This window comes from Alligator mississippiensis, chromosome 4 (genome assembly GCF_030867095.1).
Source record: "Alligator mississippiensis isolate rAllMis1 chromosome 4, rAllMis1, whole genome shotgun sequence".
Classification (NCBI taxonomy): domain Eukaryota; kingdom Metazoa; phylum Chordata; order Crocodylia; family Alligatoridae; genus Alligator; species Alligator mississippiensis.
Window position 1 is genome coordinate 145526058 of NC_081827.1, and position 70943 is coordinate 145597000.

At 48.1% G+C, this 70943-nt stretch overlaps 2 protein-coding genes across 3 annotated transcripts; both read right to left on the reverse strand.

The window, feature by feature from the left end:
- Nucleotides 1-11140: 11140 nt before the first annotated feature.
- On the reverse strand, nt 11141-17881 carry LOC102564984 (C-type lectin domain family 4 member D). Its single transcript, XM_014596648.3, has 6 exons — nt 17701-17881; nt 16495-16593; nt 13656-13754; nt 12456-12607; nt 12130-12263; nt 11141-11495 (listed from the first exon to the last, which is right to left on the reverse strand). Exons 1-6 carry the CDS (start codon nt 17729-17731, stop codon nt 11336-11338), a joined length of 675 nt encoding a protein of 224 aa, XP_014452134.1. The 5' UTR covers nt 17732-17881; the 3' UTR covers nt 11141-11335.
- A 15439-nt stretch (nt 17882-33320) lies between these two features.
- On the reverse strand, nt 33321-43384 carry LOC102564747 (C-type lectin domain family 4 member D). 2 transcript variants are annotated; one of them, XM_014596647.3, is made up of 6 exons: nt 43080-43384; nt 41895-41993; nt 37227-37319; nt 36692-36843; nt 36298-36431; nt 33321-33622 (listed from the first exon to the last, which is right to left on the reverse strand). In XM_014596647.3, the coding sequence occupies exons 1-6, from the start codon at nt 43108-43110 to the stop codon at nt 33469-33471; spliced, it is 663 nt and encodes a 220-aa protein (XP_014452133.1). In that variant the 5' UTR covers nt 43111-43384; the 3' UTR covers nt 33321-33468. The 2 variants fall into 2 exon arrangements, with proteins under 2 accessions (XP_014452133.1, XP_059581515.1); XM_059725532.1 differs by lacking the exon at nt 43080-43384 and having other exon boundaries at nt 41895-43035.
- Between the last annotated feature and the right edge of the window lie 27559 nt (nt 43385-70943).

Here is a 70943-nt window from a genome sequence, read left to right on the forward strand (position 1 = left end):
TCCCGGCATCCTGAAGAAAGTCCAGGGAAGACTGGTTCCCCTGTGGGGAAAACAGTTTCCCGTCTTTGCTCTCACACCAAGACACCATGCCTACTAACTCCTTGAATTGGATGATATTTGCCTTTTTGGAAATGTAACATCTCAGGATCTGGAATTCTATCATATCATGATTGTTTCCTCCCAAGTCACCCATCATCTTCACATCCTACACCAACCAGGTCTTCCCTAGTTGGTCAGGACAAAATCCAAGATAGATGATCTTCTAGTTGTATTCTCAACCTTCTGGAACAGAAAGTTGTCTTCCAAACATGTTAGGAACTGGCTCAACATTTTATGTTTGATTGTTTTCTTCTTCCAGGAAATGTCCAGAAAGCTGAAGTCTCCCATCAGCACTACCTTATAGCTTTGGGGTAGATTTATTACTTCCTTGAAGAGTGTCTTATGGACCTCCTCTTCCAAGCTCCTTAACTGTCCTGTGAAGAGCCTTGTAGTCAACTCTGATCTGCTAAGTGTCATTCCTGGCATTATCACTGGTGCTCACAGTTAAACAGCAAAGGGTGTCTGAAGAATGGACGAGCTTAGACAATTTCTCTATGACATCCTGAATTCAAGGTCCAGGCAGACAGCACACCCCCGGGCCCCAGTTAGTTGGGCTAGATCTGGACCACAGGGCTCCTTGAGGACTGGATGCAGCATGGGATATGAGGAAGCAGCAGAGGTAAAGACAGCAGTGGCAGCTCCAGGTCTGACTGAGGGCATGCAGTGGCAGCTCTAGACATGCCACATGCCCCATGTTGGAGCCAGAGTTGCCGCTGCCACATGTCTTATGCTATGGTGGCAGCTCCAGCACAAGGGATGCAACAGGGCTCAGCAGAAAGGGAGGTAGGGCTGTGGCGGTGGCAGTAGGTGAGGTAGCCAGAGGGCAACCAGGGCTGTGATAGCCTTCGCTTGCCTTCCTACTGCCAATCACCATGTAGAGAGACGCCTGGAATCTGCAGCAGGTTGCCCCTCTCCAAATTTTTGTGGCCAACCAGTAGTTCAGTGGGCAAGACAGAGAAGCTCAGTGGGCTGGATGCAGCCTGCAAGCCATATTTTTGACACCTAATTTACAGCAACTATTTAATGCGAAGTATGCTCACACTGAGCCCCAACAAAGTAATCCTCACCAGAACTCCTGGCTAGAACTCAGTCCTCTTAGCTTCTTTGATCAGGGGTTGGGGGGAAAGGATAGCACTGTTTTCAATTTAACTGTCAGCCCCTTTTTCCTTCTTAGGGTCTGTGGTGGGTTTATATATGAGGATTCTGTATCTATGCAGGAGTAAACATGAGAGCAGAAGTTTGCCTTCTCTGTAACAGAGACCATGACCAGTCATCTTGCTGACAGGAACAGAGGGATGGAAAATATTGATAATGTAAACCACAGCTATTTAAACCACCAAGAACACATCCTCCAATGGGCAGAAATTAAGGAGCAGAGGCAAAAGCAGATCCAATGCTATATGCAGAGCCCAAGATTTCTTATGAACTCCAAATCAGATGCAGGATATTCAGATGCAGGATACTGGCTCTTGGGGCTTAGGCTGGTCCCCACTTAGTCACACATTTCTTAAATGCCCAGCAAAAAGTGAAGTTACTGACTCAGTCAATTCTAGAGGTCCCAAACCAATTCAAAAGTTGTATCTAGAGAACATTAGTGCATCAGCAGGGCACAAATTCTGGGGAGGCTGAAAATGTTGACACCAAAAGCCAATGATTCATAGAGCAACAAACAGAGTATCTTTGTCAAAGGGCTTCGTGGGCTTGGAGATTTCATGCTCTTGCTCTGCATATGAGGTCACTGCATCCTCAAAGTCTTGGGTACCCTGGGACTAGGCTCTATTCACATGTTCATGGGCAGTCATATTCAACTTGGGGGGCGGGAAGGGGGGGCTCCCAGGCTATGAGTTGTGGCTACAGAGCTGCGTCAAGCCTCCCATTATATATGTGCTTCCTGATGGTGTTACTGATACAGTGGAAGTCACTGTAGCTAAATCCAAAGGTGGAAGGGAAAATGGGTCTTTGGGGGGCATCTGGTGCACTTTACTCAGGACACTACTGGGGAAGAGTGGGCACCCCTTTGTCCCACCCAAATGGATATGGCTGTTGCAGGGGGCCTGAGGCATTGGGTGATTTTGGGGGAATCTCCACCATAAGAGCTATTCTTATGGAGCTGAAGATAGACTCATTTTTCCTAGTAGCCATGACCATACAAAAGGGGGTGGGACCTGCCACAGCATCACATGACCCACAGCCAGCACTATGTGTAGTACTGTATTTCACTGTCATGCACCTTGAGTGTCTCTCTCAGATGTTCAAGACATCCCAGCAGGTGCTCAGAATCCTGCAGCTCCTTTCAGCTCAGTGGGATTTGTTCGACAAAACTTGGTATCAAGCTGCACCACTGCTAGGCAGTAACATGCTAGTGGACATTCACCAGCACAAACACAACGCCTTACAGTCTGAAACCAGCTTGTCACTCGACAGTACTGTGCTACGGTGAAATAGCACACTATTGGCCAAATCTTGCCATGTCTCTTTCAGCTAGGTCAGTGATTCTCAACCAGAGTGCCATAGTACCCTGGACACGTGAAATGCTTTGAAACTTTCAAAACATTTCGACTTTCAAAGCTGGGCTTGCTTGCAGCTAAACAGAAACTAAGGAGAGGGAGGGGGCTGAGGATGGAAGGACTGCTCTGATATTGACACCTAGCTCCTGGTTCAATTCCCCCAGCTCACTGATCATTTCCCTAGCTTTTCCCAAAGGGGCACAGGCCCCCCAATCTGCATACAGGGTTTCAGCAGGCTGCTGTTGCAGGCTGGGGCCAGCAGCAGCTGCTTGGCACAGCCACTGGCCCCAACCTGCAGTGGAAGCCTGCTGAAACCTGGTGTGGGGGCTCTCACCCTTGAGGAATTGCTGGGGGAATGATTAGAAAGCTGATGAATTGAAATGGGGGCTTGGGAATTGAACTCGGGGCTGGGGAATTGAATAGGGAGCTGGGGGAATGTTCTCAGGTCCCTGAACATTCCCCCAGTGCTCCCCAATCTTTTCCCCAGCTCTCTGATCACTTTTCCCAGCTCTTCCCATGGGGTGCAGGCCCCTGGATGATGCAGGATGACAGCAAGCTGCCACTGCCAGTGGGGATGGTGGCAGCTCTGGGCTATTTCCCCAGCCAGCAGCAGCAGCCTGCTGAAACCCCATGCACAGATCTGGGGGCTGCACCCCCTGTGAAGAGCTTAGGGAATGATTAGAGAGCTGGGAGTTGAATTGGGAGCTCCTGCCCCAGCTCCCCAACAGTGTGCAGTGCCTTGCTGAGTTGTGCTGCACCCTTGCCATGGGGCAGCTGCCATGCGGGTGCCAGGCGGGGGGGGGTGATCCCCGCTGCCCCCTGCTGCCCCACGCTGTGCAGAGGGATCTGCCATGAGTGCCCAGATGCCCCATCACTGCTACCAGAGCTGGTGAGTGCAGGGCTTTTTTTTTTTTTTTAAAGCTCTGCACTCACCAGCTGTGGAGCATGAAGATGACAGCAGGCTGCTACTGCTGGTTGGGGCCAGTGTCAGCACCTGAGTCTGTTGAGCACAGCCCACGCCAAGCCCCGAGAAGAACCCAGTGCTAGCATTGGCCCCAGCCGGCAGTAGCAGCCTGCTGTCATCCCACAGGCGGATCCAGGGGCCTGCATTCCCCTGGGAGGGCTGTAGGGATGTGTAAGACTCCTCATGGGAGGAGTAGGCCCCCAGTCTGCGTGCTGGATGACAGCATGCTGCCACTGCCAGCAAGTGATACAAGTTTACTTTGAACAGTTTGAGGTCCAGTTACACAAAACCCCCCTGCACCTATCTCCTTGAAACTTAGCAGGCTTCATGCCCTCAGAAGGGTCTACATCCCTGCAAATTTCATGTGAATCAGGCAAGAAATGACAAAGTTATAGGCATTTTTGATTTCCCATTATAGCCTATGAGCAAAACATTGAAACGTGTCGAAACAGCGTTGAAACAGTGAAACACTTTTGACGAAATGAAACAGAACAGTGCTTCAAAACAGCAAAATGAAACACTGTCCCTTTGAAACAGCGAAACGGAAGTCGAAACAAAATGGTGCTGTTTTGCACAGCCCTATTAGAGAGTTTATAATGTGTCATAAATGCAATGTCTGTATTTAGTCCATGATTTTTTGTATCCAGGAGGTAAAAACATACAGGCTCCTTTAGTCTGTGACAGGCCTCATGTCCTATTTCACCACCAGCTGTGAGGCCAGCAACCATGGGGACAGTTTAGCACAGGGACCAGAAACCTTTTTCAAGCTTTGCGTTGGAAACAACGTGGCTTTGGTTTCACATGGGCCAAGCAGCTTTGACAGTGCACCAGCAGCAAGGGAGGGAGAGGGGCTTTTCCTGTGCCACCACCACAGCCATGGACCTGGGAACTGTGCCTACAGCACTGCTGCTTTTCCTAGCCCCCCACTCCCAGGCTGCAGCGCAAGCATGGCTTGTGCTTGGAAAGGAGCTGCACTGGGGCCAGGGAACTGGAAGCTGCTTCCATGCTGCTCCCACTTTTCCCTGACCTCAGATCCCATGACCCAGCCTGGCCCCAGCAAACCCCCTCTGGCTGAAAGCTGAGTCTACACTGCAGCCTTGAGGAGGGACAGGGGAGCAGGGACAAGTGATAGCAGTGCAGATCAGCTCCCAACTCCCTGGCTCTGGCACAGCTCCTCCTTACTCAGCCCTAGCACAGGAACAGGCCAGGGCACAGGCAAAGCCTTGTGGATCTGCAGGCAGGATCCAGCCCTTGGGTCATAGGTTGCCAAACCCTGGTTTAGCCCATTGCGGAGCTTGTGTTTCAAAGTGATAGAATAATCCTGGAGAGTCTCAGACAATAGATCACATTTGCCATGACCTACAGAGCAAAATGAAAGCAGTGCTCAAGTGGTGTTTATTGGCTATGTGGAGTCAAACTGAGGGTCTGGTTCAGTCATTTGAGGCACCTTCAACCTTCCAGAAACAAAAGCCCAGAAGAGCCAGTGCTGCCATAGGAGCTCTCTAACAAGGCTTGGCAGAAACCAGGTGTAGATGGATAGGAGTTTTACAGGGCAAATTACCAGCTTCCTCATAGTTATGAAAACCACCCCAACAAATTGATCTACTCACCAGACCCCAAGGACAGTGCTGCTCAGCTCCCTTTCCAGCCACCCACTGATCAGCCCAGAGGCAGAGACATGAGGGGCTGGAAGGGAGTCAGAGCATTTGTAGCTCACTGAGTTGGAGGCCAGTGTGGGGAGAAAACAGTCCTGGGCTTTAACTGGGGTCCTTGATTCCAATGGGGCTAAACCTCTCCAGTACAAGTTATTCACACAGTACTAAACACAAAGTGCAGAAGGCCAGTTTTAAGAAGAAGCATCTGGGTAATGCTTAGGATGTGGACTGGTGGTTAAAGAACTTTGCTGGGAAGCAGGACATACAGGTTTAAACATCCTCTGGATACGGGGAGCCTACAGTGTGGGTCTCCCCTCCTGGGAGGGTGCCCCAGCCACTGGCCATTCATGTAACCTGGAGTGGGTCCTTCTTCATTTTACATCCAGCAGGTACACAAGGCAGCAGGATTGTATTTCTTCATGGGGGAAACGGAGCCCAAATGTTGTATAAGTGCCCCAAACTCCAGTTACACAGCTACATGTGCACCATTTCAGCATGTAAAGTGAGCTAGGATCTCATCCTAGTTCTAGACTTTTGAGGACTGAAATCACAGGAGGTGTAAACATGGTAAGAGCTTTGGTGTAGGAAAGAATGTCTGGGGTGCGCTGCCTGAGAGTAAGAGAATAGGAGAAGACAAGAGGGGAGATCAGAAACATGCCTGGGCTAGAAAGCAAGGTAGGCAAGGCCAGAGACACATTCATGTGCATGAAGTTCACTCAGGCATGTAATCCCAGTTAATATCCAGTGCTCTGTCTGGGGCAGAATTGCAGATGGAACAGTGCATCTCAGTCTGGTTCTCAATCTCAGAGCAAGCAGACAGCCCAGAGGTAGCAACAGCTGGGTCACCCTGGCCATCAGCTCTCCTCACTCTCCTGGGAGAGGAAGAGATCCCTATGGGGCAGGAGAGGGAGTCCCATTAGAAAAAGCAATGTGTGGTCTGAAAACCAGGACTGGGGCTCCCCGCAGCAGACGCAATGAAGCACCCAGTCCCCTTCTCTGCAGTGCTCTTCACAACCCAGGAGATTCTGGCATTTCAGGGCTGGGATGGGACTGATAGTGGTAGCAGCAGTCAGGTGTCCTTCCCTGCAGAACTAAATAGCAACCCAGGCATGGCTGTTCTGTTTACAGTCAAGCCAAGCTCTCCCCACAGCAGCAGCAGCAGCAGCAGCAGCAGCAGAGCTTCTCTCTCTGCAGGGCGAACAGGGCTCTGCCAGTCCTCTTAGCTCCTGGCTGGAGCTAGGCCTTTGTGTTCTGCAGATGAAGTCAAGGCAGAGCTCCCAGCACGCTCTCAGAAGGGCTATCTGGGGAACCAATAAGGATGTCCTCTCTGAAGCAGTTCTTGGGTCTTCCCAGCAGCAGCATTTGTGACACCTACAGTGACAGAGCATCCGTTCTCCGCAGGCCGTGCTGAGAACTGGTGATCAAGTTGATCTTGGGCTGGAGCCAGGATTCAGGGCACTCCAGTGTCAGCAGCAGGGTGGCCTCCTCCCAGAAGTCAAGAGTATCAGTGATGGTGATGATATGAGTGAGGTAGGGAGCCAGACCTCAAGGGTCCCTGGCCACAGTGTGTTTCTCACAGGCAGAGGTATAAGGTAGCCTCATGATAGTAATAGGGCTGGGGACAGGGAGTGGTGTGTGTGACATGTGAAGGCAGTTGGAAAATGGAAGATTATGTTAAGGCCATGGCAGGAGGGGGGCCACCCTGACTGGGGCTAAAGTTTTGTGCCATGGAAAGCACAGGAGCCTGAGGGGGGCTGATGGAAAAACCTCAGCAGCAGAGGGGAGGGAGAGGAAGAAGTGATAGAGTGGGGCAGTGCAGGGCAGGGCAGGGAGAGCGCTAATTTGAGGGAGCAGGGCAGGGCAGAGAAAGGGAAGGGGTTGTAGTGACAGACCAGGGTGGAGGAGGAGAAAGATGTTTAATGCCTTCTGCTCTAGGACTTCCTGGATGTACACCTCAGGCCGGGATGGTGCTCAGGAAGCCACATGCACCAGCCCATCACCTTCCTGATCCTAAGTGGAGGGCTCTACTCACACTCTCAATCTGGCTGCACCCATACATGGGTCTTTTTGGAGCTCCTGGGTGGGAAGGCCATCGTGGCTTCTTTATGGCACAGGGACAGGGCCAGGTCCCCAAGGCTCCTGCACAAGCCTAGGTGACAAAAAGATTCCCCCTGCCATGGCCACCCTGGTACCTCCACATCTGGGTGTCAGTCAGGGCCCTAGCAACTGTCCCGCAACCAGGAGGCTATCCATGCTGGGATCTGGACACCAGCACTTGCAATGAGAGAAGGAGATTGGAGTCATGAGAAGTCTACATGTCTTACCCCTTTGGGATCCATGGGAGTTGAAGAGGATGGATCTGGGCTTCCTAGGCCACCCCAAGGATAGGAATAGACCCAGCATCATTAGTATTTTAGTTTCCAGAGTATCATGAAGTGTCTCACAGTACAATCAAGTTACATGTGGGCCCTGTCCCAAAAAGCAACTAAAGACAAGTCTTGCAAGAGGCACTACAGGGGACAACTTGCTATAGAGACAGGGAAGAGTAAGGATGGGGAAGGGGGCCCTGAGATCCCTCTCTCCCAGGGGTAAAAACTCCAATAACACTAAGCAGGTCTGTGTGCTTAGTACTGAGTGGTGAGGAACCTGCTCATCTGATTCATAACCCAGGACCAACTTTGCATTTAAACACAAGGCCAAGGGTGTGTTTAAATGAAACGGGAGCCCTAAGTTGAAGCGGTGGGTTTTTAAAAACACCGCTTCAATTTAGGGCCAATTAAACCCCTGTGTCATGTACACAACCGGCTTACTGGGCTCTCCAGTGGCAGGGAGAGGAAGGCGAGCTGCTGGCAGGAGGAGCAGTCCTTGGGCAGCGGCGGGGGGGGCTGGTGCTTCCCTTCATGGCAGCAGCAGGTCCCCCCGGGCGACACCTACCCTCAGGCACTCAGCTCCGGAGGTCCCGAGGGGAACTGCTGCTGTGGAGGGAAGCACTGGGCCCCCATGCAGCTCAGGCAAGCAGGCAGGCTCCAGAGGAAAAAAAAAATCAGGCTCGCTGCTTTTTTTTTCCCTTCTTGGGCAGAGCCTTCTTTCCTGGGCTGCTGCCAGGCTGCCTGCAGGGCTTCCTGAAGAGCCCCTGAGCTGCATGGAGCCTGGTGCTTCGATCCGTGGTTGGTAGGGCAGTAGGGAGGAGTTTTAGTTTGCTGCGCCCTAAGTCATTTAAGGTGCATTACGCCACCGAATTTGCTACAGAGGCTGTCATTAATGCACAATATGCTGCCAAGGTGTGCACACACCGAGACCATTAAAGCGGTACAAAGCATTTAGCCCACTTTAAAGTGTTGTGCACACATGCCCCTTGTTTCATCTACACATGGCCTAAGGCATTGGCCTGTTCTGTATCATACCATTTATTAAACCTGCCAAAGTCTTCTGGAGCTTGCTCAGCAATAGCACCACCTATTCATTGACACTATTTTCTGCATTATAATTGAGGCTTTCTCCAACCACACCCTCTTCCTATAGAGGAGTCCATCACACTGAAATGCTGTGGAACAGGGGAATGCAGGCCAGGAGGGAGGGGCACTAGCAGAGCCATCAGGGGCTGACAGGCTGGGCATCAGCTCTATATAAAAGGACATGGGGATTACAGTGGACAATAAGCTGAATATAGGCCAACACTGTGTTCTTGTTGGGAAGAGGGCTAATGGCATACTGGGCTGCATTGGTAAGAGTGTTGCCAGCAGGTCAAGGGAAGTGATTATTCCTTTCCAATCAGTACTGGTGAGGCCACATCTGGAGTACTGTGTCCAGTTTTGGGCCCCCCACTACAGAAAGGATGTGGACAAGTTGGAGCGAGTCCAGGAGAGGGCAACAAAAATGGTTTGGGGCTGGGGCACATGACTTCTGAAGACAGGCTGAGGGCACTGGGTTTATTTATTCTGGAGAAGAGAAGACTGAGAGGAGATTTAATAGCAGCCTTCAACTACCTGAAGGGGGTTTGAAAGGGGATGGAGTTAGACTGTTCTCAGTGGTGGCAGATGACAGGACAAGGAGCAGTGGTCTCAAGTTGAAGCAAGAGAAGTTCAGGTTAGATATCAGGAAGAATTTTCTCACTAGGAGGGTAGTAAAACACTGGAACAGGTTACCCAGAGAGGTGGTGGAATCTCCATCCTTGGAGGTTTTTAAGACCTGGTTAGACAAGGTCATCCCTTGGCTGGGATGATTTAGTTGGAGGTGGTACTGCTTTGACCAGGGAGTTGAACTAGATGACCTCCTGAGGTCTCTTTCAGCCCTAATTTTCTATGACTCTATCCAGGCCTGAAGACTGTGTGAGAGTGAATGACAGCTTTGCTTCCCACTGTGAGTCTGGGGTCCTGGGGACAAAGGCTCAATCCGACCCAGTACCTGGATGAGGAAACCTGGGTGAAGTTTCACCAATACACTGGGATCTCTGGCTTTGCAAGGCAGAGTTGGCTGCTGGGTTTTTATGTCTCTTCCCAGGAAGGGGTGGCAATTCATGTCATGCAAACACAGGATGAGACACAGGATTGGAAAACACCCTGCAGAGACCAACCCAGCACTGGTCCTGGGTATGGCTGGGCCCAGCAGATCCTTCCCATCTCCGAAAGCTTCAGTGTATAGGCAGAAAGTCTTTCTTCATTCTGTACCCAACAGAGCAGGGTGTTTGTATCTCACACCAGGCCCAGCTCCTTTCCTTCCTGGCCAGGATTTAGTTGAAGTGGCCAACATCAATAAGGGGTCCTGCACTTGTCCTGGGTCTTCTACACATTCAGTTACACATTTTCCACCAATAGCATTTAACATCTGTAATTATCCTGCAGTGTACTGCCTGTGTGCCCTCTGCACTAGAATTAAACTGTGTTGGGGTTCACATTCACAGTATGGTTGTCTCAGATAGTGGACACTCCCATTTACTGCACAGATACCCCAAAGGCATCACACACAGTCCCAACAAAGCATCTCTGGGGACTAGGAAATGACTGGCTAGGCTGCAGTGCTGTAGAGAAGGATCTGGGGGTTACAGAAGACTATAAGCTGAATATAAGCCAATAATGTACTCTGTTTGCAAAAAAAAAGAGCAAGACTATACTGGGTTGGATCAACAGGAGTGTCATTTTTAAATCAAGGCAAATGATTCTTCTACTCTATTCAGCATTGGTGAGGCCTCACCTGGAGTACTCAGTCCAGTTTTGCATCCCACACTTCAAGAAGGACATGGACAGACTGGAAAGAGTCCAATGCAGAGCAACAAAAATGATGAGAGGCCCAGGATGCATGACTTATAATGAAAGGTTGAAAGAGCTAGGTATATTTAGCTTGGAGAAGAGGAGACTGAAGGGGGATTTAATAACAGTTTTTAAATATCTAAAGGACGATTATAGAGAGTCTGGAGATGGCCTTTTCTTGTGGCCATAAGGGATAGTACTGGGAGCTATGCCCTCAAGTTTCAGCAAAAGAAATTTAGGTTGGAGATTAACAGAAACTTTGACTCCGAGGGCATGGGAACAGGCTACCTAGAGCAGTTGTGGAATCTCCATCTTTGGAAATTTTCAAGAGCAGGTTAGACACTTCGCTGGGATGGTTTTGTTAGTTATGATCCTGCATTAAGCAGGGAGTGAACTAGATGACCTTCTGAGGTCTCTTCCAGCTCTACTTTTCTATGAACCTATGATCTTCCAAGGAAACCTGTGGAGTTTGGCAGCACCAGCTGCATTCACACAGCAAACAGCATCTTCTCTTTCACCCGTTCCATGGCAAATGCCCCTGGCCTCTCCTTCCTACCCACCTTTTTCACTGCCCTCCTGAGATGATGCTCTGAGAAGCTTTTGTGACAGCACCAGCCAAGCTCTGTTGGAACTGAGCTTCTCCATTTCATAGATTACTATTTACACATATCAGCTACTGACACTTTTATTAGTGAATTCAGACCACGTGGCATGGTAATGCCCTCTAACCTGACCCTTCGATATATATTCAGTCCTGGGCCAGGGCTCATCTGACCTCTCCTACCAGATTTCCCTGGGAACTGCCACTACTAAGGAGCAGGTACTTTCTGGACTGTCATCCTGCATAGTGGGGGGTGTCTCTCATCAAATACGTGTTGCTGCAACTTCACAAATACGATAACAGTCTGTTTCACAGGGGATGTTATTCCAGTTTTTGCTCCATGGGTCGTCTGCCTGGCCCCCTACATACATGACAGCGCACTTCTCCACTTCAGGGTTGTTGGGTTCCCCAGGTCTCCAGAACCTGTTAGAGAAAGAACCCCCTGTGTCAGAAATGAACTGTTAGGATGCTCCCAGTGGAAATAAGCTGGTTAAAGAGGAGGAGTGGGGAAAATTGCAGCCTATGAATCATCCAGGGCCTTCTTATATGTTGTTTTGCTGTGAGCCTCACAAATGTTGATCAGCTTAGTGTTCACCTTCCTCATGCCTTCAGCTTGAGTGGCACATCTGTGTGGAGTGACTGGTTTATGTGGAACAGGAACTGGGTTATGTGGCTCAAGGGATAATCCTGCCCCGGAGTAGCATAATTTTGAGCCACATAACAAATGCTTTCAGACACTTAAAGGTGTTAAAGTGAAGACAATCCAGGTGTTAAGATATTTAAGAGTCGCCTAAAATTAACATGTAACAAGGCCCCCAGAGAGGTCCCCCTACCCTCTCTGGGCTGCCCCCTGAAATGAACTAAATGCCTTTGAGTGTGGTTCCCTGGGACTAAACATTTTTGCTGGAACACTACATTCAGGAGGGGTGGGGGGATATGGTTTCTCTCTCTCTTTCTCTCACGTGCACACAGGTATTGCAGCACATATTATTTATTATTTTGTTGGAACTAAGGGAAGGGGACAAGGGTCATATTGTCTCTCCCAGGAGATACTTACATAGTAGTCTGGTTATACAGGGTCTGATCCACCCAATGCCACTGGCCTTCCATCTCCTGGGCAGATAGACCAATGTAGTGATTCTTTTCTTGGCTGCCTGCAACAGCTCCTTTTATCCAGTTGAACAGGAATTCCTGGATAGAAAAAAACATCTAAGCTCACCAGTTGCAGATGATGAGTAGACAGCAAGAGGCAGGCATCCCCGCAGGATGTGTGTGGCAGAGAAAACCAAGCCTTGAATGAAGATGGAGACAGGTCTATGTGCAGGGAGGTCCCACCCAGGGCTGGCTCTGAACTCCCAGTGGATCCCATCTCCTGCAAGTTACCTGCTCAGCCTTTGTGCTGATCACTACCAAGTGGGAGCCCATCCCTGTGCAGTTCGTCTCACTTTCAGCCCAGGTCATGATATTGTTGGACAAGTAGTAGCAGCTGGTGTGAAAGAGCTTCCAGCCAATGGGGCAGCACATCCAGACCTGCTCTGGGAGGGGAGAGAAGCCAAGAAGCATGAGTGTTCATGAGTACAGTTGGGATACCACTGCTGATGCTGCCTCTTTTCCTTCCATACTGAACAAGGCTGAGTTGTTCCCTGTGGTTTTTGGATCTGTCCTGCCACCAAGCTTTTGTCTAGATGAGTATGAGCTGTCCTGATTGATTTTGTCCTCTAGCTAGTTCAGTAATGCCAGTGTAGACTAACATCTTTACATAGTGGGCATATCTACACAAGACGCTTTACTGTGCAGCAGACTAATTTGCTGCACAGTGAAGTGTCACCGTCTACACATGTGTGGCAATTAGGGCTCAGTAGATTAATTTATTGCATAGCTGGATAGTTCCATAAGATACAACTGGTATCTAGCAGCGCAGTAAATTACTGCGCTTAAATGCACAAGTAGATAGTGACGTGGGGATTAGTTTACTCTGGTTCAAACTGAGCCAGAATACATTCACTCAAATTAACTGCACATGTAAGCATGCCCAACAGTTTCTAGCTACGTGCCTTTAAATCTTCTCCTAGATAAAATCAAAGGCACTCAATTAAAGGTGGGAAACCTCTGCTGGACTGACTCTTCTTCATTCTGCCTGGACCATGCTTGGCTCTTCCCTATCATTTATTCTGTAGCATTTAGATTTACTCTAAATCTGCATATAGAATAGAACGTAGGATGTCCTGCTAGACACTGTCCTCTCACATGCTCCATGACTGGTGCAGACTAGCACCTGTCAGCTAACATGCTATCACCACACGTACATAACTCCTTGTCTAGAGAAACTCAAAGGAACTCAGTACATGTGGTTCTACCCCTTTCTCTGGGCTGACTTGTCCACAGTTTTACAGGCCTTGGTGTCAGGTAATGTTTCTTTCTCCCCAGTTTGAAATGCTCAGGTTCCCCTCAATCCCTCTGCCTCTGCCCACTCTGTTCTCCAGCCCCCAAAGCTGCTTGCTGCCAGACCCAAGGTGGGTGTGGGTCAGTCCTGAAGTCTGACTTTAGGGTTAATTCTCTGTTCTCTTTTAGAGCTTCTCTGACCTTTGTTCTCATGTCTCTCCAAGACACAGATCCCTTCTTTGAGATCTTGAGGCAGGACCCTGTGGTCTCCACAACTTTGATGTCCCTTGAGGAGAGCAACTGAGAAAGAAAAAAACAGAAAAAGGGTACAGATACAATATTTATTTCCTCTTTCCACTTGCTTCCCCTCTCCCATGAGCAACCCAATTTCTTTTGTGCCTTCAAGCCAAGAACAGTTCCATTTCAATTAAGAAAACCTATCTGGAAGCAGGATTAGGTAAACCTGCGTCTCTCTTGGTAGAAACCAGCTTCATCTCCCAGTAAGTCTCCTCTCTAAAGAGGTTGGGCTCCTCTGGAGAGAACAAAGAAAATTCTGTCTCTCACTCCTGGGAAACAGAGGCAACAGGAGTGTCAGGAAGATGCCACTCGTTGCCTGCCAGTTTGGGCATCACCGAACACCAGTTGTGAAATTCCACAATGTATCAATATGCCTGATAAACTTCATAATTACTGGATTTACCTGAGCCAAATATTCAACAAATGTCACATTTTCTTGAGTTAGCTACTGTACTTCCTTTTGAGCAGCCTCACTTCCCTTCAGACTATGCTGCAAGGACATTATTGGTTGTGTCACTTCTTTAACTGTCCTTTTGAAGTTTTCATCTTCAGCTTTTTTTTAGGTCTTGGATTTGCTGTTGGAAAGTAGGCAAAAGTTAACCCACTTCCTTTATGTGCCACATACTTTTTAGCATAATTCAAGAGGAGATATATTATCCCCAACAGGAATCATATCCCCAGGACTTCGGTCCATGGCAGGGATCTTCCAGCTGGCTTAGTTCAAAGGGGGCATGCCCTACTTCCTGCCTGGAAACTCCAGGGGTAAATAGGAACCTAGAAAGTGTTATTGTAGTGTGCAGAGATTTAATAAGAAAAACCAAAAAACCTAAACTGTCACCACAGAATACCAAAGACGCACAGCACACCATAAGAGGAACAGCAATTATTAGTTGCAAAGACTTTTCTGCTTCAGAAACAGATAAAAAATATGAGATAACGAAAGTCTGCACTTCAACTTCAGCAAGCAACTATGAAGTCCATGAGAAAATTTCATCTAATTTCCAAATCACCTGGGAGACAAAATGTTATATGAAAGACATGCAAATCTCAGAATCTCAGTTAAAGTTTTCCTTTTTTTACTTATGTACTAGAAAAGAAAAAATAGTATAATTTCCATTGTTTTCAATGTAAACACAACACTCAGTGTAAACAGAATGTGAAAAAAATAGGATTAGTAGGAAAATAAAATAGGTCATTATTAGTCCCTTGTTTTCCTTACTGCTATACAAAAAGAGAAAGATATTAAAATTGGACCTGGTGAGAAAAAGGTGCAGGCAGCTGGTGTCGGCTGCTCCTGGGACTGCTGCAGCAGGGCTTGGGTGGAGTGGCAGCAAGCAGAGCCCCAGGCAACACGGGACGTGGCACAGCTTTTCCATACTCATCCTAGCCCCCACCGCAGCGGCCCCAGGAGTGACCAGCGCCAGCTGCAACAAGAACTATCAGTGGGTGCACGGGGGCTCTTGCTGTTCATAACATCTCTTGCTGTAACATCTCTTGCTGTTCTGCGACCCCAGGAGGGCTGCGTGCTAGGGGGCTGTATTGGGCTCTTCCTGCGGGGCGCGTGCCCCAGATCTGTGTGCGGGATGACAGCAGGCTGCCACTGCAGGCTGGGGCCAGCAGTGGCACCAGGCTGATCCTTCCCGGTGCTTGGGGCGGGTGCGCCGAGCGCTGGGAACAGCTCAGTGCCCCTGGATGGGCAGGCTGGGACTGATGGTGGCACTGGGCTGTTCCCAGTGCTCGGTGTGCCCTCCCTGAGCACTGGGAATAGTCAGCCTGGTGCCACCACTGGCCCCAGCCTGCAGCGGCAGCCTGCTGTCATCCTGTATCCACCTTTTCCCTGCATTTCAAAGTCTCCTAGCCAATAACATTTCCTTACCTCTTCCCATTTCCTATGCTTTTTTCTTGCCTTGACTTATGCCTAATCAAGTGAATGAAAGCAGAAACTATTTGAGTCAAATATATCATTATCGAACAGCCTTAGGCCTCCTAAGACTATTACATCTGGCAGGGTGATTTATAGCAGGAGAGATTGAATGACCGCTCACAAACTGATCTGGACCTCATGTTACTCAGATGAGGGCCACCTAGAGAGCTGACAGTTGAGAAAAGGATGTTTTCCCTCTGAGGCTGGTCACTGGACTGGAACAGCCTGGTGTTTCCTTCAGCCTGCCAGGCACAGGCCAAGCCATCCAATGGGAAGGCAGTTATTTTTCATGTCTGTGTGTCTCATATGGAGCCTTTACTTTGTCCTGAATGTTCCAGCCCCTGCCCGTGCACAGCACCAGCATGGGTATAGGTGACTGACTGGTAGGGGGTACATGGGGGTGCACATGTCCCCCTGATGGGGGCGGTACCTCCCTGATAGCCAACACTGGTGCTGTCAGTAGGGCTGGTGCCCCCGTGATAAGGCCACTGCTGTTGGCAGCTTCTGCGGGTGCCCTCCCAGATTCAGGAGGCACCAGTCACTCATAAGCATGAGTGACCCCTACAGCAATGAGCCCCATGGCCAGACAGAAGGATGCTTTTTCTCACAGCCTCAACCTTAGCCCAGAGCCCCGTACAGCTTTGTAGGAGGAGGGATGGAAGAGCAGCAGAACTGATCCTCAGGAACAATCTCTCCTCTTCCCTGCCCTGAACAGTGATAAAATCTCTCCCATGCATTTAATTCTCCCCCCTCCCCTTTGCCTCCCTCCCTCACCCCCCCCCCCCCTAAGCAGGGGAATGAATAGCCTCCAGCACCCACCAAGGCAGCCACATGTGACACAGGCTTTGAGGATGAAGGCAAGTATCAGAAGAGCCCAGGGGCTCAGTCGGGGACAGCCTCCCCTCTCCTCAGCAGGGGCTGAAAAACAGAAGGCAGGAGCAGAGATCACACATACTGCCAGAGCTAGGAGAGCAGGATGGGCCAGGAGCCCATATCCATCCCCCACACACCTGTTCCCAACAAAGTGGCCTGTGACAGGCAGGAGGTCTTCAGGAACCACAGCCAGGACCTGATGCCTGAAATTAAAGGTGGGTCACCCCCCCCGCCCCCCAGCTCCTTACACTACCATATTTTCCCTTCACCCCCAAGTCCTCTCTCTCAGTTCTTCACCACTTTCTCTCTGATTCCCCTGTCCTCCCAAACCTCCTCATTACCCCTTAAGCCTCCCTCTGCCTCCATCTCTGGCACCTTCTGTATCTCCATCTCTCTCCCACTATTTTTGCCCTTGACTTCTTTCCCATCCCCCTTCATCTCTTTCCACCTCTCACCCCCACTCCTTTCCATCCTACCTTCCTTTGCTGCTTCCCTTCCCCCCATCCTTGTTTTCTCTGCATCCCACTCCTCCTCGTCTCCTCCAGCTACTGTCATCTCATCAGTTTTGCCTCCTTCTCTCTCATGTGTGATGGCCAGTCAGCCAATGGAAAGAATAACCAGCTCTGCCGGTTGCATACATGGTGTTATAAAAATCAGCATGAGGTGGTGAGTAATGGACTGGTCCCAAGTGGGCCTTTTCCACTGGGAGATCAGTGATAAGGTCCTCACAGCTCTGGCAAAGACATGGGTAGGCAAAGTAACAAGCCGATTGGCCCCAGCATAAGAAAGGGTGTTCATAGCTAGAGTCATCCAGAGGAGTCTGCCTGCCTAATATTATTGAGATGAGATAGTTGCCGCTCTGTGGACACTGTTTATCTCTGTGACACTGCAGAGGACAATGGGTCACCGCATCTCCTTCTCACATTTCATTCTCCCTCCCCATTTTCTCACGGCCCACTCTGCCCAGCCTCATCTCTCCCTGGTCCCCTTTTCTCTGTGGTTCTCTTCCATCGTCTCCATCTACTGTTTGTTCTCAGACCTTACGCCTGCTCTATCCTTCTTCATTGCCTCCTCTTCTTTGCTTTCTCAAGCCCCTCATTTCCACCCACTCCCCTCAGAGTACCAGAGAGGAAAGCCCAGTGACCATCTCACCTCCAGGGCTGGGTCTTCCCTCTGTGCTCATCTCTTCTGCCAGGACCTCACTTTCTAGTCCAGTGACCTCTGATTACACACATGCACACACACACACACACACAGGCACCAGCACCTGGAGCTCCTATTGCATATCACTCTGGAGAGCTGGGGCTGGAGTGGAGCCTGTTCGAGGCTGATAGCTTAGGGGAAGAGCTAGTGCCTGGAGTCACCCCATAGGGAGGGGAGGGGAAGGGAATTTTCACCAGCTCTTTTTTTTAGCTTGATTCTGATTGGACTCTCATTTCCTTGAAGTGAAAGTAATAGAGGCCTCATTTTTGTACTCTGGTGCAAAAAATAAACACAAAGGAAGGAAATGGGACAAGGTGGGAAAGAACTTATCTCTTCCCCCTCCCCCCAACATCCTTAGCTTAAGAATTATTGAGAAGCTTCACAACAAGCAGCATTCTTGATGAAACAGAATACAAGCAGAAATGATGCCTGGGTAAGGCATGCTACAGACTCCCCTTATCAGTGGGGAGAAGAGTGGGGAGTTCTATGAACAAATGACAGAGGCATACAAAGGACAAGTTGATGGAGTAATTGGAGTTCTCAATTACCCAGGGTTTGTGGAAAAGTAAAATGGCAGCACTCAGACATCCCACAGGGAATTGTGGATGTGCAGGTCTGAGTGCCTGCAGGCCCATTTTATGGATTGTGTAGGGTTTCTGCTGACACCAGAGAGGGCTGCTGTGCAGGGCCAGGTACCAGCCTAAGTGCATGTGCCCTCACACACAGGTGTTCTGCAATCTCTGAAATCAGGCATCAGGATATCGCCAGCCCCTGCTTTGCCAGCCCCCCTGGCAGTACCATGTAGTGGTAGCGCAGGAGAGGGACCTGGAGTTGTTCCATGGGACTATGGCAAATTTTGCAACTGCGGGGCGAGGGGACAAACCTATTGCCCCCTCTTGCCCTATTCACATTCTGCCTTAAACTGGGAGAAAAGAAGAGCAAGACCCTGCAGACAGGGTGCAACCCTGACTCTGGCATTGCTGCATTCTCTTCTTGTATGTTGGTAGTTTTATTCTGCCCTTTGGTGTCTTTTTTGGTTTTTGTTTGCTCCTTGTTCTAGAGGCATAGACACATGGAGTCCTTGGTAGTGATTCACAGTTCTAACTACATCCTCCTTAAGGTATTGATTGTGCAGAACTGGTCACTTTAATGAAGATCCCTGCGTGATTAACCAAACACTGCTGTTCACCTGATTGCCATGAGTCAGGAAACCTAGCCTTATTGCACGATCTTATTACAGTCTAAAAAAAATAAAGCTATTGCTACCTGAGGATCACATAGGACAATAAGATGAATATAAGCCACAGTATGCTGTTCTTATAAAGAAGGCTAATGGCACACGGGGCTGCATTAGTAAGAGTATTGCCAGAAAACCAAGAAAAGTGATTATTTCCTTCTTTTTGGCACTGGTGAGGCCATTATCTGGAGTCTTGTGTTGGACCCCCCACTACAGAAAGGATGTAGACAAATTGGAGAGTCCAGCAGAGGGCAACAAAAATGGTAAGAGAGCTGGGGAACATGATTTACAGGGAGAAGCTGGGGGAACTGGGCTTATTTAGTCTAGAGAAGAGAAGACTAAGGGGGTTAATAATAGTCTCCAACTACCTGAAAGGTGGCTAGAAAGAGGATGGAGCTAGACTGTTCTCAGGGATGGTAGACAACAGAACAAAGAAATGGTCTTGCTGCACAATGGGGAGTTTAAGTTGGATATTAAGAAAAACCTTTTCACAAGGAGGGTAATAAAGCACTGGAACAAGCTACCCAGGGAGATTTCAGTATCTACATCTTTAGAGGTTTTTAAGACCTGGCAAGACAAAGCCTTGGCTGGGATGTTTAGTTGGGGCTGGTCCTGTTTTGAGAAGGGGTTGGACTAAATGGCCTCCAGAGGTCCCTCCAACTCTAATTTTCAAAGATTCTATGAATTGGCCTGTAAGCAGGGGATATTATATTAAATTTATAGTAAAAAGAAAACTTTTATTAACAATGGTATAGGGAGGATGAACAAGGCGCCGGGAAATGTGGGGCCCCTGCAAGATACGCTGGGCAATCTGGTGGTTGCGCCAGAGGAGAAGGCAGACATCTTTAACAAATTCTTCACCTCCGTTTTCTTGTGCAGGGACAGGGACTCCCCCACCGTGATTCAAGATGGACTTGAGGGGAATGCCTCAAGACCTAAGGTTGAGGAGGACCGGGTTAGAGTGCTACTGGAGGGGCTGGACGTGTTCAAATCAGCAGGTCCAGATGCTCTCCACCCCAGGGTGTTGAGGGAGCTAGCAGGGGTTATTGCAGGGCCCTTGCCATGGCTTTACGAGCGCTCGTGGTGCTTGGGCCAAGTGCCAGATGATTGGAAGATAGCCAATGTGGTCCCCATCTTTAAAAAAGGGAGGAGGGAGGACCCGGGCAACTATGAGCCCGTCAATCTTACCTCAATCCTGGGGAAACTCTTTGAGAAGATCATCAAGGAGCACATCTGTGACGGGCCGGCATCGGGGATGATGCTCAAGGGCAACCAGCATGGTTTCATTAAGGGCAGGTCATGTCAGACCAACCTGATTGCCTTTTACGTTCAGGTCACAAAAGCATTGGATGCAGGTGTCGCCGTGGATGTAGTCTTTCCGGGCTTCAGCAAGGCCTTTGACACTGTCTCCCACCCCATCCTCATTAAAAAACTAGGTGACTGTGGCATCAATGCCTGCACAGTCAGATGGATTGCAAATTGGCTGAAGGGTCATACGCAGAGGGTGGTGGTGGATGGGTCATATTCGACCTGGTGGGAAGTGGGCAGTGGAGTCCCCCAGGGCTCGGTCCTTGGGCCCACGCTGTTCAATTTCTTTATCAGCGATTTGGACGACAGGGTGAAAAGCAACCTGTTCAAATTTGCTGATGATACCAAAATATGGGGAGAGGTGGGCACATTAGCAGGGAGGGAGAGACTGCAGAAAGACCTGGATAGGTTGCAGGGGTGGGCTAACAAAAACAGGATGTGTTTCAATACTGACAAGTGCAGGGTGCTGCACTTGGGCAGTAGTAACCAGCAGCACACTTATAAGATGGGAAACTCCCTTCTTGAGAGCACGGAAGCAGAAAGGGATCTTGGAGTCATTATTGACTCCAAGATGAACATGGGCTGACAATGCGAGGTCACGGTCAGCAGGGCTAACCAGACCCTATCGTGTATCCACAGGTGCATCTCAAGTAGGTCCAAGGAGGTGATCCTCCCCCTCTACGTGACACTGGTCAGGCCACAGCTGGAGTACTGTGTCCAGTTCTGGGCACCCCACTTCAAGAGGGATGTGGACAACATTGAGAGGGTCCAGAGGAGGGCCACCCGCATGATCTGGGGACTGCAGGGCAGACCCTACAACGAGAGGTTATGGGACCTGAACCTGTTCAGCCTTCACAAGAGAAGGCTGAGGCGGGACCTGGTGACCATCTATAAACTCACTAGGGGGGACCAGAAGGGTTTGGGGGAGACCTTGTTTCCCCTAGTGCCCCCCAGGATAACAAGGAATAACAGCCACAAGTTGTTGGAGAGTAGGTTTAGATTAGACATCCGTAAGAACTACTTCTCAGTTAGGGCGACTAGGATCTGGAACCAACTTCCAAGGGAAGTGGTGCTGGCACCTACCCTGGGGGTCTTTAAGAAGCGGCTTGATGCCTACCTGGCTGGAGTCATTTGAGCTCAGTTTTCTTCCTGCCCAGGCAGGGGGTTGGACCTGAAGATCTGTAAGGTCCCTTCCTACCCTACTTCTATGATTCTATGATATGATTCTATGATTCTATGACCCATAAAATTAATTGGGGAGAAAATATCTCCTCCCACAAAAGTTCAACTAGGTAGAAAAGGTAACTCATGGTCCTGTAACACATGAGGAAACACGGTCCAAGGATTCTCAGAACCTATAGAACAGCATTAAAAAGGAGAGAGGTTTTTTAATAACTGTGGATTGAAATGAGTAGGAAACAGGTACATTTTAATGAGCTATGAAGTCAAGTGGCTTCCTCAACACTGCCTGAATAGAAAACAGGCAGCTGGGTTTAAACATTGGGTGGAGCAGGAATCAAGATGGAGCTGGGTACAGCTGCACCACTGCATCCCCCTGGATCCAGCCTCGAAACTGTAACTTGGAACAGCAGAAGGCAGAGTAGAAATGCTCCTGATATATTAACTGATTCAGTTAAAGTGTGAGGTGCATTTCTAATGTGCTTTTTGCCTGACTTCAGACTAACAAGGTTAACTACGTCTCTTGTCTCTTGGCAGACAAGGTTCTTTGTGTAGATGTGATATTTTTTATTAGACCAACTAAATATTTGGAAAAAATGTTCTTTGCAAGCTTCCAGGCCCAAACACCCTACTTCAGGCATGGGGAGAGTCTGTTTCTTGTTTCTTAGACTATTACATTTCCTGGACACACTGTTTGCAGTAGGACTTAGGGTGTAAACAGAGGTCACCTTTCTACCACAATAGCAATTTTTATGGTAGCACAAAGGGAAAACAAACAGGTATCTCTACCATTTTTCATGCCACGCACGACCAAACTGTGGCCCAGACAAAAGGCCATAATAGTTTCTGCTGCTTTGCTGTTAGCTTAATGGCACAAGAGTGCAGGCAGCCTGGAGCTGCCCATGATATCCAATAGCCCCTGGACAATTGCTGACAGGGCTTGAGGGACCTGATTAATGCCCTGGGAATTCTTGTGCAGGATTGGGACCCTCAAGCCCCAAGAATCCCAGCCCGACTTTCCCTGCTTACAGAGATGTGCCTCAGAGATTCCCAGTTCAGCTCCTGGCAATCTCAGCTGCCGCCTTCAGGTATGCTCCCAAACACTGTTCCCCTCCCCACCCCTCTCCAGATAATCAGCCCATGGACACTTAGTAATGAGGACACCAAGGAAAGTGACACACAGAAACACAACCAGGACCAAACACGGGAGCCACTGGGGTGGTACGCAGGGTTCATACTGAAGCACATTCTTTTCTGAAGGTGCTAAGGATGAAGAAATGTTGATTTGGCATAGCAATGCCCTGTCTTCTTAAGATAGGCGTCAGAATGAAAAGCCTTCTCATACCCTATGCCAGCCCTTATCCAGGAGGTACGGTCTCCTAAGAGATAGCCCTGAGAGCAAGGTCAGGTTCTCAGCCAAATGCCACTACTCTAGCAAGCTTGAGTGCCCATGAATAAGGGATGGGAGAGGAAGGATCTGAGAGATCCCACCTCTCTTCAGGGAGAGCCCAGAACTACCACAACTCCACAGTGACCTTGACATAGACACCAGTGTCTCAGGCAGAGTTAGGGAACACTTTCATGGGTGCTAGCAGTTGCTTCTGCCTATCCCAGAGCAGGCCAATTGCTGCTAGCCCCATTTTCCTTCCACGTGTGATTGGATACAGGAGGCACATCTACACGAGATGCTTTAAGGAACATTAGCCTAAATTTAAGGCACATTAGGGCACGTGTCTACATGTGCGCACTCTTAATGCACTTTAAAAATGGTGATTTGGGGCCAATCACATCTAAATTTGATATCTCTAAATACAGGTATCAAATTTAGGCGCGATGAATTAAGGTGCATTAATGCACGTGTAGATGTGTTAAAGTGCATTAATGCTGTATGTGTGGACTGACTTGGCACTAACTTTAGACCCAAGTCAGTCCACACACAGCGTTAATGCACTTTAATGCCTGCATGTGTAGATGCCTGCCTAATCCTGGTTAATGCACATCATGTACTCAGGATGGGGCAGTGATGTCTGATCCTGAACTCTGCAGAGCAGGCTGGGAGACATTTTTTCCAAGATAAGTTTTTAAGCACCTGATTCCAGTCTGCCCTGTTCCATTCCAAGCCATAGGGTGTTGAGGGCTAGGGGGCCAGAGCACCAGACCCAGGCGCTAACATAGAAGGGATGGAAAAAAAACAGTGGCCGCTGCTTCTGTCCCAGCCACTGCCACTGCTGCAGCCAGCCAGGCCCCTGCTGGCACTGCCATGCAGAGTGCAGAGCCTGGGAATTGGCCTCTGATTCCCAAGGGAAATAAAGTGTTTTTTTCTGGAATCATTCCTATTCCCATTTTTCTCTCACTCCCTATGTAACCTCACTGTGGTATTTGGATGCCTGGTTCAGCAGTGTGGTGAGAGGATGTGATCTTCTCCACCAAAGATGGGAAGTCACCCCAATCATCCCTTCACACTAGTACCGACATTTCAGCATGGGGATCCAAAGAGTGCCCCCCACCCACCCATCAAAGCAGCACCATGTTTACAAGGCCCTAAACCTAAGGAAGACATGGGCAGATGCCTTCGCCTGCACCACAGACAGCATGAAGCCCATCCATAACTTTTCTCTCCCCTAGCTGGTCCACTTGATGCTGTTGTTAGTTACTTTTTGGTCCCATTTTCCTGTCCCAGTCTCTGTGTGTGTGTCCCTGGGGATCTCCCTCTCGGTACCTCTCAGCTGGTCCCTGTAAAAATCCAGGGGGGTTCTGAACTGTTCCAGCTCCCTCAGGACATGTCCCCTCAGGACTTCTCTCCTTGAGCCACTCCTTCAGCTCTGACAGACAGACCCAAATGTAGGGCTGGGCAGGACCCAAAGAGATCACCTTGTCCAAGTCTCTGCATGAGGGCACCTTCCTAATCCCCCCAGTCTGAGAAAATTCCCATGATTCATTTCTGTTGGCAATAATGTGAGAATTGACTGTTTCTCAGGACCAGGCAGGGATCAGAGCCCTCAACAAGGAAGGCATCCCAGCCCATCTCCAGACTGCTCAGTCCCATTCCCCTAAACAGTTAGGTATTTACCTTTGATTTCTGCACAGGGTGCATGTCCTTGAACACAGGTGATCTGTGACACCCTTCAGAGACCAGGTGGTGACCATCTCACTGAGAACTAACCTTTCCATTCCCTGGAGCTAGGGGGTGACCCTGACCACTCATTGAATGCTTCCCACCAGGGATGACAGAGACCCCCTTATCCCACCTCCCAGGGGATCAGTGTGGGGTGGGAAACCCTTGCAATAGTCTATAAAGCAGTTGGAGATCAGAAGTGTCCTGAACAGTTCTTGTGCTTCTGAACCCAGGAAATCAGCATGGCTTTATGAACACTCCTTCAATAGAAAGAGGAACACAAACTGAACATCTGAAAGGGAAGTGGTACTGCCCCTTCCCCAGTAAAAATGCACTCTCCTCTCCCTAATGATATGTTTAAATTTCCTTGTTTCTGCCTTCTGCTCTGTCTGTTTCTGCTCCTCCTGATTCTTTCTTCCTCCTCTTTCAGAGATTATTTCAGCTCTGCACTATCTGTTATGACTCAACAGCCTTATCCCTCTTCTTTGCTGTCTATATGCGGGTCAGACCCAGCCTGCTTTCAGCAACCTCACTGCACAGACTCCTTGTTTCCCTAAGGAAAGGGACCCCTTGGAGCCCAGAGAGTGTCAGAGGAGCCCCAGGGTGGCTGGGTTGGCATAGTGGTTCTCAACTGTCTCCATCTCTGTCTATGACTGTACACACAAGCCCAAGGCTTAGAACATTTTTAAACAAAATGACCCATCTGGCAAAGGGGACTGAACAGAGACAGCCTCAGGTGAATGGTGGGACAGAGGATGCTACAGCCAGGAATGAGGATCCTTGTCAGAGCTGTGAAGGAAGGGGGAGCATTCTGGTTTCTAGACCATTTTCCTGAGCTAGACAGTGAAGCAGGGAATATACAAAAGGGGTTTGAAGATTGGAGAAGGAACAGCTGAGGCTGGAGATCCCCCATAGGAGGTAACCCCAGGCAAACAGGGTCCAGCTTCCAGAATGTGGCTTAACTTTCCTCAGTGCTTCGTAGTGTTGCTTCACTATTGTTTTTCCCAACTCAAACTAAGCAGAAACTGGATGATTCATTTGGAGTGAAACAAAGGACAAAGTTATGAATGTAGAAATACTGAGGAAGTATGGGACTAATAGCAGGCCATGCTGCGAGCTGTGACACTTCGCTGTCCATGGAGCCAGTCATTTTGTGCTCTTTTCCCGTGTTTGCTTTTTAAAACTCAATTCTTAGCCTGTCCCAATGCATTCTGTTCTGTAGTGTGCTTCTGCTCTGTTTAACATCTGCTGGGCCTTGGATGCAACAGTGAAGGCGGGTTCCTGCTGTCCAAATACATAAGGAGATTGCAGTAGATTTCCTCTGCTCCTCATGGTTGCACTTCTTGGGGGCTCCAGGGAAGAAAAGTTCACCTTCTGTAAGAAGTTCTTTCCCCCAAGCTTTCAGAAGCCTGGGAGCACTGGACACAGGGGCATTGTTGCACATGCTCTTGTAGTGGTGGGGGGTGCTTTAATTAAAGCAGATCCAAGAGCCACTCTAATTAAAGTGCCTGGAGCATCTTGTGTGTCAGCATCTCCACACTGAAAAACGGCAGTGCGGGCACTTTAACTAAAGCTCTTTGAACAAGTTTTAATTAAATGCCACCACTGCCATTTTTCAGCACAGGGATGCAGATACACAAGAAGCTGGAGACTCCTTGAGCACGGTAATTACCATGCTCCAACAGACTGGATGAATCGAGTCGAGTCTGTTCTGATATGCTGCAATTACAGTGAATCGGAGCATTCTCGTTGCTTGTGAATAGGCACCCAGAGCATATTACGTGGGTGATAAAACATGACATGGTGGAACTGACATGAGAACAAACCCAGCACATGAATATATATTCCCAGAGCCTCCCCCCATCAACCTCCCATCCATTAAGTTCCCTGAGGTTAGTTCCTTCAACCCCTGCACCGATCTCCTTGAAATTTGGCAGACTTTGTGGCCTCAGCAGGGGCTACCAGGCCTGGTGTTTTCGCCCTACTGTGCCTTCACACTTACAAGTGACATGAGTTTTGCTTTCAAGAATTTGAGGTACAATTTCCCAGAAAACCCTTCACCTATCTCCTTGAAACTTGGCAGGATCCATGCCCTCAGAATGGGCTGCCATCTCTGGTGTTTTCATTCAAATCTGGCAAAAAACGAGAGTTGTATGCAGTTTTGTGATTCCCCATAATAGCCTATGGGTGAAACATTGAAACAGCGTTGATACAGCGAAACAGTTTTGACTAAACAGAACGGAACAGCACTTCGAAACTAAATAAAACTTGAAACAAAACACTTTCCCATTGAAACGGCAAAACAGAAATCAAAATGAAATGGTGCTGTTTTGCACAGCCCTACCATTCACCCACTGCCTCCCTGTCCTTCATTCACTTGCAGACAATCTCTGTGTCATTCATGAGGTTTTCATCAATGACTGTATACTGGCTGCCACATCACTGATGTGCTATCTCATAGTTCAGGAAAAGGATGGGAGACTTCTTGCTTTCAAAAGGTCTTTGTTGCAACTGCTAACACACACAAAGAGGGCTGACAACTTCCTGTTGATGTCATCATAAAGTGAGAAACTTAAAGGATTTCCAAACAGCTGTAATATCATCTTAAGAGGAGACATTACAAGCACATCGCTCTCTTGTAAGTCTTTACCAATCATTTCCCTACAAAAAGGAAATTATCAAAACAGAAACATCAATAAGCCTTTTCATTTAAAATGGACAGATTCACAAATCTAGACTATTTGGTGAAACGCACGTCCTGACCTAGTGTAGTAAACAGGTGGAATAGGATGGAGATGCTCTTGATTCCTACGGAGACAATCTCCAGGTGTCTCCACCCAATATGAGCAAGGGATATCCACCCTAGCCTGGACAGTGCCTTGTACTCCTGCATCTGGAATCCAAACTTCCCGCTGTGGGGAAAGCACAGGTACATTTCTTGAGGAGTGCCTGGTGGTATAGTTCTTTCTCTGACAGTCAGCGTTTCCTCTAAGCTGTGCGGCGTGCGTGGCTGTCATCTATCATAGTTGGTAGAGCTGTATGGAGTCATTGACTCACAAGTAACTCAGCTGGACTCTATCCATGCTCTAATGGGGTTGAATGGTATATCAAGAGAGCCTTATAGAGATCTTAGTTCTTCTGAAGCAAATTCTTTGTGGCCTACACTGCACGTTTTGCTTCCCCACTACTACATGGAAAATGTGAACTGCTGGTGACATGCTGAAAGTCATACTGGGCTGCAAACTGCTTAAACATGGTTCCAGAAAATTGTGGACTATGATCTTTTCTTAAAACTGAAGGTATACCAGGTATACCATAGTGCATGTATATACTCTTCAAAACTGTTATAACTCTCTCAGTTAAGGTCTTCTGTAACTGTGCCATCTTCAAGTAACGGGAGTAATAGTCAATAATAATTAGGTAAAAAGAACACTTTCAGGTCAGTAAGTCAGCCCCCAGCATCTGCCATAGATATTCTGGTAATTCAGTCATAAGACATGGCTCTTTAGGGACTGGTCAGTGTTGAGCACAAACCTAACTAGCCACCCCATTCTGCATGTCACAATGACACAAGGCCAGCAAACTATCTGATGAGCTCTGGCTTAACATCTTGTAGTACCCTGATGAGCTTCATGAGTCTTTCCTAGGATCTCCTGGCATACAGCTGAAGGTACTCTGCTGTGGAACATGACTAAATCTCTGACAACATGGAGATTGAGTTTCTCTTGTTGGTACCTCACCAGCTCACAGTCTTTAAATCTTACTTGTGGTCATCCTTATAAACAGTACTTTTAATCCTTTGACAGAAAGCATCAGCTTCTTGAGCTTCCAGGATCCTCATCTGTAATAAAGCCAATATAGTTATTCTAAGGTCCAGGTAAACAGTGACATCATACTCTTGACAGAGTTCTTCCAGAGACAGTGATGTCTGTAATGGTGCCCTAGAAAGAGTATCGGCTTGTTTGTAACTCTTTTCCAGGAATGTGTACAATATTGTAGATGAATTTCATCATCCTGAAGTGAAATCTCTGGATTCCCGGTGGGAGTTCACTGAGAGGTTTGTCTCCAAACAAGGACACAAGTGGCTTATGATCCATTTGTAAAGTGAAAGTCAGGCCAATGAGGAAAGTTCTGGGTCACTCGCATGTCCATGTAACTGCTAATGCTTTTTTTTTCTATTTGTGCATATCAAGTTTCAAGTGGAGTAAAGGCAATAGAGACCCAATTGCCTGCTTATTGACATTGTTGTAAAACTCCTCTAAGTCCATAGGATGAAATATCTACTGCAATACATGTTTCTCATGCTGGATTGTATTGGGCTAGTATTAAGGATGAGCTGAGTATTGATTTGATGTCACTGAAGGCCAATAGTTGTAGCAGACCCCAGAGACATATGTTTTTGTCACTTAAAATGTCTCATAATGGTTTTGTTACTGAGGCCAGGTTTGGTGTAAAATGGCCCAAATATGTGGCTGTTTCTAAAGACCTGCAAAATTCTGGGACATCCTTGGGTTCTGGTAACTCCTTAATAGCTGCAACTATTGTTGGAGCTGGTTGGTATCTTTGTGGTATAATCCAATGTCCCCAAACATGAGCTGAGAGGTAGCAAAAGTGCACTTTTCATTAAGTGTAACTCTGGCTTCTTGGAGTTTTCGGAGTGTTGCATCCAATCCTGTATCATACTGTGCCTTGGTGGTCCTAAAAATCAACATCTTCAGCATGACAAAGAGCACCTTCCAGGTCACCCAGGATCTGTGACATCCAAGGCTGAAAGAATTCAGGAGCTGATGAGATCCCAAAAGGTAACTGTGTAACTTGGTATCATCTGAATGGAGTAACAGAAGTTGTTATCTTGGATGATTCAAGAGGAAGAAGTATCTACCAGAATCCTGCTCTAGCATGCAATTTTGTGAAGACCTTGGCTCCTGCAAGTTGAACCAATGTGTGTTCCACTGAAGGAAGACTGTCTCTCTCTTGGCGCACACAGTTGTTCAACTGTGTTAGGTCAATAAATATCATCTTACCACTGGGTGTTGGCAGAACCACCTTCCCAGAACATCAAGATGGTTCTTCAGTCTTTCTGATTACTCCCATTTCTTCCATTTGTGCTAGTTCTTCTTTTATTTCATCTGTTAGCAGACTCATCTTGGTATAGTTCAGGCATACAGAACTGCATCAGCTTTTAGAAGTATCTTATATTCACTTGACATTTTTCCAAGATCTGAATAGACAGATGGGTATGTGGCTCTGTAGTACTGCTCCAGTGATTTCTGATCCATTATTTCATCCAGCTGATGGACAAGTTGTAGTGCCTGTATGGCTGGTAAGCCAAGCAAAGGGACAGCAAGATCACAGATCACATAAACTTCCTGATCTATAGTCCCCTGCTTCTGCGTCATTTTTGCATTGAAGGATCCCAGTACTTGGAAGGTAGTGTCACCTGGTCCCTGTAATCTTTTAGTGGGAGGAAGGAGGAGCCCATCCCTATGTCGGCTGTAGTAAATACCAGATATAGCTGAAACTACCACTCCTGTATCAATTTTAATGGAATTTGTTAGACCCCGACTCCATGCGACCCCCAATGAGTAGGGAGACGATGATTCAATTGCTCATGGGTCCTGTCACTCATTAGCCAGAGCAAGCAGGGAGCCAACACCAGCACATATTGCTCGCAACAGCTTTATTCAGAATGGAGACAGCTTCGGACTAGCTCCCAAAACACCAACAAACCAGGGAGCCTTAGGGAACAATCGTTTTTTTCCCCACATTTGTACACTTTGGTTTATACTTATTAACACTCACTCCACCTCCGTCCCTCCTTCTGTTCCACCCATTTCTCCTCCCATCTCAAGCTCCGCCTCTCTTTACTGTTTGCTTCATTAACATGGAATCGCCTATGTATTTTGTTCATTTACATGCTTTTTTGCTATGAGAGCATGTCTAAGGCCATGAACTCCCTTCTTTCAGTCAATGGGTGGGCTCTGGGGGCTTCTTTACCAATCACCATTCATCCTTTTACATATGTTTATTTCAGTTACATGTTCTCTTCCACATTCCAAGCTGTTTTTGTGTCTCAGGTTGTACCATCCCCACTTTTTTGGGCCCCTGTATCTTATCTCATTCCTCACTGTAGCTGGTTCACAGCACACAGACTTATTTGCTGCTTTTTCCAGAAAAATGGTTAACACAATTAAGATGGTTACTTAACATAAGCACTCATAAGCAAAGTGTTGTATATAAAAGCTATATATCTCACAACAATACTATTATATGGTTAAAAAACTACTTGCCTAAGCATTCACAAAGTTACTATATATACTACATGCTATATATACTATATATATATTTTAATATATATATATCATTCTGCCTTGTGGTCAGCAGCTTTGCTGAGACACAGATTAAATCCTTGTTCCAGCTGCAGGTCCAATGCTCCCTAAAAATCCATATAGTGTTACCCTAACAGAATTGACTGTCCATTGAGCAGTATTTCTGTCATTCAGACTCCTGGGTCTGATAAAGACTCTGTAAGTTCTTTTAATAGCACAGTACAATCCTCTGAGGCCTGTTCTGTGACTTCAAAGACTCCTGTGGTTGAGCAACAAACTAAAGCATAGCAACCTTTCTTTTTACATCATCAACATATCTCTTCCTTAGCAGGACACTTAGCATAACCAATGTTCAGGGGTTTTACCACACCTAAGGCATTGGCCCCCTCTCCCACTTGGTTGTTGCTGTGGGCTCCAGTAGGACAGATCCCTTTGTTCATTGTGAATATCAATTCTATTTCCTTTTGGCTGTAGTTTCTTGTCAATGTGTATTACATGTATATTAGGTGATGCCTGATAGGATCTGGAATCACTTCTGATTTCCCTTTGTTGCTGCTTAGCTAACTCTGATTGGTGAACTTGTGTGACAACCTTCTGCAGTGTAAAATCAGAGTCCAACTGTAGTTTTTGTGAGAACTCTTTATAGTAAAGACCCACAACTAAGTGGCCCCATATCAGTTCTTCCTTGAGCTCCCCATATTGGCATGCTAGAGCATGAGTCCATCCTTGAACTGCAAGCTACAAGGATGTCAGGCGTTTGTTGAGAAAATTACCAGGAAAAAAATATCAGAACAAATGTGGGCTGTAGGTTGGCACTTTTTCTGCTCCTCCTACTAATCAAGTCTGCTGGAGCACGCTAGCTAGCACACCCCAGCATCCTCAGCATGTGGCTTCAGTGTTTAATGAGCTTTAGTTAAAGTGTTTCTGCCACCATTTTGAAGTGCAGGACACTGAATACACAAGACACTGTGGGCACTTTAATTAGAGCAGCTTCTGAGAGCTGCTGTAATTAAAATACACCCCTCAGCCCGCACCCCAGAGCACATATAAAGATGTCCTTATAGAACAATGCTAAGAGCACTTTATGTCTAAGCAGACCTGCAGTATTCTGGGTATATCTGAGCAGCAAATTAGCATGCCCATGTCCATTTTCTTAGCCAGCTGGCTGGCTGATTTGAAGCCTAAAAGGAAGTTAATTGTAACTTCCTAAGCCTGATGAAGGGTTTTTGAACCCGAAAGCTTGCTTAATAATTATTTTCCAACTATTTGGGTTGGCCTAATAAAAGATATCAGATTCACCCAGGGAACCGTGTCTGCCTATGTCCTTAGATGAACACGGCTACAACCTACACCCCTGTAACATTCTGTAAATACACATTTTTTCACGGAACCATATTTTTCCAAGCAGTACCCATGGAACGCCACGCCTTTTCAGCTGAGGAATGATACTATCTGGGAAACCTTTTCTAACTGTATACATTTAGGATTTAACCTTAACAGTAGAAGAATATTAGCTGCATGTGAAAGTTACTTGTTTTGTATTTCTATATTAGAATATTTATTCAGGGTAAATACAAGCTGAAACTTAACTGAAATGTTTGGGTTTTTTTTAAAAAGAGAGTAGCTCAATAGACACATTGAGCTGCTATCCTAAAGCGTTTCAATGGGGCTTTGTAATCTTAAAATAAAAAACCCTCTCCTGTGATTTATTTCATGTATATGATTAACTCATTCTGCTTCTGACCTGAAAGCCTGTGGGTGAAAGGTTAAAGATATGGCATCTCTTTTTTATACAACAGGCTTCCTTAGCTTGGAAAAAGGAGGAGGATACAGTGCTGCTCTAGGTATTAATGCCTGACTAAGAATTTGGGAGGATGAGTGCACATGCCTCTTAATTACTAATAAATACTGTTGTGAATAGTTTTGATTCACCCATAATGTCATGCAGTTGGAATTGTTACTGCTTACTTTTACTTTTGTTGTTTTGTTATTAAAAAAGGCTAATAGATTTTTTTTTCCAGTTTCCACCATGCTGTCCTACCCCCAGAAGTGGGGCAGGACACAGAAGTTAGAAGAGAGAGGGGAAACCCAGAACTCCCATCCACTGTAGCAGCAGGAGCAATAGAAGGAGCAGTGGCCAGGAAGGAACCAGCGGGCCGAATGTTATCTCATCATGGGCTGCATGTGGCCCATAGGCCACCAGGTGAAAAACCCTCCTTTAAAGTGGTTGACATGAATCAGGGGTCAGATGCCAGGCAGAGTTTTGGTGCCCTCCTGCCCATAGGGCTGCGCCCTTCTCACCTTTTTCCTGTGTCACAGGCAGCTTTCCTCACATGACAAGTGGAGACTTCTTCATTTCTCCACTTTCCCCTTCAAACATTTTCCACATTTTACATACTTTTTCCAGAATGACTTTATTGGTGAACTCAGAGCACTTCTTGCAGGAACCCTCTTCCTGCCCTTCACCCACCATCAGAAGTCTCCGGAAGCAGTCTGCAGCACAGAACAAGCCCTCTCTGGCCTCCCCTCCTGCATGGCGGGGTCTTTCCTTAAATACATGTTGGTGCAGACTCGCAAATTCGATACAAATCAGTGAAACATGCAAGGTCATTCCAGTTTTCTCTCGCTTGTTTTTTTGAATTCACCTGGAGGGCAGTGCATGGCTCCAGTATGGGATCACTGGGCTCCCCAGGTTTCCAGAACCTGCAAGACAGAAACCCCAGTGTCAGAAACTCACCATTAGGAGGTTCTCTGGGGAGCAAGCTGTGATGATTCAGGGATCCTGGTTTTCTCTGTTTAAAAATCCCAAACTCTCTGATTAAAAACCCCAAATCCCACATTTTCCCGCAATTAAAATGAAATGCCGCTATATATATGGGTATCAGTTGAACACAATGTTTTAATGATATATTTGCAATTTTAAAGCAATTTGGAAGCCTACCAGTGCCTCAATCATTATAATAAAACTCAAAACAACTATATATTTTGACATTTGATACTGATTTTTTATAATGGAAAATTAGTGCTCCTCCTGCCCTCCTCTGCTCACCAGGACATGAGTCCAGCTGTAGATGTACCCCCTGTTGCTTTGTGGTGCTAAGCAGCCCTGATATGCTGGTGTCCTGCTTCTCCCCATGCTGTTGCCCATCCCTCCCAACCCACAGCCCTCCCAGCCCTACCGGTGCCCATTACTCTCAACCTGCAGCCCCCTAGCTCTGCCAGTGACTCTCACTTCCTACCCACAGCCCCCCTAGCCCGGCTGGTGGCCATCACTCTTGACCTGCAGCCCACAGCCCTGCTGCCCTTACTCCCAACCCAGAAACCCCTGGTCCTGCCATGCCCCTCACTCCCAAGCCACAGCCCCTCCAGCCCTGCCAGTCTCCCTCATTCCCAATGCACAGGCCCACGGCTCTGCTGCTGCCCCTAACTCCTGACCCACAGCCTCCTGGCCCTGGCGGTGCCTCTCACTTCCTGCCCCCCATCCCCTCACACTGCTCCAGCCCTGGCAGTGCCCCTCACTCTCCATCCAGAGCCCCCCAGTCCTGCTGGTGTTCCTCACTCCCAACCCACAGTCCCCTGCCCTGCCAATGCCCCTCACTCCCAACCCACAACCCCCCCACCTCCCCAGTGTGTGAGGAAGGGAGTGGATGTAAGAGGAACAAGGTGGTTGTGTGGTGAAGTCAGGTATGGGCACAGGTAATGCATGGGGAAAGGTGGGGGGGCACAGGTGAGGCATCTGGGGGCAGGTGGGGCACATGCCCCCCAGATTTCTGCATCCAGAGCAGAGCTTGCGGCTGCAGTGGGGCCAAATTAGCTCTGAGCAGGATACACCTTCGCAGCTCCATGGGCACGATGCAGCACAGGAGGGAGTGCCGCATCACCATGGGAAAGGTAAGGTGCCCCCTGCCTGCCTGGCAGCAGCAGGGGCACAACTGCACACCACCATTACCACGCCTCACTTTGGCAGCCTTGACAGTGTGGTGCTCCCTCCTGCATGGGGTCCCACTTGCTGGGCCATGGAGGTGGCTCCTGCCTGGAGCTAGTCAGGCCTGGTTGCAGCCCTGTGCCCTTCTGTGGGTGCAAGAATCTTGGAGGGGCACATGCCCCCTCCACTGCATTGCCTTGGCCACCCCACCCTGACGTATCACCTGTGCTCCCCTTCCCCCCAATACATGGACTGTACCCCCCTGCCCCTCCAACGTGTTTCCTGTGCCTCCACCCCCTGCCCCCTCTCCCCCACCCACATAGAGGAAGCTGCGGGAGCTGCTCTCCACCACCCTGGCTGGAGCTGTACTTTTGGCTGCGTACACGTGTGTGTCCCTGTGTCCCACCACCTCCAACCCCAAGCAACCCCTTGCAGGCTGAAACTCTGCCAGCCTACAAGGGGAAACCTTCAGATTCCTGTGTTTTTCTCCTTTAAAGGAGAAAATCTGCATTTTTTTGCAGCAAACAGAAAACCCAAATCCCTGGTGATGAGGATGGAAGAAGGGGGAGGACATCAGCCTATGACTCACCCAGAGAGCTCCATGAGCCCCATCAGGGCTGCTCCCTGAAATGGAGTATATTCCCGTGCTCACAGTCCCTCAGTAGACCTGCTCCTTTATGGGGATTTTACTTCAGGAGAGGAAAGTGTTTTTCATTCTCTCAGGGATCTATTTTGTAGTTTTGTTGGTCTGAGAAAAAGACATACACAAAGCTCTTAGGTCAGAAGCGATATCTTTTATTAGACCAACTAAATGGTAGAAAAAAAATTCCTTTCTTTGCACGATTTCGGGCACATACACCTTTCTTCAGGATGAGGAGAATTCAAAGATTGTAAAAGTCCTCCTACATAAAAAATTAACTCTGTTTTGCACAGGGGAGCTAGAGGCTGGAGGTGTATTCCCCTGGGTATCTGAGAGTCCTTTTGTGAGAGTGTTGCTCTGTGATGTGCAGATTAGACTGTCTTCTTCCCTGGAGGTGTTCAATGTCAGAGACAGCCAGGGAGGTGAAAAAAATCCTTCTTTCTTGTTTAGCAATGAAGTTTACTTTTCCAAATAGCGAAAAGCAACACTCTCACAAAAGGACTCTCAGATACCCAGGGGAATACATGTCTAGCCTCTACCTCCCCTGTGCAAAATGGAGATTATTTGCTACCTAGGACTTTTACAATCTTTGAATTCTCCTCAGCCTGAAGAAGGCTATATATTGCCCAAAAGCTTGCAAAGAAAGGATTTTTTTTTTTGCTACTATTTAGTTGGTCTAATAAAAGATACCACCTCTGACCCAAGAGCTTTGTGTATTTCATTCTCTCATGCAGGCATACATACAGTACACCTTACACTGTGGGATTAGCCCAGGGAAGAAGGTAACAACTACCTCTCCCCAGTGATACTCACGCTTCATTCTTGTTATACGGGGTGTGATCCACCCAGCACCACTGGCCCTCCGCCTCCTGGGCAGTCAACCCAATGTAGTACATCTTTACTGGCAAGTCTGCAAGCATTTCTTTTACCCAATTGAGCAGGAAATCCTGGATAAAATATGAAAGTAAATATTGCTATCACCAGCTGCAGCAGTGGACCCAACAGCAGGAAGCAGCATCCCTGCAGGGTGGGACCTGTGGGGGTGGTGCGGGCATTTGAGGGAGACCAGAGCAGAATGAAGATGGAGACAGAATTCCCCACTGCAACTACAGAGCAGGCCTGTGTGTGGAGAGGTCCCACCTGGGGCTGGCACTGACTTCCCAGGGGACCCCCCTCCCTCTTCCTCCCCATCCCAGCAATAAGGTACCTGCTCAGCTTTGGTGTTGATCACCACCAGGTGGGAGCCCATCGCTGTGCAGTTCTTCTCACTGTCATCCCAGGACATAACATCGCTGGAGAAGTAGTAGCAGCTGGTTTGAAAGGCCTTCCAGCCCATCGGGCAGCATGTCCAAACCAGCTCTGGGAGGGGAGAGAAAGCAAACTCCAGTGACTGCCCATTGCAGTGCAGGTGCAAAACCTGTGCTGTGCTGCCTCTTAGTCATTGCAGCATTTCCCATTGTTCCCTACCATTACTCTGAAGGGCATGAATCCGTCCTGCCTCTGTGCATTTATCTAAGCTGGTAGACAGGTTGTGTTGTGATGGAAGGAGGCTTGAGTCTAAAAAGGTTGAGAATCACTGGTGTGGACAACCCCCATTTTGAGCTCATCCCTTCCTGTAAGCCCATTTCCCCAGCCTCCTGTAATTGTTTGCTGTCAGTCAAGACCCAGGTGTGAATTAGGCCCCCAGCCCTGAATGCTGATTCTAGGGATTATCCCTGACACTCTCTCACACAGTCACTGACCTTTGCTCCCAGGCATCCCCTGAGCACAGTGCCACTCTGGGAAAGTCTCAGGTAGTGTCCTGTGAGCTTCATGGCTTTGTTTATGGAGGATAACTGGAAAAGACAAGAAAAATAAAACAATGAGTACAATATTTCCTTCCATCCTCTTCCCCTTCTCATGTGAGTAACCCAGTTTTTTCATCTTCTGCCAAGAAATACCCCACTCATACCCTCAATTTTTTTGACTTAATTATGTTCAAAATGTCAGCAACCATCTTGCATGAACTCTCAGCTGGGGAGAAACTATAGAGTTATATGACCATGAATCTAATTCAACAAGTTAAAGTGTGAGACACATGGATGAAGGTTGTCCACCTGTGCCATGAATGCCACAAGGGCACGGGCAGCCTCTGCATGTGGCATACATCAAATTGGGGTGGGGACCAGTAGCACAATAGTACGTAGGGAAAGATGCAGAAAGAAGAGCAGCAGGGGATGGGAATGGCACTTGTGGAGACTGCAGGCTAATTTGTGGCACCCCTGCCAAAAATGTTGACCCCTACTGGATTAAATGAAGGTGTGTATGACTAGGCCACAACTCTAATGAAAATATTACTGAACTTAAAAAAAGTTATACGTAATGAAATAAAAGAATGCATACATTTCCTTTTTTCATCTTCCTCTTCCTATGTGAGCAACCCAGTGTCTTTATCTTCTGGCAAGAAACAGCCCCTCCCTTTGGGCTGGCTGGCTTGCAGTCTGGCTTTCCTCCTTTGGGAGCTCCTCAGCTATTCCTCTCTACACAAACACAGTCTTTGCACTACACAGACAAGCAAGCAAGCAAACAAAACTCTCATCCCAAGTCTAGACAGTAGGAGAGGTCCTTTGGCTCTGGCCCAGTACTGTCTCATGGCCTCTTCCTGGTAATGAACTTATTTGGGGTCCAATCCACCTCCTGGCCATGAATTACTTCTTCCCATGGTTCAGCCACCTCTGCTCTCTCTTCTGGAGTTTTAACTGCTAACAGGATACTTCCTCATTAGATAACCACCCACAGCTGGACTTCTATAACAAGGCTGTCTGCTCCCTCTTAAAGGGTTAGGCTGCCCTGTTACAGGGCTTCACTATGATGACAACATCAGACAGCAACTATGTCTCCTCAAGAAGGATAGGGAAGATAATCTTCCTTTATCATTCTGTTAGCTGTGGGGACACACCATACAATTATATGCCCACATATCTCAGTCAACAAGTGAAAAGTGTGCAATACATGGAGTAAATGAAGATAGTTTTAAACAGGAAACAAGCTTCCAGTGACAATATTACTCAGCTCCAAAAAATAACAGATGATCATTTTTTTCCAGTATAAAAGATAGAATTGCAATCATGGGGTAACTGTGTATTTGGACCTCCTTATTCTGAACTGGAAACTGATGATTGCATAGTGACCCTGATAAAATTACATTCATTATGAACAAGCAGAGTACAGTCTCAACCACTCATACCCATGGTTCTTCCAAAGGGCTTCTACTATTCCAAAGCCAAGAAAACTATCAGCAATATTGATTGTGAGGAACAATTTAGAAATATCTGAGAGAAAGGTGGCAGCTGCTTAAGAAATCATAGAAATCATAGAGAAGTAGGGCTGGAAGGGACCTCTATAGGTCATCCAATCCAACCCCCTGCCTGAGGCAGGATCATCCCTATCCAAACCATCCTATACAAATCCATATTAGATGGTGAAAGGGAAAAAGAAAGAGGAAAGCTTTGTCTAAAAGCCCATCCTGATTTAATGGCAAAATGACAGCAGAAATTAGAATTTAAAAGCATCATACAGCAAATGAGAAAAACATGGGGAAATAGATAGCAATCAATATAAGTTAAAGTTGTTAACTACAAAACAACAATAAAGGAAGCTAAAGGTATCAGGAAAAATTCTATGGCAGTCAGGACAATAGAAAATACATTTTTATTGGCAGGACAATACAAAAGACATTTTTAAATATCTCAGGAACAAAGAAATCCCAATAACTAGGCCCATAACTAGATGTAGGTAGAAAAATTGTTAATAATGATGTAATAAAGGCAGAAGTATTCAGTAAATATTTATTTTCTGTATTTGGAAAGAAGGAAGGTAACAGTCATTTCACAATAGTACAATGACTAGTTTTCCAGGCAGTCTTAAATCAGCAGGTTCAGATAATTTGCACCCAAAAGTCTTAAAAGAGTTCACTGAGGAGATTCCTGGTCCACTGATATTTATTTTTAGTATATATGGGAATCCCAGAAAATTTCCAGAAGACTGGAAGAACATTTGTTGCTCCAATAACAGAAAAACAGAAGCAAAAAGAGAGAATCCAAGTTATTATAGGCAGTATACACAACAAGTTTAATCAAAAGCTTAGAAGAGCTGGTATGAGAGTCAATCAGTAAAGAAATAAAGTATGGCAATGCAATTAATCCCAGTGTATATGTATTTAGGGGGAGGAGAACATTTTGTCAGACAAACATGCTTTCATATATGGATGAAATTACAAGTCTCTGATTAAATGTCATAAAGTAGATGTAACTGTTTTGTAAGGCATTTGCGTTCTAAGGACATGATGGCATTCATGTTCCTATAGTTTGTGTCAGGGACCTTCTGACAAACTGGAATGAGCTGAATTTGTCGGGCCCTGACAGAAAGCATCCCATTGTACAAAAGAAACTAGCTGAAGATTTTTTGGGGCTACTGTTAATAATATTTGCTCACTTGTTGTTAACAGGCAAGGGTCTCAGAGGACTGGAGAAGTGTTGGCAAGAAGATGTGGGGGGAGAACAGAAAGTCTGGAGCGTAAGAGACTAACCAGTCTGACTTCAATACCTAAGGAACTATTTAGAGCAAGTTATAAGACAGTCAACTTGTCAAGAGCTGGAGGAGGAATGTGGCGAGCATAGTGTAATCTGGACTTTAGTGAGACTTTGGACATCTTATGCCTTTCTCATAAGTAAGCTAGAGAAATGTGGGCTAGATAGAACTGTCTTTTGGGGGATATATAACAGGATGAACAGAACCATAAAGCAAAGGGTAACTATTTATGCATGAGATCAGTAGGAAGTCCCAAATAAAATCCATGGGGGTTTGTTCTAGGTCCAGGGCTGTTTAATGACTTGGATGGAGAGATTAAAAATATATCGATCAAATGTGTAGATACACAGAACTGAGAAGGGTTGTGGGCTCTTTGGATCATGACATTAGAATTCAAAGGGATCTTGAAATATTGGAGAACTGGGCTAGAGAAAACCTAATGAAATTCAACAAAGACAAATGGAAGGCACTTAACTAATTTGGAAGATAATCCAAATGTGCAAATACAAATGAACGATAAGGGATAACTGCCTTGGCATTGCACTGCTGAGATGGATCTGAGGGGGTTTACAAATGCAACACGATTTTGCCATAAAAAACCCAAAACAAATGCACGCTTGGTTTGCATTAACAGAACTACTGTCTGGGGGCAAGGGACATGATAGAACCACTCTGCTTACTGATGGCTAAAGCTCAGCAAAGTTTGGGCACTAAATATTACAAAGAAAATACAGACACTGGAGACAGTCAGAGGTGAGACAGAAAGATGACAAAGTGGTTGGACAGCAGGCCACACACGTTAAAACTGAAGGAAGTAAGTATGATTACTTCAGAGAGATGGAGCTTAAGGGACAACATGAAAGCAGGTATCATGATGGAGAAGCATTGCTCTCCCTTGCCACAGAGAGAAAGTCAAGAACTAGTGAATTTAAATTATAGCGAAGCAAATTTAGTTAAAAATTCATGAGAAACGTACAAACTGTAACAGCAGTAGGACAGTGAAACAGTCTGCCCATGGAAGCTGAGGAATTGTCTTCCCCCTAGATTTTCAGGAACAGCCTGAATGGACACTGGTCCGGACTGGTTCAGGACCAATGTATCCTCATGTATTATGTGGATTAAGAATTGGCTACTTAACAACACTGAAAATGGAACTGCCATGTAAAAGCAGGTCACGTACCCTGCAAAGTCAGCTTTGCTTTCAGGTTCTCAAACCAATTTTTTCTACACAGCACAATTTTCCTCCCACAAAGAACAGAGTGACCAACCAATCAAACAAACCAAAACCCCGTTCTCCTCCAGATATTAAAAAGGGGCATTTTTAACTCTGTGCTGTCTTGGAGTTTTTAAGTCATGTTGTGGTTCCACACTCATTAGATGGTTATTATCACTTCCAGTTGGCCCCCAGCATCCCAGTCAGGCACACTATCTTTTGCTGTCTCCCTGCAAGCCTCTGAGGGCCATGGACATTCCCATACCATGATTTTGGGCAAATGTTAGATAAATGAAAGACATTTCTTCAGCGCTAGCAGAGGGCACAGTGGCTCCCTGCAGCAGGAAGAAGCACAGCTGGACTGAGTGCTGCTGTCCTCCCATGGCAGCTAAATTGATCAATCTCAATCTTAGCTGGGAGCTCTTCTGTCTCCCTAGGATGTGGGAGGAGAAAAGTTGATCCTTGGAAGCCCTTCCCCTCCCCGGACAGTACTGTATGCAAGGACAGCTATACAATCCTTTTCATGTATGTGTAATTCCCCACTCTGCTTCCTCACCCTTCCTCCCCCCCACCATCCCCCAACCCCACTCCCACCAGTGCAGATGAATAAACAGCATTCAGCACCCACCAAGGCAGCCACATGTGATACAGGCCTTGAAGATCAGGGCAGGAATCAGAACAGCCCAGGAGCTCAGCCGGGGACAGCCTCCCCTCTCCTCAGCAGGGGCTGAAAAACACAAGGCAAGAGCAGGGATCGCGCACTGCCAGGGCCAGGAAAGCAGGAGGTAACTGCTACCAGTCGGTTCCCAGCACAGTGTCCAGGGACAGGGGGGAGAGGGAAAATTTCTTGAGGACCACAGATGGATTCTGCTACTTGTAATTAGAAGGTAGGTCACATGCAAGGGCTGAAGCCACTACTGCATTTCTATTGCAGCTCCTATTGCACCTTCCTCTGCCCCCACGCCTGACTCCTCCTTCCACCACTGCACCGTGTTCCTCTCCCAGTTCCTTTCCCTGCACACCTCCTCTTATGGCCCCTCATATCTCCACAGCTGGTACCTCCCATTTCTCTCCCTAACCTGCTCCACCACATCTTTCTCTCCCTCAGTTCCCTCCTGTCATTTTTTCCTAAATCTCTCCTTCCCCACCCTTCAATACTCCTCTGTTGCTTCCCTTCCACTAATTCCTTGTTTTCTATCCATTCAGCTCTTCCTCTCTTCCATCCCCTTCTCCTGCAGCTTCCATCTCTCTGTGTCTCCATCTTTACCTGTCCCTCAATAGAACAAAATTCCAGGTCCATCTGTCAAGTAAAGGGCACCTAAAGTGCAACACAAGGAGGAAACAAATGGGCTGGTAGCAGAAGGGCTGTTTTTCTGGTGATAATTGTGACAGGGTCTTCACAACACCAGGAAATGCTCAGGTTAGGAGATCAATTAGCCAATCATCTATGGTATGGGAGTGATGTTCATGGCTGGAGTCACACAAAGGAGTTCACCTGCTTAATGTTACTGAGAAGAGGCAGCCACTCCTCTGTGGGAACTGTTTGTGTGTTGCCATTCAAGGGAACTGCAGGTCACTGAATCACTCTCTAACGTTTCATTCTCCCTTCCCCTTCGATCATGGCCCACTCTGCCCAGCCTCATCTTTCCCTGGTTCCCTTCTCACTCGGACTTTTCCATCTTCTCTAACTACTCTGTCATGGTATCTCAGGCTCTCCTGACCTGACCTCATTCATTACCCCCCTTGCCCTTTGTCCCCATTTCCATTCACTCCCCTCAGAACAGAGAAAAGGATTCCCCAGTGATCACATCACCTCCAAGGTTGGGTCTTCCCTCCATGCTCATTGCTTCTTCCAGGAGTTCGTTCTCCTCTCCAGTAACCCCAGGTTGCGTGCACGCCAATTTAAACACACACACACATGCCTGGCTACCAGTACGTAGCTGTCCCACTGCAGAGCATTCTACCAGCTGCACTGGTCCAACATGAAGAGGGCTGGTGCCTGGTGGGATTGAGCGCTCAGGCTGAGCTGGAGCTTGAAGTCACCCTGCAGGGAGTGGCATGGAGGGGAGATGATATTTCAACAACTCCTGTGTCAGCTTGATTCCTACTGGACACTCCTTGCCTACAAGTAGAACTGTACAGACCTCAGCCCCCACTCCTTCAAAATAATCATGAAGGGAAGGAAATGGCGATGAGGAAGGAAATAGTGATGGGGAAAAGGAACATTCTGCAATTGGTCTCATGTTATGAATAATCATGCAGCTTCACAACAGGCAAGGCCTGGCCTGTTTCTTCTGGGTTGGGCTTTGATTTGAGAGTGTAAGAGGGGCAAGTTCAATGTGGCTCCAATAAAATTCACTTTCCCTGACTAGTCAAGTTTATCTCAGTTCCTGGTCTATGTAATCTGATCATGCCATGCTCTTCCCATCTGACACAAACTGCTGCCCCATGACCACCACCATTGACCCACTGCCTCTTTATCCTTTCTGTCATTCACTTGCACAAAATCTCTGTGTCATTCATGATGTTCTGAATGACTGTACATTGGCTTTCATAACCCTGTTATAAAGCTTGAACCATGTGAGGGTAGAACTGGTGCCTAAGGAGCCCTACAAGGACTAGAGGGAATGGTCAGAGAAATAGTGCTATAAGCACCCATCTGCTGACCTGACCCATCATCCTGGGATGGGGCATGCTGCCTACACCCACAGGTTCCCATGGCTCATAAGGTCCAAGGACTAGTACCTACACTGCCCATCCCGAAGGACATTGATGAGACTGACCACAGGCATCTGGGAGTGATGGGAAAGTGTTTGTGGAAGCAAAGATAAGCTTGTTTGTCTTTCTGCCAAAGGGAAAAAGCGCAGGCAGATTTTGCTGAATGTCTCTGGATATAGATGAAAGAGAAAACAAATAGGAATTATGTCTGTCTAGGGGCTACTACAAAGCCAAGGGAGGCTTTCCACAGAACACTGCTAGAAGCCTCCAGAGGACAGGATGGAAGGATAATGGGAGCCATAATTAACCAGGTATCTGTGGATAAGCAATCAGCCAGTACACACATGCCCCACCAGGGTGCAGAAACGGGCTCTGTTTCACACAGAGGGAAACAGGACTAGGAACTCATGGATGGAAAGACCAATGAATGGGAGTTTAGTTTGTACACTTTGACTAGCAGCTTTGTCCCTAAATACCAAGTATTTTGATGCTTCTTGGATTCACTTTTGGTCTCAATTTTACTTTTCTCTATTTATGCTCTAGTAAAAAATTAAACTGCACTCCAGTGCCCAGTTTACATGAAACCATGGATCCTTCTACTTCCCTTGAAAAAATCCAGTCCCTCTCATTGATCTGGCTTGACTTAACTAATAACTATATACAATTATTGTGGCATGCTCTCAACTGCATGCACCTGAGGTGTTTATGTTTGGGATCTGCAACTCCTGGTAAAATGGTTCCTTTTAGAGTTAAAACAGCTTTCCGAATGCAGCACCATGTCTGGCACTATATTGTCTTCCACATTTTTTGCACATCTGTCTGTTAGCTCTCTCTTGCTTAGCACATTCCTTGCCAATGGAAATTTCCACCCTGGGAGATGGCTTTTTCTGGTCACATTCTTTCAGGTTCACTCCATGGAATACCCCTTTTGGTGCATTCCTCTCAGCAGCCTGGGCCTTCACAGTTTCTGCTGCCCAAAATATTTGGGTTGTCTTTTCCAGGGACAAATTTCCCTCATGCAATAACGTTTCTTTCAAAGCAGTGTCATCAGTGTCCCAATGAATTCTATCTCTAACCAGAGATTCTGTCAAGTTCCCAAGAGCACAGTTCTTACTCATTTTCTTTAGTTCAGTAACATACTGATGTATACATTCTCTTGCTGTTTGCCTGCACATAAGAAATCTGTATCTTTTCAAAGGTCTCATTCTTTTTTGGCATGCATTGCCACTCAACTTTGGACACTATTACACTTAACTGCATAATTTGGCCTTCTTTGAAGGTAAATATCTGGGATGGGCAATAATAGCTCTAGGGCCCAGTTTTGGTATGGCTCTTCTACTTTGTGCAGTCAAGCATGCACATTTGGGTTGCACAGTTCAAAAATTTGCAGAATGCTGTGAACTTGAACTGTTGTGGTCATTTGACCTACTTTTAGGGTGTGATCCTGCCCAGTGCTTGAGTGGTTTTACCTGCTGAAATAAAATTGAGTGATTGACAGGCAGGGTGCTGTTTACAACAGAAGGTTTTTAAGGCCTGGTTCAATAAAGCCCTAGCTGGAATGATCTAGTTGGGGATGGTTCTGCTTTGAGCAGGAGGTTGGACTACATGACCTCCTGAGGTCCCTTCCAACTTGAATTTTCTATGGTTCTGTGAATGGTAGCATGTGCACAGGCATGCAGTTGGATGCCTGTTGCTGAGCTGTTAGCACATATAGGCCCACCTGAGAGTAAGTGTGAGAGGGGAGAGGCAGTGAGGAAGGTGTATGCTTTTGCCAGTAGTCCAGTGAGTTAGATTCTTGGAAGATTCTGAGAGCAGGGGCTGCTAATGGATCTTTGATCTGTGGACTGGGTCTCTTGAGAGAGCTGATATCCTGCCAGCAGTAAGGGTGGAAGCAGCCATGGAGTGTGCTCTCCTTAGCCTAGCAGTGAGTGGCCTTCAGAGATCAGAAGCATTCATACATGAGAACTGGGGCTATCTGAAGGTGTGCAATGTTGGGTGAGAATGCCTGAGAGATTAGGATTCTGAAAAGGGGTGTGTGCACATGTGTGTGCACGTGCATGTGTGTGTTTGTGTGTGTGTTGTGTGCGCATGCAACAGAGCACAGAGTATGCTGTTACTCACAGGGGTATGAGCAGCAGCAAGGCAGCCTACAGCTGGCTGCAATCCCAGTTAGGCACAACTTCCTGATTGGGAACAGCTGTTCCCTATAAGAACTTGGAGCAGTCTGCTGCTATCAGCTGGGAGAACATTATCCAGCTAGAACTGCTTCTCATAACATCTTGGAGGTACAGGGTAGGAGCTATGGGGATGGCTGGAGGCTTCCTGTCTTGGGACATGACCTGAAACTAAGAGGGTCCTGAGCCAGACTTGGAGCCCTAAGTTGGTAGGGGCTTGGAGCCCTGAGTGGGTAGGGGCTGGGAGCCCCAGTGGATTGAAGGAGAGCTCAGTATGAAAGCACAATGACTGTGAGCACCAGTGGGGAGTGAGAGTCCCACATGAGACTATGGAGCACGGGTCCCAGTGTGAGGACATGGGCTTATAGGCCAAGTGTTAGGCCTAACAAACTAAGGCTAGGTGTTAGGCCATGGATGCCATCTGTGAGGCATGGAACATGGTATAGGGAAGGTTGGAGTCTTGTATATAGGCCCTTGGCATCTGGGCAAGTACATGGGCAGCCTTCTACCTTATTGACATCATCTAATTCAGTGCTTCTCAAAGTGGTGGTCTGCAGACCAGTGCCAGTCTGCGAGCCACCAGTCGCAAGTCCGCAGCAAGTTGCCAGGAAAGAAAGAAATATATTTTCAGAAGCATAACATTGATATGTCATAGCACCACAGTTTGTACGTTCCAACACTCCAGGTGATGTCACGTCGTGCGAGGTGAGGAAAGAGAAAGAAACAGCCAGTCACCCATTTGTGTAGCACTGTTACACACAGTTGCTGCCACCGGCTGAACCGGGCACTGGTCCCTGGCCCACTGGAAAAAAAATTGATGGTTTGCCACATCAGATAGTTTGAGAAGCACTGATCTAATTGATACCAACTAAGGCATGGCAGGAGAGGTAGGTGGCAATTGCCCTGAAACAAGTGGGTGGGCCAACGATTGAACCAGCCCCAGGATGTCCACTTGTTACAGTGTGCATACATGCACCAAGGGTTTGTGTAAGGGCAGCGTGCCTTGCTCCCTTGAGGACTGAGTGTCTGGTCCCATAGGTAGAGCTAGAGGGCAGCATGTTTTGATCTCTTGGATACTACTTGAGGGACAGAGAGTGAGGGCTTGGAGGACCCGGAAAGCCAATAGCTCATCCTAATTATGCAATTACAACAACATTAATTGTTGTTGATTGTTATTGTTGGTACTGTTGTTTTGTTGTTGCCCCTTTTATTAAATATTCCTTTCCCCCTTTGGTGTGTGGAAGTGGGTTTTATTTAGGGATTTAATCAACTATTATTAGTGTTTGATAGATGGCCTTCACCCATAAGTGCCCCAATCATGAATTTAATTGTTGATTGGACTTCTGGTTAACAGACTGGTGATCCAGGTGGGACTGATTTGGCATAATTTGACTAGCCACCCAATGGCTTGGCACCCCACATGGGGCCTCAGACTGTGTGTGGATTAGCTACTCAAAATATTAACCCAGTTCTATACCAACTTGGGGTGTCTCAGTCATGTCCTGGGACTTCAGTGGTTTGGGGACAGACCTTTCAAAGGAAGGACATGGCAGGAAGTTCTGCATCTGCCTGTGGATGTTATGGAGACAATGTTGGTCACCCCACCTCCAGAAACTAAGAGAATCCAACCTTGGGGGCAGCAAGGAATGATAAGTTGTTTCCACAGTGCACTGCAGACTGGTTTCTTGAGGGGCAGTGCTTTGGACAATACTAAAAAGACTGGGGCCTAGCTTTATAGATGTACACATGTGGACAGGTGGTTAAATCATAACTGCTGGAGTCATGGACGGATGGACATGATACACAGCTCTGAGGGTTGGGCCTCGACTCCTGCATCCTCCTTCTGGAAACTAAACCTCACTTTTCATCTTGCAGTTGCAAGGCCACTTGCACAGGAAGATAACTCCGATATGAGCATGATACACCCCCAGGACAAGGGCAGTTGTTATACTTAGCAGCAGCAGCTGTGATATAGCAGGAGGCATTTTCCCTCCACCCTGCTCATGTGAAGCCTCCGGCTCTCTTCTTGCTGTTCTTCCCCAAACTCCTTGGCTGAGGGCATAGGCAGAATAGTGATGTACAGTATTTCCTCCAAGCTGTGTGCTATGTGCAGCCACACAGGTGTGCTCATGCCATGTTACCAGGCATGCCTGTGTGGCTGCGCATGCTGCGCAACTTAGAGGGAACGCTGTTGACATCACAGGTAGGACTTAGTCAAAATGGACTTTCTTCCACTTTCAGCATGTTCAGCAGCTTTAGATTCCTCAAAATAATTATATACCCCTGAATGTGATATTCTCCTCCTTGATCCCTCCTGCATAGCCACAGCCCAGTTGCCAGGGTCCACCCAACCCTCCCCCTCCATATCTCCCTGGAAGTTTCCCCAAGCAAGGGGTGGGGTCTCTCTGATCTCACACCCAGGATGAAACAACTCCTATCAGCTGCTGCTGCAGCTTCACAGATCTACTGACAAACAGTGTGACAGTGCACATTGTTCCAGGGCTTCCTTCCTGGGGAGCTTGTTCTCTCCCCCTCTTACACAACAGTAAACTTCTCCCAGCTGAGGAAACTAAGTTTACCAGAACCTGCAGGAAATGCTCCAGTGTCAGAAGTGTGCTGTCAGGAGGGTCCATGGGGAAGGAGCAAGGAGAAGAGGGAGAATTGCATCCCGTGAGTCAGCTAGAGAGATCCCCCTGCTTCCCTCTGTGCTACCGCAGGGCATGGATTGGCACATGATCATGTCCCCCAGTAGATCTTCTCTTTGCTAGACCAAAACATTCTAGTACAACTGAGGACAGGGCCCTCACTCCCTATGTCCTCTCATTGCCCTAGCCCCACCCTCCCACATGCATATGTGCATTACCCTATATAGTGCACTGTGGGACTAATGGGCATGTGATGAGTGTCCCTCCCAGCAGTTACTCATGCTTCACTGTGGTTCTGGGAAGTCTGATCTCCCCATTGTCACTTGTTTTCTACTTCCCAGGAACTCAACTGAAATAGTAACACTTTTCTTTCCATACTACAGCAATTCCTTTCCCCAGCTGAGCAGGAAGTCCTGGATAAAATCAAAACCCAATCTCACCAGCTGCAGGAGCTGAGCAGACAGCAAGAGGCATCATGGGAGGGATGGGGTGAGAGAGCTCTGGACAGGACGAATATGAGGCCTGCATTCCCCAGTCCAGTTCCAGAGCAGGTGTGCTGGAGGATGCAGGGGGGTGGGGACTGGAAGCCACACACCCAGAGGAGATGGGGCTGGACGAGCAGGATGGCTGTATCTCTCAGATGGGGAAGGTTAATCCTAAATTGGAGATTGCCTAGGGTAGCCAAGAGGGTATAAACCTACAAACATCAAGGGGAAGGGGAGTGCTAAGTGGACAAATAGGTGAAATAAATACATAAATACACCATTCAAAAACAAAGTGTCATGACCCATGATGGTAAACCCATGAAGACGTGATGTGCTCTCACTTACTATTCTGTCTGGGTAACAAGCAAGAGAAACAATAAATTCTCAAACGTAAGAAATGTGGTACCACTGGCATCACTGGAAACTAATGGAAGGATTTGCATGATTGGATTGTTAACCCTGGGTCATGGCCTCTGTAGCAAAGAGAGAGGATGTTTGAGGAATGGCAGGAGCACGCTCCACTAAGGACACCATCTTCTGTTCTAGAGCTATGGATAACTCAGAGCCCCAGGATGCTGAATGCTTGGGGATCACTGTTCTACTTCTATGTCTTTTCACAGCCTCTGATGAAGTGAGCATCCACCCATGAAATCTTGTGCCACATACACACATGCTCACACAGACACAGACATTTTGGTTAGCCTGTAAGGTGCAAATCTTACAGGTGCTGCCAGTAGAAGGTGCTGCCTTCTACTAGACTTCAGACTAACATGGATAACTACATCTCTTTACTTCACTTAAAGCAGGAAAAAGAAACTATTTAGAGTCTGCTGTTGTTTTTTTAATACCCACCTGGCTACCTTAGCTAATGCCAACCCTGAATACCTCAGATCACTGAATCATACCAGAGGACAGGGTTGCTTAAGGCCCTGGCCAACTGCTTAGACAGAGGTGTGGTGTTATGGAAGTTTTCATTTCCAGAGACGAGTTCTGGAGGTCTTTCATAGTCAGTTGAGCTTTACAGAAACTATGGATGTGGATTTTCTAAAACAAAAGGCACTATGTTCAGAAAGGTCTGGCTCTAGTTTGGACCTTACCATTATGGATAAAGGCAAATTTAATGCTGGATTAAGAACTGGGCGGGTATAGTGACCTGTGACAATGACCAGTTTACACTCATTATCAAAAAGGATAGTCCTGAATAATCATGTCTGTACTTGGTGCTTCCAAAGGACCTGTTTTCTAAAATTGAAGAAACATTGACTGCAACACGAAATGTAGACAGGGAAATGTGAATGGAAATTGAGAGTGTTTGTGGAAGACTACTAAATTGCTGAGGAGCCATGAGTGTAAAATCAAAAGGGAGTCTTTAAGGCTGATAACTCAGCCTGGTTAAGAAGCAAATAAAAGCAGCAGTTTGAAATGAAAAAGTAACATATGACAAGTGGAAAATGGAACTGTGTAGCAAATGTTACTTGCGGTACATATGGTATAGAATCACAGAAAATTAGGGTTTGAAGGAACGTCAGGAGATCATCTAGTCTAACCCCCTGCTCAAAGCAGGACCAACCACAACTAGATCACCCCAAAGGTTTGCCTACCTGGGGCTTAAAAACCTCCAAGGACGGAAATTCTACAACCTCTCTGGATAACCTGTTCCAGAGTTTTACTACCCTCCTAGTGAGCAAGTTTTTCCTAATATCTAACATAAATTTCCCTTGCTGCAACTTGAGACCATTGCTCCTTGTTCTGTTATCTGCCACCACTGAGAACAGTCTAGCTCCATCCTTTTTTAAATCACCCTTCAGGTAGTTGAAGGATGCTATTAAATTCCCCCCCTCAGTCCTCTCTTCTCTAGACTAAATAAGACCAGTTCCCTCAATGTCTCCTCATAAGTCATGTGTCTCTACCTCCTAACCATTTTTGTGGCCCTCCACTGGAATCGCTCCAAGTTGTTCACTTCCTTTGTGTAGTGGGGGCCCCAAAAGCGGACACAGTACTCCAGATGTTGTTACCTGTCAGCTCTGTGTTCCTGGGGTACCCTGGCACAGTAACCAGTCTGTCAGACTCATGAAAGACTCCCCTCCACCGCCCAGACCTCTGCCCAAACCAGAACTGATCAGAAGAAAGTCTTACAAAAGGCAATGAAGATGCAGTGAGAGACACACCTAGACCCCTCCAGATAAGGATGACAGGATTAAGGCAAATGCCCTAGTCTCATTTGCATTGGGGATGAGACAAGGTAGCAACTCCCCTAGTCCCATTTGCATCAGAGATGAGAAAGGGAGGCACCTCCATTAGGATTCAGGATGGAGAACAGAGATTCCAAGGCAAGGACCACACTGACTCTGGGACCAGAGAATCAGGGGAGCATTGCATGATGGGGGATCCCTGCTCCAAATGATAATCAACCCATTATCACACACCCAGCGCAGCATTTATCAGAGCAATTCTAGTGGTGATTCCTTTATAGGTACCCAGAACACTGAATCTGCCTGTTTGCAATGCCCACAGTCAGGAATGATCAGCTCCCATTGTCCAGCATAACAAAACAACTCTGGTATACACCCTTGAGCCATCATTTACCCATAAACAAACCTAGTGTTCTCCCTTGAACCATTGTTATTTCCCTACAAAAACCCCTACTTAAGCTCAAGTTCTGTCCTGGTGCTTGGATCCAAAAGCTGCACCAGTTCCACTAGGACTTCACCTTCTCCTTTCTTGCCTGGAATATCTTCACTGATTGTGCTGGGGGATCTGCCTGTCTCAGACCCCTAGATCTGAAGCTGAACAGCTTGTCTGCAAGCTCCATGAACACCTGGGAACCTCAACCGGTTCAAGCTTCACTGAGTGGTGAGAACCCAACTCTCTCTCTCTCTCTCTTTGTTTAAGCCCACTTTCTAAACCTCAGACTTGGTTTAATGCCTCTTTCTCTTCCTCTCTCTTTTACTCCAGGCACAGCTTTCTAAACTTGACTTCTGCTGATCAAACTTGAACTAGACTTCCCCAAATACCCAAATGAAACTGTATAATATTGTAACTGCTTTGTTTGTCTCTCCTTGTATGGCTATTAGGGCTGTGTGAAAATTCACCACCAATTTTGTTTCAACTCTGTTTTGACCTGTTTCAAGGTCAAAACAGCAAAATTGAAATGAAACAGATATGGTCGAAACAGCCTGGAAAAAAAATGAGGCAAGTCAAAATGTTTTGCTGTTTCGACACTGTTCAATGTTTCGTCCATAGGCTATAATGGGGATGGTCAAAATAGCCTATATCTTTGGCTGAAACTTGCAGAAATGGTAGCCCCTTCTGAGGGTATGAAGTCTGCCAAGCTTCAAGAAGATAGATGCAGGGGGTTTGGATAAACTGCACCCCAAAGTCTTGAGAGCCAAACTTGTGTCATGTGTATGTGTTAAGCCACATCAGGGTCACAACTACAAGAATGCTAGCCCCTGCTGAGACCACAAAGCCTGCCATGTTTCAAGGAGATAAGTGCAGAGGGTTCGGAGAAACTGCACCCCACAATCCTGAAAGCAAAACTCATGTCATGTGTACGTGTTAAGCAAAAGCAGGGTCAAAACTTCAGGCATACTAGCCCCTGCTGAGGTCATGAGGCCTGCCAAGTTTTAAGGAGATAAGTGCAGGGGTTTGGGGGAAACTGCTCATCAAGCTGCAGACAAACAGAACTCGTGACATGGGTGACACTGTGTGTGTTAAGGCACAGCAGGATAAAAGCTGCAGGGATGGTAGCCCCTGCTGCGGCCATGAAGCCTGCCAGCTGTCGAGGAGATAGCTGCAGGGGTTCTGGGGCCCTGTACCTCTGACTGCTGACAGACAAAACTCGTGTCATGGGTGCTTGTGCAACCAACTGTGTCTGTCTTGGGGTGCCGGGGAGGGGAAACTACTGCAGGCCTGGCTGCTAGGCCCTGCTGTGACCACGAAACCTGCCAGCTATGGAGGAGATTGGTGCAGAAGGGTTTTGGGGCCCTGCACCCCTAGCTGCTGACAGACAAAACTTGTGACATGGGTGCTTGTGCAACTGACCGTGTCTGTCTTGGGGCAGTTGATTGTCTGTATTGATTATTTGCTCTCAGTCTCTGGTTTTGTAGGTGTTAATCCATGCTCATTAAGTCATTATGCAGTTGCTAGCTACTATGTATTGATCTTGTCCCTGAGTGAATCATGATTAATTGGTACCTGGTAATGCAGTAGCTTAGCAGCCAGGCCTGCAGTAGTGTTCCCCCCACCCCACCTTGCCCCAAGACAGACAGTTGCACAAGCACCCATGTCATGAGTTTTGCTTGCCTGCAGCTTGAGGTTCAGTTGCCCCCAAACCCCTGCACTTATCTCCTTGAAACTTGGCAGGGTTGTGGCCTCACCAGGGGCTATCACCCCTGCAGTTTTCGGCCTGCTGTGCCTTAACACACACAGGGTCATCTATGTCACAAGTTTTGTCTGTCAGCAGCTTGAGCTACAGTTCCCCCCAAACCCCTGCACCTATCTTCCTGAAACTTGACAAGCTTTGTGGCCTTACCAGGGGCTACCATCCCTGCAGTTTTGACCCCACTGTGGCTTAACACATACACATGACATGAGTTTAGCTTTCAAGAATTTGGGGTGCAGTTCCTCCCGAACCTCTGCACCAATCTTCTTGAAACGTGGCAAGCTTTGTGGACTCAGCAGGGCCTAGCAAGCCTGCAGTTTTGACCCCACTGTGTCCTAACATGTACACGTGACACAAGTTTTGTTTTCAGGATTTTGGGGTGCAGTTTCTCTGAACCTGCTGTAGCTATCACCTTGAAACATGGCAGACTTCATGGCCTCAGCAGGGGCTACTACCCCTGCAGTTTTGATCCCACTGTGGCTTAACACTTACATGTGACATGAGTTTTGCTCTCAAGATTTTGGAGTGCAGCTTCTCCAACTCCCAGCACCTATCTTCTTGAAACATTGCATGCATCATACCCTCAGAAGGGGCTACAATTTCTACAAGTTTCATCCAAATCTGGCCAGAAATGACAAAGTTATAGGCTGTTTTGACCTTTCCCATTATAGCCTATGGGACAAAATGGTGAAAGCGGGTTGAAACAGCAAAATGGTCTGACAGAACAATACGGAACAGCCGTTTCGACTCAAAACAAGTCGAAACAAAACACTGTTCTCTGTCAAGACATCAAAACACTGGTTGAAATGAAATGCTTCCATTTTGCACAGCCCTAAAGGTTATTACTACTAGTATCATCATAAGTTTCCTGTACCTGGCAATAAAATAACTTTTATGGTCAAGCTAGTTGCCATACTCTCTCTCTCTCCAAAACTCATTTATTCTTCCTTCTCCTCAACCTCCACATTTGCTCTGCAGCAACACTTTTTTTTTACCTAAACCAAAGATCCCTGTAAAGCCCAAAAATCCTGTGGGGTTTACTCATCAAAGGAGTTACTACCATGACAATTGGGACAAGAGATTGGGAAGTGCTGAGCCGGAGCAATGAGAGCCTCAGCCTGTTGATGCTGATTGACCCTGCCCTGCTCAGACATGCTCTGTTCCTGTGATGAAGCCGGAGCACATGTGGGTGTCAACCTGGAAATGCTGAGTAATCCTGCACTTTCAGACTTGCTCTGTTAACTTGTGTGTGTGCATTGTGTCTGACTGCATTTTATTGTTGCCCAGCTGAACTAAGCTCTGTGTTGAGTCCAGGGTATATGAGGGTGTCAGCCTGGAAATGCTGAGTAACCCTGCCTGCTCAGATGTGCCCTATTAATGTGTGTGTGTGTGTGCACATGTGCGCGTTTGATTGATTTGGTGGCTGAAGGAACCCAGTCCCATTGAAACTAAACCATGCAAGATAGCTCCACTGAGAGTGAAGACTTGCAGAAGGGGGAGATAAGCTCCGCACAGAAACACAAGTAACACAAACAGCACATTGGTAGAATTACAGAGACCCCAGAAACATAACCCTAATAAATGAGTGTACACCAAAAGGGATGAGCAAATCTGGTCACTTAGCTTGATCTGCTGGAAACTCATACCAGTGCAGTTCATTATGCATTAGCCTTCTTGGTAACAGGGGTACACTGTTGGCTCATATTCAGCTTATTGTCCACTACAACCCCAAGTCCTATCCTGCAAAACCGCTGCATAGCCAGTCAGCCCCCAGCCTGTACTCGTGCATGGGATTACCCCATCCTAAGTGCAGGATGGCACTTGGCCTTATTGAACCTCATGAGATATTTTTGGTTCAATCCTCCAATTTGACTAGGTCTCTCTGAAGCCAAAACCTACCCTCCAGCTTATCCACTACTCTCCCCAGCTTGGTGTCATCTGCAAACCTGCTAAGGTGCACTCTATGTCATCTTCCAGTTCATTGATGAAGATACTGAACAAAATGAACCGCATGACCAACCCCTGGGGCACTCCACTTGAGACTGGAGTACCCTAGGGGTATGATGCAGAAAAGGCAGATGTGTCCAGTAAATCTTTCTGCTCAGTAATTATCTGGTCACCACACCTGAAAAAGGATATAAAGGAAGCAGAGAAGGTACAGGGAAGGGCAACAAGGGTGATTAGTGGCATGGAGGGGTTTTCATGTAAGGAGAAACTAAAGAGCCTAGGCCTATTCAGTTTAGAAAAGAGACACTTGAAGGGGACATGAGAAGGGTTTAAAAATACTAAATGGCAAAGAAAGTAAATAGGGATGTATTATTTACTCTGTCTCATGATACAAATACTAGAAGTCACTAAATGAAATTAGTAGGTAGTCAGTTTAAAACTAACAGAAAGAAGTATTTTTCACACAGCATGTAATTAAACTGTGGAATTCGTTGCTACCGGGTGTTGTGGAAACTGACAGTTTAACTAAATTAAAAAATGGATTAGACAAATTCTTGGAGGAGAGGGCCATCAGTAACTACTGACCATGGCTGTTACAGATACAGCCTCTGAATAAGAATTTCCTAGACGTTATGCTAAAGTCTGCATGTAAGATACAAACAGTGAGGAAAAAAAACCCTGGTTATACCCAGTCCACTCTCCTTTTCAGCATCCACTGTCTGCCACTGTGAGACAAAGGGTACTGGGCAAGATGGACCTATGGTCTGACCCAGTAAATGGCAATTCTTATGTTTTAGAAAGAAAGAAAAGGAATACACAAGAAGCCCAGGAGAATGAGTTAGTAGACCTGATAAAGTTTATTGGTGATACTAGGCTTAGCAAAATGGTAAAAGATCATGAGGACAAGATAATCATACTGTGTCACTTGTAATTACAGTGCATTGGAGCAGACTCAATTAATAGAGTCTGCTGGAATGGGGTAATAACCAGGCTTCAGCTGGCCTTGGCATGATCGTCCCCACACTTCAAAATGGTGGTGGGAGCACTTTAACTAAAGCTTATTCAATGAGCTTTAGATAAAGCGCCCCACCACCATTTTGAAGGGCAGGGATGCTGATACATGAGATGCTCCAGGCACTTTCATTAGAGTGGCTCTTGGAACGTCTCTAATTAAATCGTCCCCTACACACCAACCCCAGAGCATGTGTAAAAACACTCTTGGAAGCCAAGCCCATTCCAACAAAATGCATAGTCATACAGAGGAATGACAGGTCATGCACGTAGGAACAACGAATGCAGACTTCAGCACCAGAACTGGTCACACGACAGTGTAAGCAGTAACTTTGCAAAGTGCCGAGGGGTATCAGTGGATGCTTTTCCAGAACAGATCCATAAATGGGAGAACACTACAATCTGTGATGTGCAGGAGAACAGGTGAAAGCCATGTGACGATCCTTTCTGGCCTTGGACCCCAGAAAATGCACTACTTCAGCATCTGGAAATGGCTTCCCTCATAAGCCAAATTCAAACACAACTTCAAACACAAATTCAAAACCCAACTCAAACACAAATGGCAACTGTGCCATCTTGTGGTTTGAGCCATAAAAGCACAATGCTGGCACTGTGTGCTTTCGGGAATAGAAAGAATATTGACCTTTTTCTCTGGCATAAGGCAGCCTGTGTCTTCCCCTATAGTTTCCCAACTCTAAGAAGGGAGAGGCATTCTTCCATATTCAGTGTTTTCCAGTTCTTTACCTAGGCCAAGCTTCTGGCCTTCCACTCTTCCCCTTGCAGACACTTCACAGTCTGACTGAAAGGTTTCCTTTGTCCCGTGGGGTGTTTCCCCTCTTAGTGTAGTTTTAATCACTTTTCTCCCACTTGTCTGTCCTCAAGCATCCTCCCCAGAACTCTGCCTCCCTCCCTCAGGAACCACCCGAAGTGCTTAGGTAAGCTCCACACCAAAGCCCTTTCAGTTGTCGCTTTCTGAGAACTGGGAAATGCGCTCAACCTGCAGCTGCACACAGCTGTTTTATGTAGAAGTGTCTATTTTGGGGTTTCTTCACTCTTAGCAACCGCAGGGAAAAGTGCGCCTGAGCATAAACCCTCTGAACCTGCCCTGTGGCTCCTGTGGTTGGTCTCATCCCAGTTGCTGTTGCTGTGTGCTGCTCTTCCCATTGTTCTCACTGGCAAATGCACTTGCCTTTTCAAAGCCCTCACCATCCTGCAGCACTCTGTCTCTCCTTTCCTCTACAGCAGGCTTGTCCAACATACGGCCCGTGGGCCGCAATGCGGCCCACCAAGACATTTTCTGTGGCCCGCGGTGCTGCAACGGGAAATGAAGTAAACACGGTTTACTTTTGTTCCCGCCCCTTGTCCCCCCACAACCCCTTAGCAGCTTCCTAATGGCTGCTGAAGGGCTAGGGAAGGGACAAGGTTCCCACACGCATGGCGTCAGCTTGATGTTGCTGACGTGGTGCGTGTGGGAAGAGGAGTGCAGACCCGGCCCGCCTCCTTCCGTCCCCAGCATCACATGGGGAAGCCACCGCTTCCCAGCCCGAGTGACTTGCCGCTCCCTGCCCGCAGATGAGAGGCAGCTTGGCTTGGCTGCCCGGCCCTGGGTCACTGGCAGAGGCAGAGACGGAGTGGCACGGGCAGGTGCCTCTTCCCGCCGGGTTGTCGGCATTGGCCTTGCCGTGCGGGGCAGCCCCGGACTCAGGCGGAGCCTGAGCTCGCTGCATCCTGAGTTGCCACCCAGCCCCGGCCCCGGCTCCAGTTCCAGCTCCAACTCCCTCCAGCCTGGTGCGGCATGGCGATGTGGACCCACAGAGGCAGTGCGGCGGCCGGACTAGCCCTCGTCGTCTGCCTCTGCTGCCTCCTGCCCGGCCGGGGCACTGCAGATAGGGCTGGGCCGGGCCAGGCTGGGGCCGGGGTCAGGGCGGGAAGACGGCGCCTCCCCCAGGGCCAGGCCAGTGACTGTGGGCTCCCGGCGCTTGTGTGTGTGTGGGGGGTCCCTGCCTTTCACAGGGGAGGGAGGCTCAGCTCTGACCCCATCTCCTGGGGCCAAGGCTTTAACCTCAAAGCCTGGTCTTCCCTCCTGGGAGCCGGCTATACCCACATCCCAGAAGATGGGTGCTGGAGCATTACAAAGGAAGGCAAAAACCTCCTGTTTGCTCTAATCTGACCATGGGGTAAAATTCCTTCCTGACCCCAAATTTGGCGATCAGTGGGTCCCCGAGAAGAGGGGCAAGACCAGGGCTTGGCAGTGTTTTTTGGGCAGTGCCAAAAACACCCATAGCCTTGACTTGTAAAATGTTGGTGTGCCAGTGGCAGACAGCAAGGGAGCCACAAGGGGCTCTAGCCTTGTTGTGGCAGCACAGCCCTGGCCCTTTCCCTGAAGTCTGCCCCGAGGCACACGTGCCAAGCAAAATGTCTTTGTGTGCTATGCTCTGGCACCCATGGCTACCTCTGGACATAACCCTTTAGCCAAAAACCTCTGGATTTGGTCCCAGAAGGAGCATTGGCACACCCCAGTCAAAGTCCCTAGCCTCAGCTGTAGCCAACACCCAGTACCTCTGAGAAAGACTTAAAAACACCCTGGCACATACAGCAGAAAGGGGAAGGGTGGTGGTGGGGGCAACCAGCAAAGCCCAGAAGCGTGAGAAGTACCCATAGTAGAACACAGGCATAGCTATGCCTAGATCAGGGGTAGGCAGAATATGGCCCACGAGCTGTATCTAGCCCAGCAGTTGATCCTATCTGGCTCACAACTGGGAGCCTGAGGAGCAAGGGTTGTCCCCTGTGTTGCTACACTCTGCCTCTAATAATTGCCCACCCCAGTCTAGATCAGTGGTTCTCAACCTTTCTTGTACCAGGACCCATTTGTAAGCATAGATGGTCAGTCCCGACCCAGTGTCCCTCACTGCTCCTACCTCCAGACACCAGTGCCCCAGTGTGTGAAACTCTGCCAGCCCACAAGAGAAAAGCCACAGTTATATGTTTTTAGATGTTTTAACATCTTTTTGAACACCTCCGATGACAGAGAGTCACCACTTCCCTAGGCAGTCTGTTCCACTCCCTCGCTGTTCTAACCTCTGTGAACAGAGGGCTGGTACTGGAAATACAGCGAGGTTTTCAGGCTCTGTTCTGTGCCTTGTCAGTTAACATGTGGACAAAAAAAAAAGGGGAAGAGGTTTTCTCTTTAATTTCTACCTCCTCCCATTGGCAAGAAGCTGTTGGAAATTTCTTCCCAAGGTCTTGTTTGACTGGTGGCAGGATGCCTGCTGCCTCATGGGGTCCAGGTCAGGTATTCCCATGGAACCAGTGGGCTCCCAGTCCCTTTCCAAATCTGGCATTGGCAGTTTGCCCGAAGTTACGTGGTGAGTCTGTGGCAGAGCTGGAAATATAGTTCAGCTTGCCTGACTCCCCGTCTTGATGCTGAATCGTTGGCCACAGTTGCAGCAAGAGTAATAATTTATGGTCCTTTCTGATTGCTAAACTAACTTGCTTTCCTGGGTGTGTTTGCACAAGCTTCAGTCAGCACTGAGGAGTGATTAACTAGCTATCTATTGCCTGTAAAGCATGGTGTCCAGAAAAGAGAACAAACACAACAGTAGTTCATCTTCCTTCTGCTTCATCCTCTTCAGTGCAGTAGCTGTTGTACTATGAGATAAGTTATCAGATCTTTGGATAAAGTACAAACAAGAAAGGCTTTTGTCAGATCAGCTGTTGTTTCCATTTCCCCCTTTCCTCTCTATTTCTCTGAGCTATAACACAGTAGGGCTCGTTGTGTTGTGGTTGCCACCAACCTGACCTTAGACCAGGTGACCTGGTTTCAGCCTGGTGATTCAGCTAAGCTAGTCTCCAAGACCATTTTGGGAGGGTTATTTTAATCAATGCCTGGTCTGCTACTTTGCAGCTGGGTATGCCGATGGCAATTCACCCTGCTAGTCCAGCCAAGCACAAGGCAGAATGGTAAAGAACATAAGGTGTATACCAGCTTCGGAGCAATGATACCCTTTTCTTGGAGGCCTTCTGCCTCTTTAACCAGCAGATAGTGAATTGCTGAAAAAAGGGGTAAGATGGGGTAACATTGGATATGATGGCGGTGAATGAAGAGGCATGTAAGCATCTTTCACTGGGCCAGATAAATCTAAATTCTCCCCCTGCTGCTCCTTGAGGTCCTACCACCTTCATCCAGACGATGCTTCTGTTTCTCTTTGTGCGGGATTGGAGGTTCAACTTGTTACTACTTGTTAAAGATGTGTTACTAACAAGTTATTAATTCAATAAAAGTAAATCTTCTTGAAGATGATTCTAAAAAAATGCCCACACTTCGTTGCTTTGATTAGTTTCCACTCTGGCTGATAACTTTTCCACATTTGATCTGTTGACTTGCATTATGCTTCTTTCATTCATTGAAAAGTAGAAGCATTGAGGAGTAGAAGCAAAAGTGTTTATTTTAGCCAAGTGTTTGGTATTATTTCTTTGTTGCTTTTTATATTGTTTTTATTTTGGATTTTAAACCACACTTCCAGACCCATTTCATTGTCACTTCCTGCAACTTTATTGGTGTCAAAGGTCACATGACATCACTTCCTGATGTGATACCACTTCCTGTGAGGTCTTTGAATATGGCTCACCCGCCCACTGGGTGATAAAAAGTTCGTGATCTGGCCCCACATTCAAAAAGGTTGGACACCCCTGCTTTGGGCCTTCTGTGTTCATGATGCTCCTTTCTTCCCTTGCAGCACCTGACTACACCTGACTACATGGCACACCACTGAGACTGAGACAGAGGCCCTTGAGCTTGGCCATGGTTTGTGCTGGGCTCTGTCCAGCCCTGTCATAGTTTTCAAGCATGTAACCACTTTGGCTCTCCCTGCTGAGTTCAGGTATCCCCAGCTCACTTGCTGCTGAGTTGGCGCATCTCCAGCTCCCTGCCAGCTGAGTCTATTTGGCCTCTTCCTATCTTCACCATCGAGTTCTAACTTTTTACTCCTCAGTTTGTTCAGCTGCTGTTTCCCACAACTAATCAGTGCTTTAGCTCACTGTGTCCAGAAGTCAGTTAAGCTTGCTACTCCCCAGGGCCACTGTGGTGCCCTTAGCTTAACTAGAGTTTAGCATAACTCTGGCCTAGTAGGGCCAAGACTCCTCCAGGTATTTTGCAGGTCCTTAAAATGGGACAATGGGCCTGTGTGCCTGCGGGATCCCAGCATAAAATTCATTTTCCTGCTTTCTGCCCAGGATCTGTGCCTGGATCCTCCAGCTGCCTGCACAGGCCCTTCTTGGAGGCCCTGAGCTTGCTGGGCTCCTGCCTTGGGTTCTGGTGCCATTTTGCTGCCTGCCATAGAACAAAAGCATCCAGCTGGAGCTGGAGGAATATGACTTGGAGCCTTGCCTCTTTCCTCTCCCAGTTGGGTCCATGGAGGATACTTCTCCGTTCTGTGACTCTTGCTGTTCTCCTGCTGTCTGTCTCCTTGGCTCAGTGCACAGCTGAGCTCCCCTAGGCCTGGATTCCTGGCCTCTCCTCTGCCCTCCTCATGGGCTGCACCCTAGGAAGAGAAAGCCAGTAGGGATTTATTACTGACTGTCTCTCCCCGTACAAAAACAAGTGTCACAACATGAAACTAGTCATGAAACAGGTAGAACACAAAGCTTTGATATGTAGCTGCCTGCCAAAAACCTTTGCCCCATCTGAGCCAGGTGCTTTGAAATTGAGGTACTGTTGAAAGCTGAGTACCGAGCATCTGCCTTTTCCCTTCCTGGGATGCTCCCACACTGGGATGCCAGCCTGTGCAGACTGGGCCTCAAGCCGTCCAGGAGGCCACATGATTAGAATCCCCTGCATGGGCAAGGCTTGGAGAAAGGAGGTTGGAAATAAGACAGGACAGGATGGTGGGGAGGCTCATATCCAGCTGCTCCCAGTGCAGAGGCTACCACCAGGCAGAGAGCAACATCAGCATCCCCCACAAGCTGCTGTCTCACTTAGTAGCACTGTGATCCAGGCCCAGGAGGAGACAAACCAGCAGAACCTCCACTGTGCTATCACTGTGCTGCCAGGTCACTTGCTCTAGTCCTCCGCTGGTCACACAGGCTTTCATGACAGGCTCTAGGATGGGCTGGTGAGAGAGGACAGTCACTGCACCAGCAACACTCTGCCCTGCGTGCAGAGGGTCTGAGACCTTCATGACCCTGGGCCCCCAGAGGTCATGGAGCTTCACAGGACCCCACCTGGCATCCCTGGCCCCTGGACATGGCCCACTCCAGCCTCGGGGGCATGGCCAACAAGTGGACCTGCCATTCCCCAGATGACATGTTTGGGGTCGCTCTGGGCCCTGCCATCTAGAGGATGACAGTGTTTTGGGTGGAAAGATCAGGGAATCAGCAGAGGGGACATGGGTGCACAAACATGTACACAGTGGCCACCAGCAAGGTCTCACAGGCACATATACACATGTACATGCACTGCTGCCTCCCACATGTACACGTATGGCACACGTACTGCCCCAGCACATGGGTGCACAGGCCACCAGAAGGATGACAGGAGCTGGGGTAGCAAGTATTACTCAGGAAGCAAAGGGCTGCAGGCCAGGACATGGTCAATCCTTTGGTCTGCCAAGGCCCCACTGGCATGCGCAGGGTGTTGGGTCTCTCTGGGCCACAGGTCTCTTTCCTGTAGCCTCAGGCTTGTCCCTGCTCTGGAGGTTTCTGCTGAGGCCCTAGGATGAAAGGACAGGGAACAGTCACTATGCCAGCAGTGCCCTCCCATGGGACCCGAGGGTCTGAGCCCCTCAAGCCTATGGGCTCCATTAGGTAGGTGCCCCTGCATATGGTGAACCCCTGCCCTGGGGCACCACCGGCCAGGGGACCTACCGCTCCCTGCATGGCCAGCCTGGGAAGCTCCTGTCGGTGCCTCAGTCTCTTGGGATGGAGAGTCTATGGGAGGGAAGGACAGAAGAGTCAGCATGGGAAGAAGTGAACACCTGCTGGGGACACAGCACCACATGCATGCACACACATGCCAGCCACCAGCATGGCTTCCCAGGCACATGTACACATGTACGCACAAAGCTGTGGCTATGGCTGGCGGGGAACATGCTGACTCAGGGAGCAGGCTGGGGCGGAGAGGACTCCAGCAGTCCTTGCTCACCCCCATGGCCAGCAGATCATCTTTGCCTTTAACAGGAGCAGGGCATGGCTCTGTAAGTACCTGACAGCCACTCACCTGGTTCTTGCTCCTAGGCACATTGCCTGTCCCATGTCTTCACACTCTTCATGGTGGCATGGTGGGTGCCCAAGGAAGGCGGCCTGTACCCAATCTGGTCTGTGGGTTCCTAGGGTTGCTGGGATAGGCTGTGGGGCCAGCTGCAACCTAGCTTATACCTACTTCATTGGCAAGAGGCAGCCCCAGGAGACCAGGCAAGAGCCAGCAGCATCACTGCTCCAAGCAGAGAAGCACTCAGCCCATGTCCAGGTGCACAGAGGGCCTTGGGAGGACTCTGGCAGTTCTGTCATCTCCACCAGGACCACAGCCACAGTCACAGAGCTCACAAGGCATCATGCCCCCCCCTTATTTCCTGTCCTCATGGCAGTAAGGGTTTCTTAGCTGGGCCAGAGGGCTTAGGCCTCATCTGGGGCCCTCTAGGTCTGGGCTCCATAGGGCTTGGGCTCATCCTCTTAGTGCCTCCCCAGAGGTGGGCACTGAAGGATAGCACTGATCAGTCCAAGGTGTTGCCAGCCCCTTACCCACACTGGGCAGTCTTTCAGTTGTCCCTCCCTGCCACCTGGGGTGGAGTAGCTGTTCTGAAATGGAGGGAGAGAGGTGGGAGTGAGCTGCCAGGTGCTGGGAGCAGGAGGCCCAGGGGACCCGAGCTCTGTGTCAGGCAGCATCAGGCACCAGCCGGATCCAGCACCCAGACCACTCTCCCCTTTGCAGCCACAGCTGGGATTCATCCCTCCTACCACTTACTCTGCTGCTCTGCTGGGGCCACAGGCCTGGGTCTTCCCTACTTATCCTCTCTTTATGGTCTATTATCTGGCCTATTCTATTTACTCTGGTCTACTGTCCCTGTCCATCTACTGTTTATCTCCTCCTTCTATCTGCTCTCCTGTCTACTAGCTACTCTACTATCTCTAAAATATCTTTATAACTCGCTAGTAGCAACTCTCCCTCTTCTGTCTCCTATCACCTCTCTGGCAGTGGTGGGCAAAATAAGACCCACAGGCCATTTGTGGCCAGCCAAAGGATTTTGTCTGGCCTGTGGCAGGTCCCTAGGTCCTTCCCACCCCAGGCATGTGGGGCAGTCTGGATGGTGGCTCATGCAACCAGTCCTACCGCCTCTAGGCATGCAGTAGAGCACAGTGGCTGGACTAATTTCTCTGCAGTGGCAGATCATTCTGGCTGCCACCACTGTCAGACCCAGCACTGCTGCCCAGGTACCCCAGTGAGTCAGCCCTGCACCCACCACTGAGGGCAAGACCCACTTGGGCAGGGCACACACCTGGCCAGATGGGATAGAGCCATGGGCAGTCAGGGAGCTGTGTTTGGGAGTGGGATAGGCAGGAAAGGCCAGGATCATGGGGCAGAATTGCAGGGTGATGACATCATGGGGCTGGAGCCAGGTTAAAGCTGCAATCCAGTCCATGTACACCCTTGTGATGGGTGTAGGATCCGTGGGCAGGTGCATGCAGGGAGCAGATCATGGCTCTGGCCTGGTCCTAGCCCTGGTCCCAGACTGTCACAGCCTCCAGATCCCAGATTCAGTCCTAGACACAGCTCCCCACCCACCTGCAGCCCCAACCTGGCCACACACCCTGCCCGTGTAGGTCTTGGCTGGTTTCCTTGGAAACCCCAAGACTGCAGGGCTCTGGGAGCATGTGGTTAGGGCCCTGGGCAGAGTTACATTCTGAGTTTTTAGCAAGCCATATCAGCCAATACTGATCTGATTGCTGATATGCAGGTGGGCAGCCTAGAGAGCAGCATCCGGCTGGTAAGTGTGTTGTGGGGGAAGGTGGGGGAAGGGGTGTGTGTGGGGGGCAGATTGAGGCCCCCACAGTGAGGGAGGGAGTGGGGCTGGGGCAGGAGCAGGTGCTGCACAGTGCTCATCTGGGAAGGATGGGGAAGGGGGCGATGGCAGCTCCCGCTACTACACACACTCCAGAAGGGCATGGGGGTATGTGCCCCTGCCTGGATCCATGTGTGGGGTGGGGAGGGGCTGCCACTGTGGTCTGGGGCCAAGGGCAAAGCCAGGCTTTTCTCAGTGGGGGACTAGGCTAGACTGTGCTGGGAAAGGGGCTACAGGATGGGGGGACTGCAGCCACCAGAACATTCTCAGTAGCCCCTTCCCAGCACTGCCACTGCCTGCCCCAAGTGCAGCACCAGTCCAACCCCCCACCAGGAAGGTCCCTATGCCAGTCCCAGCCTGCAGTTGCGGCCCGTCCTTCCCCTGCATACAGATCTGGGGACATGCTCCCAGAGTGCGTGCAGTACAGTGGCAGGAGCCACCACCCTCTCCCTGTGGCTTCTAGAGGAGATGCTCACAGCTCCATCCTGCGCCCCACACCCTGCCACACCTGTACAGCTCCTGCCCCTGCCCCTGCACTAACTTTACTCCCTCCCTCACCACAGGGGCCTCGATCTGCCTGCCCCCCCGCCACGCACCTTCCCTCACAACAGACTTACCACGTGGATCTGGATGCTCTCCATGCTGCTGGGCCACACTCCTGGCCTCCCGTGTGCTGCACTGTGGCTGCATTCATGCACGGGACATTTATCGGTGACATCGATCAGCCACATCAGCCAAAAAACACGGATTGCCAATATCGACAATTTTTCTTCCACTGGTGCCAATCTGATATGGGACTGATGTATCGGTGCACCTCTAATTATTAACATTCTACAAGAAGTTTAGTAATGTTAAATAATGCTAATCTAGATAGAAATAATTCATGTTAGTTGTTAAACACTAGCATGCAGGATCCACTAGCAGCTGCACCTGATATCCTCTGTCTGTCCGGTATGAATGCTTGTCCATACTTTGAGATCATATGTTTTGCTTCCACTGAAGGAGTTGGAATGGTAAAGCAGCATTTTGCCAAGTTGTGGAGATGTCGAAGTGTTGGTTACAAATGTCCATTCGGGATCCTTAAAATTCTGGTTTATTAGGTGGATTGAAGCACTGTAATGAAGTTAAATCATAAACCTTGGGGCTGGTCCCCACCCCCCCACACATGCACACACACAGTAGCAAGCTACGAGAGTCAGGTATACCTATCCCACAGGCGCTGGAGTCTGTCGTCGAGGCTTCTTTCAGCATGATGTTATCTTCCAGAAGGGGGTTGCCAGCTGGTCCTTCTGGCTGGACAGGTTGGGTGCTGGTTGAGTTGGAGATCAAGAGGGTGCCACTGAGGATCACTTTTCACTGCTTTTTATCTGTCCTTGGCAGACTTTGGTGACTCCCCAGTTTTCAGGTTTGCCCAATCCAGGGGTCGTTGACCCTCGTGGGACTTCCCCCCTCGGTGGCTACTGGATGGCATCTGTCAGCCCCAGGTGTCGTCCGCATATACATGCAGGTTTGGGAGTCTGTTGATGAATTTTAAATAGGACTCTGGGAGTGATCAGTCTGGAGATATTCAGCCCAAAAGTTGGTCCCCGGCATTGATTAACTCAGGCCAGGGCTTCTAGCCCTTGATCAGTGATGTTTAGAGATGTCCCGGTTGCTACACTGTCTTCTATTGATTTCTTCTGTTGGTTGATCTACAGTTTCCCAGGTGTTAATTTCTGCCTGCTACTGTGTTACACATTCAATCACTGATTCACTGGCTCTTTCAGGGGCCCTCCTGATACAGGGAAGTGGCAGTTTGACTCCTGCCCTTGTTAGCATTGTTACAGTGTATAACTTACTTGTAAAACTAAACACATTTAGTTGAAAGGTGAGGAGTATAAAATATAAGCTACAAAAGTAATGCCATGGCACACAAATAGATAAAAATACCAAAATACACGGGGAGATACAAAATGTGCACACACACATTTTAAAACACAATTCCTTATCTTAAAGTGAAAGAAAGAGGAAGGAAGAAAAGGTAGAAAAGGAAAAACATATTCAAAGAGGGGAGAGCAAATGCAGGCAAGAGGAAAAGGGGGCTTTCTGCTACATAAGCTGATCAGAAACAAACAGACTGACAAAATATAGTCACAGTCAAAGGAACTTGGCACTCTGACCAAGTTCCTTTAAGCAGCAGGTTCCTTGTCATGCTCTTTCTGTGATCCAGGGATTGATTTCAGTAGCTGAGGGTCAAATCTCAGAAAAGGCAGATATTGGGATTAAAAATGCGACTAGCACTAGACAAGGAGGCAGCCAGTTGTTTAAACCGCAGTGGTAGTGACTAATCATACTTGTAGTACTGATTCAACTTTGCAGCTGTTGCCTGGAACAGTTCTTGTCTTCACTGCTTTTCATGTTGACAGTTTGAATGCTGTTTTGATGCCATGTCTTTGACCCAACTTATCAAATCCATCAGTGTGTTGTGTGCTTCATGGATCACCGCCTGCCAACTTTCAAACCACATTAGAAATTCCATAAACTGGATCTCATTTTCAACCACAAACTTAAACTTCAGCTTCAATGTAACCCTGTCTTAAGAGATCATGTAGTTTAAGCATCTGCTGTGTGCCAGGTGTGATTTCAAGCTCCTCGCACAGAAATTCTGGGTGGTACTTCATATTTTTGGCATGGTAATGAATTGAGCTGAACCACAAATTCCACCTTGTAAACACTGGCTCTGGTGGAAGTGACACAGTTGCATGTAGATTCCTGGTTTGATTGGCAATGGACTCCCTATATTGAAGCTTATGGCCTAGACAATGTTTGAACACTTTTTAAAAGAGGAAACCAGGTTATCCACATCAGGAAAATGTGCATGCCAGACATCACTTACTAGAGAAAGGATGTGTGTATTGCAGGTGACATGAATTGTGCTGGGCATTATTCTACAGAGCACTTCAGAGAAAGCTTTGCACACACAAAATGCATTATCAGGCAGGAAAGCTGAGACCTTATTAAATTCTAAGCCAAAGTTTAAAACAACTTTCACTACTAGAGGTGCACCAATAAAGGAAATTTGGCATCGGCAATCATTTATTTTGGCCAGTGTAGCCAACAACGTCACCGATAAATGCTGTGTGCATGTGTGCAACCACAGCTCAACAGCTTGAAGATCAGTGTTTGGCTGGTAAGTCTGTGGGGGAGAAGGGGCAGGGGGAGGGAAGGGCCCTGGGGGGGGTGGGGGGACACAGATTGAGGCCATGCGGTGAGGAAGGTAATAGGGCAGGGGCAGAGGCAGAGGCCCAGCCAGGGTGGGGCAGGGCATGAGAAGGAGCCACGCGAAGCTTGTGTGGGGGTGCAGGGGGGGAACGGATCCCGCCGCTTCACACATCAAGGGGGAGGAGAAGAGGCATCAGGGGCATGTGCCCCCCGGATCTGTGTGTGGGTCAAGGTCAGGCTGCCACTGCAGGCTTAGGACCAGGGGTTGTGCCAGCCTTTTCCTGGCACAGGACCTGGGCTAGTGCTGCACTCGAGGCAGGCGGGTTGGGGCAGTGGTGTGGGGAGCAATGGCTTCAGGGGAGAGTACAGCCACAACAAATTTTGTCGTAGCCCTCTGTAGCTCCCCCTTCCAGCACCACCGCCACCTGTTTCAGCACAGCCCCGGCCCAGCCCCCCGTCAGGAAGAAGCCGATGCAGCTCCTGTCCCCAAACCTGCAGCGGCAGCCTGCTCTTGCCTTGTGCACAAATCTGGGGGTACATGTCTCCCATACCCCCCTGGGGTGTACGCAGCAGTGGGAGCTGCCCCTTCCAACCTGCCCTTCCCTGACGAGCTGCCTATGACTGTCCTGCACCCCACCCTGTCCTGGCTGGGCAGTGGCTACCCATGTCCCTGCCTCTGCCCCTCCCTCAGTCCCAGCCCCACTCCCTCCCTCACTATGGGGGCCTTGACCTGCCCCCTCCATACCCCTTCCCCCCCTTAGACTTACCAGCTGAACGGTGCTCTCCAAGCTCCTGGGCTGCATAATAGCTATCGGATCGGTATTGGTTGATATGGCTGGTTAATCGTCAGCCATCGGTTCTGCCCCAAACAATATTTATTGGTGCACCCCTGTTCACTATAGCTTGTACCACAGTAGAAAACTTGAGAGATGCAAGGTGAACTGGCTCTGTTTGAAAAACAGGCAGGTTATGGTATGTGCCGTTCCCAGGTACAGAAAAAAAAAGTGCAGAACATTGTTATCTCGGGCATTTGTAGCTTTGTCCACTACACTTGAAATGACAAAATCTGCATTGGCAGAATATGAATCAGACTGAAGATGCAAAGCTATGACTCCTGCTGGTTGATCTGGGTGAAGACTGTTTGCATATGGGAAACTCTCAGCATTTAGTACATATTTGTTCAAGTAGTACCTTCATTTAAGGTTATCAACAGGGCCGGCCCAAAGTTTTTTCCCCTGCAAGTTATAGTTTTGGGGTCCCCTGATGCAGAGAAGCTGTCAGCAGTGCGGTGGGAGAGTGGCAAGCACCTGCAGAAACTGGTGGCAGTGGCAGCCGGGGTGGGGGTGGTGCCAGAGTGTCCACAGCTGCAGAGTATGGGGTCCTCTGCGGCCTTGGTTGCAGAGGCCTACTGCGGCCTCAGATTTCAAAGGATAGGACGGGACAGCCCTGCTAATCAGTTTTCTCCAGAGGAATGCTGTCGGCCATGAATGCCTCCACTAGTGCGAATGTAGCCTTTCTTCTTGTCAAACTGCTTTCAGCGGTTCTTTTAAAGATTGAGGACATAGTTCTTTGTTTCTTGCTCTAACCTTCAGGCTCTGCAGCAGCCTTTTGTTTTAGATGCAATTCAGACTCTAAATGCCAATCAGTGCTGTTTTTCCTTGATGCATCTAGGGTCACAATCCACAGTGAACAAAATCATTTACCACCATCTCCATGCAAGGTTCCTAAAGGGAGCTTCCTTACACGGTTCTGAGCTGAAATGTAATTAGCTTTCTATGGATTTCTTTTCATTCAACATCTTCAGATTGCAGCATTGCATATGACTTCTTAAAAGAAGGGGCCAAAACTCTTTCACTCTCCTGACTAGCGTCCTCACTGTGTAGCGCCCTCTACAGTAGCACTCTCTCAACCCACCTGCTCAATGCCTGCAGGAATTGCCATGCTTTCTTCGTATTCTGCTAAGCTTTTATTTTATTTTGTTTTTTTCACTGATTCCACACAAAATTGTGGGAAACGTATTTTTCGTGGTAATCGCAGCAAATGCCATTTTTCATAGTTT

What these genes read in the sequence shown, in the direction of transcription:
- LOC102564984 (XM_014596648.3), bottom strand. Translation starts at nt 17,731, where the DNA reads ATGAGCACAGAGGGAAGACCCAGCCCTGGAG. An exon ending in TCAGCACAAAGGCTGAGCAG is followed by an intron (nt 12,264 to 12,455) that starts GTAACTTGCAGG and finishes TTTTCTATCCAG; the next exon opens with GAATTCCTGTTCAACTGGAT. An exon ending in CTGTATAACCAGACTACTAT is followed by an intron (nt 11,496 to 12,129) that starts GTAAGTATCTCC and finishes TTTCTCTAACAG; the next exon opens with GTTCTGGAGACCTGGGGAAC.
- LOC102564747 (XM_014596647.3), bottom strand. Translation starts at nt 43,110, where the DNA reads ATGAGCATGGAGGGAAGACCCAACCTTGGAG. An exon ending in GGGAAGACCCAACCTTGGAG is followed by an intron (nt 41,994 to 43,079) that starts GTGATGTGATCA and finishes TGTGTTTTTCAG; the next exon opens with CCCCTGCTGAGGAGAGGGGA. An exon ending in TATCACATGTGGCTGCCTTG is followed by an intron (nt 37,320 to 41,894) that starts GTGGGTGCTGAA and finishes TGTCTTTTCCAG; the next exon opens with TTATCCTCCATAAACAAAGC.